A 58,181-nucleotide genomic window follows, 5' to 3' on the forward strand; every position below is an offset into this window, starting at 1 on the left:
TTCTGTGATAACTCCCGCCAAACCTAAACCACCTCCCGTGGCTCCTTGCACGATCTGATCAATGCTATGCCTTATGACTTGTCCAATGTTTATGTTGTACCCCTTCATTATGGCGTACACATATTTCAGGCGATTCATTTGGACATCGGAGAAGTGTTTATTTGGCACTAACCGAGCACTTACAAAGTACAACCATGTTTTCGCCACCGGGTTCAGTTCACACCGGTATAGGATATTTGGCGACCCTTCTGTGCCATCATTGTCGTGGAACCTCAACCCAGGAAATCCCACTGTCTCCGCCACATCCACCATATCAAACTGCTCCTCCTCCTCAATAATTCGGAGGCGTTGTTCTTCCCTAGTGTAATCTTGGACAGAGAACATCACATTAAACGCATCAGCAGTAGCGGGAACTTTCTTTCCCCGCACCTTTACTTCCCCATTTTGGCGGTCGGGCCAATTTGCAAGAAATTCACAAGCCATAGTAACATTAGCCCGACCCCGAGCATCCACAAAGCTCCCCCACTTCATCCTCTCTATTTGAGCTCGAATTGTTTCAAACTGAGGTTGACGCCTCAAAGGATTCTCGGGGAATTCAATACCCCGATCTTCAATATAAGCCCTATTCTTAATTCTCATGAAGTGATTTTGGGCCTCAATGTTACCAAATCGGGTCCTATCAAAATCCGTTGGTGGTGGGTTTGAAGACGAACCCTCTTCCACATTCCTAGTCCTCTTAGGTGCCATTTTTTTCAGCAAAAATAGATAGAATTTTTTTTTTGATTTTTTTTCTAACTAATGCAAAAAAAAAAAAAAAAAAAAAAATTGAGCAGCACCTCCCCTTAATTTTCTATATCCCAAAAATTCAAAATCACTCAAACAATATTCTCAAATACTCAACACCACAATACAATAATAACAAACCCAATATCAACAATATTCTTGCACAACACACAATTACACCACCCAAAATCTAGAAAAAGTTAATCAAATTCCATAAAGATTGAAGGAAGTGATACTTACAAACCCGAAGAAGCTTTACTCCACCTCCATTGTTGAATGTTCTTGAAAGCTTGAGGTTGAAGATGAAGACAATGGTGATTTTCGGATTTGGGGTGTTATGGGTGATTTTTGGTATGGATTTTGATGATATGAGTAGATTGATGAGTGAAATTGGGTTTTTGAATGGATTGGGTTTGAGAAATTTGAGAAAAGATGAAAAGATTGAAGATTGGTGATGAAAAATTGAATTTTTGAGAGAAAACGGGTAGGGTTCCGCTGAGAGGTGTTTGAAATTTGAATTTTTGGTGTAGGGCTGAATGAGGGGGAAAACTTGAATTTATAGAAAAAATCGCGAGCAAGTTGCATCTTGGCCTAGGGCTAGTCGCGACTAGCTCACACTCAAATTTAAGCCGTCAATCGCGACTTCTGGAACCAAAAAATTCATGAGTCTCTGTAAAAGTCCAGGTCGCGACCAGGGTTGCGACTTGAAAAATAGGTCGCGGCCCAAGAACCACCAGGTCGCGACCACTAGGCTCCAGTCCGAAAAAAAAAACTTTTTTTTTCACATTTTTCACGATTCTACTAAAAAGAATAATGTCTGGTACTAATCTAAAAATTGAAAATACTAAAAATACTAAAGCATAGACTAAAAACATAATCAAAAAGTTTGAAAAATTAACGAAAACACTTGGGTTGCCTCCCAAGAGCGCTGTCTTTATCGTCATATAGCCGGACGCTGAGCCTTGTTCTTCAAAGTGGTGCCTGAATCATGGGGGACTTGGCTTGGTCAAATTGACCTCCCAAGTAGAGCTTTAAACGCTGTCCATTAACTTTGAAAGTTGCTGGACCATCACCTTTTAACTCCACCGCTCCATAAGGAAACACCTTGACCACTGTGAATGGTCCTGACCACCTTGACTTCAACTTTCCAGGAAATAGTTTCAACCTTGAATTGAAGAGTAACACTTGCTGCCCAGGTTGAAACTCCTTCCTTACTAAACTTTGGTCATGCCACTTCTTAGTTCTTTCCTTGTAGATTTTTGCATTCTCATAGGCTTCATTTCGAAACTCCTCTAGCTCATTCAACTGTAGCAGTCTTTTCTCCCCTGCAGCTTTTAATTCCATGTTAAGAGTCTTCATGGCCCAAAAAGCTTTATGCTCTAACTCCACCGGTAGATGACAAGCCTTTCCAAACACCAACCGATATGGAGACATGCCAATCGGTGTTTTGAAAGCAGTTCTGTATGCCCACAATGCATCATCTAATTTTCTTGACCAATCTTTCCTTGATCTTTGCACTGTTTTCTCTAGAATCATCTTGATCTCCCGATTAGAAATTTCAGCTTGGCCATTACTTTGGGGATGGTATGGTAAAGCAGTTCGATGTCGGACACCATATCTTGAAAGGAGTGCTTCAAACTGCTTGTTGCAGAAGTGACTTCCTTCATCGCTTACTATTGCTCGAGGGGTACCAAACCGAGTAAAGATGTTCTTTTGTAGAAAGCGAAGAACTGTCTTACCATCATTCTGTGGTGTAGCTGCAGCTTCAACCCATTTAGACACATAGTCGACAGCCAATAGAATATACTGATTGCTAAAGGATGAAGGAAAAGGGCCCATGAAGTCTATCCCCCACACATCAAACAATTCCACTTCTAAAATCCCTGTTAAAGGCATCTCGTTTCTTCTTGAGATATTACCTGTCCGTTGACAACGATCACATGCCTTCACAAAGGTAGTAGCATCCTTGAATAGCGTTGGCCAAAAGAATCCACTTTGCAACACCTTAGCAGTCGTTCTGGTTCCACTGAAATGTCCTCCACATGGTAAAGCATGGCAATGATTTAGGATAGAATACATCTCCTCTTCAGGCACACATCTCCTAATTATCTGATCGGCGTAGTGCTTGTAGAGGATTGGCTCTTCCCAATAATAATGTTTCACCTCAGAAAAGAACTTCTTCAATTGTTGACGCGAAAGCTCGGGAGGGGTTATTTTTGCAGCCAAGAAATTAACATAGTCAGCGTACCATGGTACCATCAGGTTTTCCCTCACACTAAAGAGTTGTTCATCAGGAAATTGCTCATTTATTTGTACCTCCTTTGTATTCTGACTTTCTTCCAGCTCTAATCTTGACAAGTAGTCTGCTACCAAATTTTCGGTGCCCTTCTTATCTTTTATCTCTAAGTCAAACTCTTGAAGTAGAAGTACCCACCAAATCAGTCTCGGCTTTGCATCCTTCTTGGTCATAAGGTATTTGATCGCTGAATGATCTGTGTAGACAATTACCTTATTCCCAATCAGGTATGGTTGGAATTTGTCACAAGCAAACACAATTGCCAGCATTTCTTTTTCTCTAGTGGCATAATTTAATTGAGCATCATTCAGAGCTCTACTAGCATAGTAGATTGTGTGAAACACACTGTCAACTCTTTGACCCAAGACCGCTCCAATTACATAATCACTTGCATCGCACATCAGCTCAAAAGGCAACTCCCAATTCGGTGAAGTGACTATCGGTGTTGAAATCAATCTCTCCTTTAGAACTTTAAACGCCTTTACGCAATCTTCTCCAAACTCAAATGGAACACCATTAACAAGTAAGCTGGACAAAGGTTTTGAGATCTTGGAGAAGTCCTTGATAAATCTTCGGTAGAAGCCAGCATGTCCTAGGAAACTCCTCACTCCTTTTACAGAAACTGGAGGTGGCAAATTCTCTATTGTTGAAACTTTAGCCTTATCCACCTCAATTCCTGCCTTTGAAATTTTGTGCCCAAGAACAATTCCTTCTGTTACCATAAAGTGGCACTTCTCCCAATTTAGCACCAAGTTAGATTTCTCGCACGTAGTTAGCACTTTTTCCAAATTTTCCAAACAATGATCGAAGGAGGAACCAAAAACTGAGAAATCATCCATAAAGATTTCAATACAAGATTCAATCAAGTCTGAAAAAGATAGCTATCATACACCTTTGAAAAGTAGCAGGGGCGTTACACAAACTGAATGTCATTCTTTTGAAAGCAAAGGTACCGTAGGGACATGTGAAAGTAGTCTTCTGCTGATCTTCAGGTGCTATAGCTATCTGGTGGTATCCAGAGTAGCCATCAAGAAAGCAGTATTATTCTTGCCCCACCAATCTGTCTAGCATTTGATCAATGAAAGGCAAAGGAAAGTGATCTTTTCGTGTTGCTTTGTTGAGTTTCCTGTAATCGATGCAAATCCTCCAACCAGTGACTGTTCTTGTAGGAATCAACTCATTCTTTTCATTCTTGATCACAGTCATTCCACCTTTCTTTGGAACCACTTGCACCAGGCTAACCCACTTACTATCTGAAATGGTATAGGCAACTCCAGCATCCAACCACTTGACTACTTCTTTTCTGACAACTTCTTTCATGGGTGGATTGAGTCTTCGTTGAGCGTCGATTGTCGGTTTGGCATTGTCTTCCATTAGAATTCGGTGCATCACCGTTGAAGGACTGATTCCTTTGACATCACCTAGTGTCCAAGGGATGGCCTTGTTGTGAGCTCGGAGTACCCTCAGAAGTCTATCAGTTTCCACATCAAAAAGAGAAGCTGACACAATAACTGGCAGCTTTTTATCTTTACCCAAGAACTCATACCTCAAGTGACTAGGAAGCACCTTCAATTCAAGTTCCGGAGGCTTTTCAGTAGATGGCATCAACCCTTTTGGAACTGCTCCTAATTCCTCATAATACCTTCTGTTCAAGGGCCCATAAGAATCAAGCCACTTCACATAACCCATGACCTCTTGTCCCTCTTGCTCCGTCAATTCATCTTCAGTTAAACTCAGTTCAAGAGGATCATCTAGCAGCTTTTTCTCCCCCACAATTTCATCGATCAAATCAATGAAGAAACAGTTATCACTTGCCTTTGGGTATGTCATAGCCTTTAGCACATTAAAGACCACTTCTTCTCCTTGGACTCTCAGCTTTAATTCACCCTTCTGAACATCGATCAAGGCTTGGCCAGTTGCCAAGAATGGTCTCCCAAGAATGATTGGGACATTGCTATCTTCTTCCATATCCAGAACAATGAAATCAGCTGGAAAGATGAACTTGTCAACTTTAACTAACACACCCTCAATGAATGACAGAGGCATCAAGTTAATGCTGGCTCCCAAGTCACATAGTGCATTTATTCCTTCAATTCTCCTGATAGTACAAGGAATAGTGAAACTCCCTGGATCTCTGAGTTTGGGAAGGAGTTTCTTCTGTAGAATGGCGCTGCACTCTTCAGTTAGAGCCACTGTCTCATAATCCTCCATCTTTCTCTTCTTTGACATAATCTCCTTCATGAACTTCACATAACTTGGCATCTGCTCTAAAGCTTCAGCAAAGGGTATGTTAATGTGAAGTCTTTTGAAGACCTCTAGGAATTTGGTAAACTACTTGTCTAGACTTGACTTTCTGAGCCTCTGAGGATAGGGTATTTTCACATGGTGATCAATGCTAATTGGTGGAGATTGTTGTGGTTGTGTTGGGTTGTCAGTAGCCTTCTCTGATGTTGGTGTTGGGGTTGGCATTGGTTGAGGTTTATTCGCCTTATCTCCATCAGCTGGTTGTGGCAATTCAGGACCATCATAATTTTTACCGCTTCTCAGGGTAACTGCTTTGCAGTTTTCTTTGGGGTTTACTTCAGTTGTGCTAGGCAAATTCCCTTGAGGACGGGTTGCTACCTGAGTTGCTAGTTGGCCCATCTGAGTCTACAGGTCTTTGTTTGAAGATCTAGTTTCAGTCATGAATTGTAGCAGTAAATCTGTTTGCAAACTAGAATTTCCACCAGAGGCTTGTTGCTGATTAAACTGTTGGTTCTGTGTCTGGTTGTAATTTCGTTGCTGATAGAACCCACTGTTTCTTCGGTCACCACCCTGGTTGAACCCATAATTGTTGTTGTTATTCTGCGAAAAATTTCCAATGGCTTTTGCTTCATCCATTGGCAAATCATCCACATCTTCTTGACACTCTAAAAAATGATGATTTCCTCCACATATCTCACAAACAACTTGGGTTTGTTTAGCTTGCCCTGCAATTAGCTTTGTCAATGCCTCAACCTGAGCTGTCAACTTTGTGATGGCATCAACCTCTAATACACCAGCTACCTTCTTAGATTGACTCCTTTCAGTTGGCCACTGCTGATTGTTTAGAGCCATATCCTCCAATAGATCATAAGCCTCATTAGCACTCTTTCTCATAAAGGCTCCACCAGCTGCTGCATCTATTAGAGTTCTAGTGTTACCAACCAACACGTTGTAGAAATTGTGGACCAGCATCCACTTCTCTATACCATGATGAGGGCACTTTCTGATCAGATCTTTAAACCTCTCCCAAGACTCATGGAGAGATTCATTATCTTGTTGGCAGAAGTTGTTGATTTCTCCTCTCAGCTTTGTAGACTTGGCTGGAGGAAAGAACTTTGACAAGAATTTTGTTGCCAGATCATTCCAGGTGGCAATAGAGTTGGGTGGCAAGGAGTTTAACCAACTCTTGGCTCGTTCTCTGAGCGAGAATGGGAACAGTCTCAGTCGAATGGCATCATCACTAACTCCATTAACTTTAAAAGTTTCACAAAGTTCCATGAAGTTAGAGAGATGCAGATTAGGACTTCAGAAGGGAGGCCACCAAACTAAACTGAAGACTGCACCATTTGAAGTATGGCAGGTTTGATCTCAAAGTTGTTCGCATCCACTGCCGGTGGCCTGATACATGACTGCACTCCCGTCAGAGTAGGGAGAACGTAATCTCTCAAGCTACGGCCATTAGCTTGATCTTCCACGGCGCCACCATTATTGCCGTTATTACCTCCATTGTTTGTAGCATTAGCATTCACATTAGCAGCCATGATTTCCAAAGTTTCAGCAGTTGCTGAAACTCCTTCTTGCCTCTTGTTCTTTCGGTTTCTCCTACAAGTTTTCTCGATTTCAGGATCAACTGGTAATATGACAGCTTGTCCTTGACGGCGTATACACTTAGGATTCCTGTAATAGATCAAGAAAATATTGCAACAAAAAGGTTAGAAAATCAGCAAGAGAAAATATACCAAAGTAGAAGTTAGATAGTTTTGTGTAATATTAATCTTTAAACACTTCCCCGGCAACGGCGCCAAAAACTTGTTACGAATTTTATGTTTGTTACGCAAGTATACGCAATCAATTAGTATCTCACGCAAGTGAGGTCGAACCACAGGGAATTGGATTAAGTACTACTAAACTATACTTATGATTCTATTCGGTAAAATAATAAGTTTGCAATTTAAAAGTAAATAACTCAGAAAATTAAAGAGAAAATAAACGAAGATTAATCAAGATGAGAGATTAGGGAGGTGAATCCTGTTGATAAGCTACCAATGTTAATACCTAATTGCTATCCTTATCCCAATGTGAATGACAGATTATAAATTAACCTAACTCTTTTCAGATCTTTTAGGTTCTAAATAATATGTTCTCTAATTAACTTCTTAATTAAATCAACACAAAGTCAGCATTAAGCAATAATCTATTCGTCACTGAGGCTATGTAAATACTTTCGTTTCACATCAAAACCTAGACTATCCAAATTTTAGCATTCTCAACTCTCACTTTTCAGATTTCGAATTGAGATCATTAAACATGTAAAAGGTGATCAAGCTTGCACATGGAATTAAACACAAATATAGATAGTATTCACACATAAGATGAAGGAATGAAAATTATTTATTAACTAGGCATAAACTTAAACAACATTCATCATCCTCCCTTATTGGGAAATTTAGTTCAACATAACTCTAAAAACATCCATGATTAATTCAGAAACAAAACTAAACATAAAGAAGAAATTAAGGGTAAAAGAAGGTGATATCGCTCCGGGTCTTCAAGATAGCTTCCTCTCCACTTGCATCCACTATTTAGGTCTATTTCTGCTTGCTTTGACCTTCAGTGTCGTATTCCTTATATAGGGATGAGAGGTGTGCCTCCAATTTGAGAAAAAAATCAAAATTAGGTCAAATCTGCGATTTCCGTACCTAGTCGCCACTAGCATTTAAGCAGGTCGCGACTACAGGCAAACCTCGAAAATCAGAGGTTCTGCCAAATCTCGAAGTCGCGACCAGAGTCGCGACGAGGAAAAAGGGTCGTGACCTGGCTCTCTGGAGGTCGCGACTACTGACGCGTCTAGAGCCGAATTTTCCAATTTTTTCCAGTTTGTCCCAGTTTTTCGCCATTTGACTAAATTTGAACTTTAACACCCCGGGAACCTGAAATAATGAAAATCAAGTGTAAAACTGCTCCAAAATACACCAATAGACGAGATAATGCTAACTTTAAAGACCCGAAACATAGGCTAAATATAACCTAACAATCCCCGCACTTCAGCCATATTGCTCGGCTTCGTTGTCTACAGTATTTCTCTTCTTTATTAAGGGGGCTTTTCAACTTCTTTCTCTGTTGCTTGAGTTCTTTCCAAACTGAAGGCTGCTGGACTAAGGAGAGTTCACGGATAATTTGACTTTATCAATGTCTCCCCTAAGTTTCTTCCTCTTCCTTTTATTCTATTTCATCAACATCTCACCACACCTCTTGCTACGCTGTTGAAAGCCCTCTACAGTAGTAATAATATGTTTATTCTTCCACTGTTGATCCACAATATCAACACACTCAGGTTCCTCACTCCATGCTTCTTCGAAATGGAAGCGGCTTTGTCGTCCCGCACCTTCCCTCAGAATCACGTGTTGGCATATCAACGACAAGCCCCCTGTGATCTGACTCTCCCCAATCCAAAACCATGATATTAGCACCATCAAACATAGATAGCCAATCTTCAGTGCATAGTCCCCTATCGAGACGCTCCATAACCATATTTGCTTCATGACCATTATACCAAGTGAGCTCACTTTTATTAGAACCAAAGTCAATAAACCGACAATCATCAATGACCTCTCAAAAATCTTCCATCAACCTAGAAGCTTTGTCGCGACCCCCCACCTTCTCTGAGATGCTCGTAATTTCATTGAAATCCCCAACACATAACCAGGGACCACTAATTGAATCCCTTATATTCTGAAGTAATTCCCATGAGAACTGTCTCTGTGAAGAATCGGGGTTCCCAAAAAAACACGTTAAATTCCAAGGAAGGAAGCCTTTCCTCATCACGATTGTAGTGATATGGCTCGAGGAACGAGAATCAACACGCAACTGAACCACATTTTTCCAAAGCAATAATAATCAACCACTCATACCAACTCTGTCCACACTTCAGAATTTCTCGAATTGCAAAACATCACACAACCTCTCAGCTTGAGGCCTCCTTAACTTAGCTTCAGACAAAAAAACAATAGTCGGGTCAAATTCCCGAATGTGGGATTGAAGGGCTCTCAATGTTCAAGAATTTCCAATTCCTTGGACATTCCAGCTTAACATTTTCATTGCCCTCGGCGACCTTGCTCAACAAGGCTCGCCGCTTCAACATCAGAAAAAGAGAAAGGTAAATCAACATTTTGAGAAAAACCAACATCCGATTGAATTCCATTTTTCACAGTAATGTCTTCTTCCACCACTATTGAACCTCCATCTACCTCAATACCAAACCTGATAGCTGCTTGGGCTTTAGCTTGAACCCAAGCTTTTGTTTTAATAGATATGCACCGTCGTTAACCCTTCCCCAATTGATCACGTAGCAGTGGTTCCCCCAGAGAAAAACTACTAATCTCCCCAATAGCCAACTCCTCTTGAACATTCTTCCCCTTATCCTCCCCGTGGTAACCCCCTTTCTCCTATTGCCCTTTCTTCCATTACCTGCAGACTGTAAACACTTTTTTTTCGTTGCTCAGCATCTGGGTTCGTAGATTCAACGACAAAGTTACTAACATCAATAGGCAAGGACGGTGGTACATTACCAAGGTTTGGTTTAGTATTTTGGTTGAGGTTAAAGACACTTGGCCCATCAATAACCTTATCACGTGCCATTCTTAAGGAAGATGGGCATGTTGCAGGTCCAATAATAGAAGGCCCATTATTTATATTATCACTCTCAGCAGCCTTCGACCTATAAGGCACTTCAACTTGAACGGTTTTTCCCACATTTTCCAAGTTGCCCATAGCATTAACTGTCTCCGAAATAACCATGGGAAATGGTTTCGTGGCTAGAACCACATCCACCGGAGGAATGCCAGCAACTCTATCCATTGTCGTAAACATAACTTTCTGACTGCCACTACCCTCCCCTTCAATCCCAAAAAACTCTTCATTATCCACACCAGTCATCCCTGTCTGCTCCTTAGTATTCATTTCCATAGATTGTCTCTATTTGAAGGTCATAAAGCAATTCAAGATGGGTTTATCTTCATTCAGCCATGTCCCATATCTAGGCATGGCAACCCCTGTTTCATCCATCTCCATTAATTAGCTTTTGGTGCAATTTCTTTGTTCATGTCCCCACCACCTACAGGTAAAACAGAGGATTGGTTGACGCTCAAACTTCAGCTGAATCTAATGTTTCTTACCAGCCACAGTAATAAACCAACCAACAAAAAGACTGTCCTTGATGGGGAAGTTGATATGCAATTGTACATAACCATTAAGTAGTATTTATTGAGTAGAACTCCATCGCAATTCTTCCACCATTCCAGCCATTTCCCCTATGCGCATCACATTATTTTTGGTGAAGGCTTTCAACGAAAATCCTCGTGGTCTTACCCAACAAGAGACCTTGTCTAACCTTGTATCCTTCCATAGCCCAGATGATGGCCACCCCTCTAAAAGAAGTAAACCTCCATTGAGAAGCCACAGTTGTTTCTCTAATGCCAATTTCGAGTCATGTTGGTTCGAGAATTTTACCTGAAAGAAGGTATCATCCCCTTCGGTGCCTAACTTCTTCACGCTCCATTCCCCCACCTTCTTCCACAAATGGGAGAAAATCGTCTTGAACAACCCCTAGTCAATTCTCCACGTGCAATCACTTTGCCAACAAAACTTTTTCACTAAACTCTGAAGCCTCTTCCTCATTTTCTTCCCATTCCTCTCCCGTATTCACAACCAAATTATTAGTACGATTGATTAGATCGTCAACCCCACCTGGAGGTCCCAACGTTGCCATCAGAATAAGCATGTACATTAGAACAATCATCATTGGAAGGAGTCACAGACTATCGCATATGCAGGTACCTGTAGATCATTTTTTCTTATTTATATAGATATTTATTTTTAAAAAATAGTTTTGCTTACCAACTTTGTTATCAATTTTTTCATATTAATAATTAATTATAACAATATTAATTATTTAAGTACTTTTTTTGAAAGGAATTATTTAAGTACTTTTGTCGTCAATTTATTTACATACATAGTTTTACCATAATTATTTTTATATTAATTTGCTTTAATATTTTTATAAAATTATGTATTAATATTTTTATTTGAAATATTTTATTATTTTTTTTATCAAAAAAGATAATTTCTATTAATCAAACCGAGTCAATTACATCCATAAGGAGATTCCCCTTCGGAAGAGAAACTTACAACTCCTTTACAATTTTAAGAACAATTTACAAAAATATGAATTATTATTTTTTATGTTATTTTTACAATAACATTGTAGTATGTTGTTTTTAAGTTATTTTTATATTACTTTTATATTTGTATAACATTGTTTACATATTGTTTTTATATTGTTTTGATGGTGTTCCGTAATATTATAGTTTAAAATTTGTTAAAAAATAAAATAAAATTCATTTAAAGTAATTTTTGTAAAAAAAAAAAAAAAATCCTTTAAAAACAAAAGTAATGAAACAATTACCTACAACTTATCAAGTGGTCAAAAATGTATAAATATTAATATAAAAAATATAAAGTAAAGTTATTTTATCTAATACATTCATAAAATTAATGTGATATTTAAGTTAATTTTGTATAAAAAAAAGCATTTTATATTATATCAGTTTATTTTCTCACTAACTTTATTTCTCCTCACTTAAATAAAAAGCAAATAAATAAATAAAACTTAAGAAACAACAAAAAATATAATTTTCCTATTTAATTAAATATTAAAGAAAAATTTCAAACATTTAAGTATCATGATTAAAAATCAACTTAAATATTAATTTTCTATTTAATTAAATATCACTAGAAAAATACTTCAAGCAAAACAGATAATATCTATCTAGATTTTCATTGACTAATTAATTCAATTTCTAATTATTGATTTAAGTTGGTCCAAAATTAGAATAAATAAATTTCAACTTTAATCTATTTTTCAAATAAAATTCGAAATTTCTACATTAAAGAAATGCAATTTCGAAATTGTGGGAAAACGATTAATAAAATAAAATAAAATATTTTTTTGAAAATTATTCAAATTTAAGTTATTCTGAAAATAAGATTCCAAACTTAAGATAATTTTCAACTTTAATTAAATAACATGAAAATAACAATATTTAAGTATCATGATAAAAATCAACTTAGATATTGAAATTTTCAATTTAATTAAATGTATTAAATTCAAGAAATAAATAATTAAGTATAGAGAAAACTTAATTATTAATTCTAATAAATATTCTAAACTTAGATTGTCCCAAAATTAATTATTAAACAATTAATTTCACAATCAATGATATTTTCCTATTTAATATTAGAAATAAGAATTAGTATAGAAATAACTATCTAGAATATATATCATTAACTAAGTGTTTTTCTAAAATTAACTTTAAAATATTAAAATGAAAAAAAAAATTCATATATTTTGAAAGTTAATTATGTTGCTAATTCAATTTTAATTAGGTTAGACTAATATAATTAACCTAATACAATTATTTAAATAAGACAAATGGGCCTTCACAATTGGGGTAGTTCATGTGAGGGGGAGCTGGGTTCAGTATGTCGTACCCACTTCTATTGGCCCCCAACTCTCACACAAGGCCCAAAAGAGAGGAATTTAACCTTTAAATAAACAATTGTTATTCATTGAATAAGTCCAAATCTAATTGGGCCTAAATAAAATTACTTATGTCAAATTTTATTTTAGCAACCTAGTCCATTTACTTAGTAAAAACTTAAATGGGCTTCCTATATGCATCTAAGCCCAATAGCAAACATATAGGCTCACACAGGTCAAATGATTTGGATGGGCCCTATCATGTTACTAGGTTTACACAGATGAAAGAAGTACAAAAATTACCTGTTACAAATTATTTATAAGATCTATTGACAATTGGACTATGATTAAAATCAGATCATTGGATCTGTCAACAAGTTAATCATAGCAATTTAGATCAGATTAATAATAGGTTTGTTAAAAAAAAATTTGAATAAACAATATAAAATTAAATAAACAAACATTGTCCATGTAACATATGTGAAATAAGATATTAATATAATTAAATTATTATTCTTAAACTAACCAAATAAATTTTGAAAATTTAGGGTTGTTAATACAAACCTTAAAATCTCAAAATAAAGGAAACTAATTTTAAAATATCTAGGTTTATTTAAATCAAATTAAATTAAATATCAAATAAGATCAATGATTTAAAAGAAAGAATCTTCAATATCGCTTTCAAATCTTATAATTTAATAAAATAAACCAATTTTAAAATAGATTTGGTTAGATAATTATTATTTTATTAATAAAATAATAAATAAATAATAATTACCATAATTATATGTCAAAATATCTAAATTAAGCAATATTCAAATTTCTACAAAATATCTAAGTTATTTAAATATTTAAGATATGATTTATAAATTTCCAATTAGGAAAAAAGTGATACATATATATAGAAAAAATATCATTTTTAATCTTATAATTTATAAATAATTAAATATTTAACAAAATAACAAATTTTGAATTTGAAAATATTATGGTAAGTGTATCTATAAAAATATCTATGTTAATTTCAAATTTATTAATTATTTAATTTGTCATATACGATAATTTTAATATAATATTTTAAATAAAAAGACAAAGTTATCTTTTAATTTAAAATATGTTAAATATCAAAATACCTAATCTTATAATTAAATAATATATAAATATTAAAGAAGTTAACAAATTTTTAAATCTGACCATAATAGGAAATATTTAAAATTGGTAATATTCCAAATTGGAAATATTTGAAAAAGGGAAATATTTCAAATTGGAAATATTTCAAATTGAAAAAATCTAAAATTAAAAAAAAATCGGATTTTGGGAAACAATCCCATAAAAAATTGGATTTTTGGGGATAATACCCACAAAATTTGCAATTGATGCACCCACTCAACAGCCTTGAATCCCGATTTTTCAAAATTTATAACTTTTTCAATTTTTATCGGAATCGAATTCCGTAAAAAACAAAATTGCTTAATTTTTCACAAGGAATCCAAATAAAATATTTTAAAAAAATAGAAAAAATATTTTTCATAGAAAAAGATTCTGTACAACACATACATTCATCAAACCACATGAAACCATCCAAATCAATACAAAACATCGTTTTAATTCATATTTCATGAAAGTAAATCATTACCATGGCTCTGGTGCCAGTTGTTGGAAATATTTTACCAGGATCTAGATTTACTACCAAGTATATTTGATTAACATCCTAATATGAATTCTAAAACAATGAAATAAACACATAAGAGTTTAAGAAAACCTTACATTAGGTGCAGCGGAATATTATGACTCCTTCCATTCAGATCTCTAGCCCTTGATTCCTTTATGTAGCAGAGCATTATCAAGATCTGAATCTGGATCTCTTTCTCTCCTTTTTTGATGCTGATTCTCCTTCTTGTTGGTTGATTTTCCACAGTCTTACATACTATGATTGAGGTAGCACTTGATGTGTGTGGGCACTACTCATTCACTCAAGGAATTTCAAAATTCAGAGAAGAAAAGAGAGAGGAAAGTGGCGCTCAGGAATTCTCTCTGAAAAGAATGAGATGCAATTGTGTGTTGTTTCCTGAAGCCATTACTTTCTATTTATAGAATACCTTCTAGGTTTAGGTTAGAATTGTATGGCATTAAAATAATGAAAACTATAAATGGTAATTGCTATGCATAGTGGGCGGCCAAATAAGGGATATTGGGCCTCACTTTGTAATTTTACCATTTTGTTATTTTTCATACCCATTTTCTCAAAAATACCAGTTTTCTAATTTAACCATTTAAATGCCAATTCTAATTATTTAATAACTTAAAAATAATTATTAAATGATATTGCCATTTAATATATTTATTAATTTAGACATATAAAGAATCTTAATTAATAAATAAACCTAGAATCTCTTTTCTTTACAATTTTGCCCTTGCTTAGTGAAAATTCATAAAGTAGACATAGTCTAACTTTAGAATTTTAATTGATTAATTAAAATCAATTAACTGAGTCTTACAAGCAGTATGGTCTCAACTAGTATGGGGACCATGGGTCTATATAACCGAGCTTCCAATAAGTCGAACCGAATTTACTAAGTAAATTCACTAACTTATTAATTCCTTCTTGAATCCACTCTTAGAACTTGGAATTGCACTCTCAGTCATATAGAACGCTCTATATGTTCCACGATATAGACAAGTCATTAGTTATCCATTGTTATAATCCTAATGTGATCAATGATCCTCTATATAGATGATTTACACTGTAAAGGGATTAAATTACCGTAACACCCTACAATGTATTTTATCCTTAAAATACTTAACCCTGTATAAATGATATTTCAGCTAAGTTAAAAGAGTACTCTACCATTTATTTTCGTTTGGTTAAGCTCGAAGGAAATCATCCTTTACTTTCTATTCGCCAAATAGAAGTGTAAAGCCCGCTTAGTTAATTTGGAAATTAGCAGTTATTTATGTTTAATCAGGAAATTATTTATAGCTATTTAAATAATTTATTATTGATTTATGGAATTCAGATATGCATGAGTATGTTATCAGCAGTTTTTATGTTTCGCATTTCTGGTGTCCGGTATTTTGGAACGCGGCGTTTGGCTCAGTAGAAATCACAACTTAGTATGTTAGTATTTTGGGGACGGGTTTTAGACATTGGGAATGTCGGGAATGGCCGGGAATTTAGAATGTCCCAAAAATACCCCTTTAGTATGATTTTCATGATTTTATGGTGGAGGGGCAAAATGGTCTTTTTGCCCCATTAATATTTTGTCTTATGTGATTTTTGTAAATGGAAATTAAATATTATTTGGTTATTTTGAGTTGGCTGAAATAAGTTTAGTTATATGACAATTTTCTTTTAATTTCCCTCATTTCTCAACACTTAGAAAAAAATAGAAAATTTTCAAAGAAAACTCTCTCTCTTTTCCTCTTCACTTTCGGCTGGGAACTTTGGGGTGCAAAGCTGGGTTTTTTCTTCAATTCTCAAAGCTAAATTCATTCTAATTGTGAACTCTAGGTTGTGGTATGTAAATTCTAACTCTTTCTCTTTAAATTGCTTGAGAAAAATGATGAAAAGTGATGTTGCATGCATGTTGTTTTAGATGTTGTTGCTGCTGTAATTTTGTGGTTGATTTGTGTAGTTCAAGCATGTTATTTTGATAGGATTTAAGCTATGTTGAAAGCATGATAGTTAGATTGAGCTAAGCTTTGTTGTTTTTATGAAAAAAGTATGAATTTTGGATGGAAAGTGTTGTGTTTATGTTCTGTGTTGTTGCTGTTGTTCTTGTTAGTTTGCAGAGGTTAGATTATGCTTAGTTATGTTGAATTATGTTGGTTTGCATGCTTGTTTAGGTGGTTTGCTCAAGCTTGAGTTTGGAACTCAAAGCTTGAGCTCCAATGGCAAAATTTGTATGTGTGGTTTCTGGGTAGGTTTGTTGCCTTGGATTTGTTCTTTAGGGTATATAGAACAGGTCTGGAAAGTTTGGGATCAATTGGGGTTAAATTGGTCGAGTTATGGAATTTTATGGTTGCTGCCTGCGAGGAACCGGAATTCCGGTTGTGCATCCGGAATTCCGGATGGGGGTTCAGATTTTCCCAGAACCGGAATTCCGGTTGGGCAACCGGTCTTCCGGATGGGGGATTTTTCAGAACCCTAGTTTTCCTCGTTTTTGGGTTTTTAGGGGTATTGCCATGCTTTTTATCGATAGGGAAACTTTTAGTTTCGAGTTTTAGTCCCCGGGAAGTGATTTAGCGTGTCACTTATAGCGTTGTGATTTTTATGGTTTAGGAGCCAGTAATCCGCCGTTCAGCTTCAGTTCCAGTCAGGTTGACCGGCACACCTGAAATCGGAATCCAGGTAAGATTAGTATAACAGTATGCATATGTAGTTTACATGTTTAGCGTGCATGTAGGAAGCCTGTTAGATTACATTAGATATGTATTTAGGCTTCGAACCACCCAACCCTGTCACGTCGGTACGAGTGGAGTATGACCGACGGCCGGAGTATGACCGGTTCGACCGATCAGCCGACACCGGTTGGTGGTTCGGTCTTATTGACCTATCCCGTCGGTACGAGGCTGGAGTATGACCAGCGGCGGAGTATGACCGGTTCGACCGATCAGGAGGATACTTGTCAATAGTACCGTCCCCTGAACGTTCAAAACTCAGTACCATGTTGGACATGGCAGTAGTGCTCAGTACCATGTTGGACATGGCAGTAGCGGGACTCAGTATCGTGTTGGACACGGCAGTCAGTTTTATGTATGATATTATTATGCTTTTCTTACTGAGTCTGTCGACTCACAGTTTAGTTTCATGTGTAGGTAAAGGCAAGGCAGTTGCTGATGGACCGTGAGCGAGCTTATGAGATTGTACATGTCGGGGCGGTTAGGCCTGGAGCGTACGATCCTCGGGACAGCACGGCTGAGATTTTGTAACTGTCGTTAGACGACTTTATTTTGATGTAAAAGTTGAACAGTAAAAACGTTTGTAAATATTTTTATAAATCGGGATCCCGAGACTTTTTATAATATGGTTTATAAGTTTAATTAAAAAGCAAAATTTTAATTAATCACGTTTTTCCATAAACCTCGTTGATTAGCAACGAGCTGCACAGTACGTTTAAAAATCACGTAATACGCCTAAGTTAGTTAGGGTGTTACAATTTGGTATCAGAGCCGCCAGGTTGTCTTCCGAAGATCGTCACGACATGTACAATCATCATCAGCAGTTAGCTCGGTTCACGGTTCAGTAAGCCTTTATTGCTTTAGTAGTTTATTTTATTCAGTTATGAAAAAGAAAAGCCTGTTAGGAAGCATGTTAGTAGCCTGATAGTAGAATAGGCGCATGTTTCATTTCTAATTTCCAAATTAAGCGGCATTAGTAAGCTCGCCCTGAATACGACCTGATATGCAACCTCTTGGTTTCGCAGGCGGTTCTAACTAGATGGACGCCAGGCGTACCACGAGGAGTCAGGGCAACTCCGTAGGGTCGAATCAGGGACAGGGAGCTCAGTTTCCCCCACCTGCTAGGGGCCGAGGCAGAGGTCCCCGAGGCAGGGCTCGTGGCTGGGGTGATGAGAACCCGCCACAGGCTGCCCAGGCTCCCCCAGCCGATCAGGGAGCCCCGAACTGGGAGTTACGGTTTGCGGAGATGCAAGCCAGGATCGAAGATCAAGACCTCGAGATTCAGAGGTTGAGACAGCAGGGTGCTCCTGCCGGTTCCGGTGCCGTAGTTCCGGTGGCACCTGCCCTCGCCGCCTGTGCCGAGATGGTAGTGGCGGCCCACGGATTGGAACCTTTATATGAGCGGTTCGGAAGCAAGCACCTCCCGGTATTCACGGGAGGTCCGGATGTGTCGAAAGCCGAGCAGTGGCTTACGGTGATCACCAGAATCTTGAACTTCATGGGTGTCACCGGCAACGACAGAGTGGTGTGCGCCACATTTCAGTTCCAGGAGGATGCCCTGGTATGGTGGGACATGGTGTCTCAGATTCACGACGTCACCACCATGACTTGGGAGAGGTTCCAGGAACTCTTCAACGCGAAGTACTACAATGAGGCGGTTAGAAGCGCCAAGAGGAAAGAGTTCGTTCACCTGACCCAGCGGGAGAACATGAGTGTCACTGAGTATACTACTCAGTTTGACCGGTTGGCGAGGTTAGCCTCGGGAATTGTGCCGACCGACTTCGGCGGGGAAGGAGAAGTATCTGGACGGGTTGAATCCCAAGATCAGGCATGACCTGATGATTACCACTGACGACAGCACCACCTATGCTCAGATGGTGGAGAAGGCACTGCGAGCTGAGGGCGCAGTGGGGTGTATGTCAGATTCAGCCAGTACTCCGGTTGGTGGCGGAGCTCCTACCCCACCTGCATCAGGATTTAGCAGGGGGAGTAGTGGTTCGGCCATTGATCAGAGGAAGAGGGCACCTACTGCTTCCGGCGGCTCGAGTCAGAACAAGAGGTTCGGGGGAACCGCAACGGAGGGAGTCGTCCTGGTGGTAATGAGATTCGCTTCTCCTATCCCGAGTGCCCTAGCTGCAAGAGGCACCATCGGGGAGAGTGCAAGGGGCAGGGATGCTTTCATTGTGGCATGCCCGGGCACTTCAAGAGGGAATGTCCCCAGCTCCGGTCAGAGGCACCGAGGGCTCCAGCGATACCCACTCCAGCCCGGGGTATTCGCCATCACGCGGCGATGCGGATGCCGGCCCATCGGTTGTTACAGGTCGATTCTTATTAACGACTCGTTTTATTCGATCTTGTTTGATTCGGGGCTACACGTTCTTATGTGGCGGCCGAGTACGTAGTAAGTTGGGTAGACCCTTTGATAGATATGAGTCGGGGTTTGGAACCCCGTTACACAGCGGAGAATTGGTTATCTCCAATAGGTGGATTAGGTCTATGCCGATCAGGATAGATGGTAGAGAGTTAAGCGCTGACCTGATAGAGATGAGCTTAGTCGAATTTGATATTATTTTAGGAATGGATTTCCTATCTAAATATTCGGCGAGCATTGATTGTAAGAGGAAGATGGTGGTCTTCCAACCGGAAAGTGAAGAACCGTTCGTATTTGTGGGTTCGGTTCAGGGATCTCGGATCCCGGTGATCTCGGCTATGTCAGCGAGAGAATTATTGCACGGTGGGTGCTTAGGGTTTCTGGCCGTGGTGGTGGACACCACTCGGCCAGACACCATTCGGCCAGAGGACATCAGAGTGGTTCGGGAATTTTTGGACGTTTTTCCCGAAGAACTTCCAGGGTTACCACCTCATCGGGAGATTGACTTCGTGATTGACTTGGCACCAGGGGTGGATCCGGTTTCTAAAGCCCCGTATAGGATGGCTCCAGCTGAACTTAAGGAATTGAAGATTCAGCTCCAAGGGTTGCTTGACCTAGGGTTCATTCGGCCCAGTGTGTCACCTTGGGGAGCCCCGGTTTTGTTCGTGAAGAAGAAGGATGGATCTATGAGGATGTGCATCGACTACAGAGAGTTGAACAAGCTGACGGTGAAGAACAAATATCCATTACCTAGGATCGATGACTTGTTCGATCAGCTTCAGGGGAAGACGGTCTACTCTAAGATTGATCTCCGTTCGGGTTATCATCAGTTGAGGATCCGAGAGGAGGACATTCCAAAGACGGCTTTCCGCACTAGGTATGGACGCTACGAGTTCCTGGTTATGTCATTTGGACTAACCAATGCTCCTGCAGCATTCATGGACCTGATGAATAGGGTATTCAAGGATTTCCTCGATATCTGTGTGATTGTGTTTATCGACGACATCCTCGTGTACTCTCAGTCAGAAGAGGAGCATGAGTTACACCTCCAGATGGTACTGCAACGACTTCGAGAACATAGACTCTACGCCAAGTTCAAGAAATGTGAGTTCTGGTTGTCTCAGGTGTCCTTCCTAGGGCACATTGTGAGTAAAGATGGGATCAAGGTGGATCCCGGGAAGATTGAATCCGTCAGGGATTGGCCGAGACCGAAGACAGTGACAGAGATCAGAAGCTTCTTGGGGTTAGCTGGGTACTACCGTAGGTTCGTGGAGGGGTTCTCTAAAATTTCAATGCCCCTCACCGAGCTTACAAAGAAGAATCAGCGATTTATCTGGTCAGATAAATGCGAAGCTAGTTTTCAGGAGCTGAAACAGAGGTTGATTACTGCTCCGGTACTAGCTTTGCCTTCGGACGAGGAGAAGTTCGTGGTCTATTGTGACGCATCCAAACAGGGTTTGGGTTGCGTATTGATGCAAGCCGATCGGGTTATCGCTTACGCCTCCCGTCAGTTAAAGGATTATGAACAGCGATACCCGACTCATGATTTAGAATTGGCCGCAGTGGTTTTTGCACTGAAGATTTGGCGGCATTACTTGTATGGAGAGAAGTGCGAGATCTACACCGACCATAAAAGTCTCAAGTATTTCTTTACTCAGAAAGATTTGAACATGAGACAAAGGCGTTGGTTGGAATTAGTGAAGGACTATGATTGTGAGATTCTTTACCATCCCGGGAAAGCCAACGTAGTGGCCGATGCCCTGAGCAGAAAGGGTCCCGGGCAAGTGGCTAGCATGGTTCAGATCTCACCTCAGCTAGCAGAGGATATGGTTAGATCCAGCATTGAGTTTGTGGTAGGTCAGCTACACAACTTAACGCTGCAATCTGATCTGTTAGAAAGAATAAAAGTTGCTCAGATGACAGATCCGGAGTTAGTGAAGATCCGAGATGAGGTATTGGCTGGTCAAGCCAAGGACTTTTCAGTGTCAGACAGTGGGATGCTTTTGTATAAAGCCAGGGTTTGTGTCCCGAACAGTGTGGACTTGAGAAACGAGATCTTTGAGGAGGCTCATTCTACTCCATATTCTCTGCATCCCGGCAACACCAAGATGTACCAAGATTTGAAACCGTACTTCTGGTGGAGCGGTATGAAGAAGAATTTGGTAGAATTCGTTTCGAGATGCCTCACGTGTCAGCAGATCAAGGCTGAACATCAGAGACCAGCAGGGTTGTTGCAGCCTCTAACCCTACCAGAATGGAAATGGGAGGATATTACGATGGATTTTGTGGTCGGGTTACCTAGGACCACGGGTATGTATGACTCCATCTGGGTAGTGGTGGATCGATTTACGAAATCTGCTCATTTTCTGCCGGTTAGAACAACGTTTACAGTGGATCAGTTGGCAGAGTTATATGTCAGGGAGATAGTGAGACTTCACGGGGTACCGAAGTCTATAGTTTCGGACAGGGATCCGAAATTCACCTCCAAATTTTGGCAAAGTTTGCAACGGGCAATGGGTACAAAGCTAAAATTCAGTACAGCATTCCATCCTCAGACAGATGGTCAGTCCGAAAGGACAATTCAGATATTGGAGGACATGCTGAGAGCCTGTGTTATGGACTTTGAGGGTTCATGGAATAAATACCTACCGTTAGTAGAGTTCTCATATAACAACAGTTATCAGAGTACGATAGGGATGGCACCCTATGAACTGTTGTACGGTAGGAAATGTAGATCCCCATCCAATCGGGATGAGACAGGGGAGAGGAAATACCTAGGTCCAGTCGGTTCGGCGGACCAATGAGGCAATAGAGAAGATTAAAGCTAGAATGCTTGCCTCCCGGAGAAGCGGACGGAAGAGTTACGCAGATCCGAAACGTCGAGATGTTGAGTTCCGAGTAGGGGACCATGTGTTTTTGCGAGTATCTCCGATGAAGGGGATTAAACGTTTCGGGAAAAGAGGCAAGTTATGCCCTAGATTTACAGGACCTTTCGAGATTCTCGAGAAGATAGGTCAAGTGGCATATCGGTTAGCATTGCCTCCAGCTTTATCAGCAGTGCACAACGTATTTCATGTCTCAATGTTGAGAAAATACGTTTCAGACCCCTCTCATATACTCAGTTATGAGGGCCTTCAGCTTCAGTCAGATATGTCTTACGAGGAACAGCCAGTGCAGATCCTGGATAGAAAGGATAAAGTCCTTCGGAATAAGACCATAGCGTTGGTCAAGGTTCTCTGGAGAAACAGTAAGGTGGAGGAAGCCACCTGGGAGCTAGAATCAGATATGCGAGCTCAATATCCAGAGTTATTCAGGTTAGATTTCGGGGACGAAATCCTTTTAAGGGGGGGATAGTTGTAAAGCCCGCTTAGTTAATTTGGAAATTAGCAGTTATTTATGTTTAATCAGGAAATTATTTATAGCTATTTAAATAATTTATTATTGATTTATGGAATTCAGATATGCATGAGTATGTTATCAGCAGTTTTTATGTTTCGCATTTCTGGTGTCCGGTATTTTGGAACGCGGCGTTTGGCTCAGTAGAAATCACAACTTAGTATGTTAGTATTTTGGGGACGGGTTTTAGACATTGGGAATGTCGGGAATGGCCGGGAATTTAGAATGTCCCAAAAATACCCCTTTAGTATGATTTTCATGATTTTATGGTGGAGGGGCAAAATGGTCTTTTTGCCCCATTAATATTTTGTCTTATGTGATTTTTGTAAATGGAAATTAAATATTATTTGGTTATTTTGAGTTGGCTGAAATAAGTTTAGTTATATGACAATTTTCTTTTAATTTCCCTCATTTCTCAACACTTAGAAAAAAATAGAAAATTTTCAAAGAAAACTCTCTCTCTTTTCCTCTTCACTTTCGGCTGGGAACTTTGGGGTGCAAAGCTGGGTTTTTTCTTCAATTCTCAAAGCTAAATTCATTCTAATTGTGAACTCTAGGTTGTGGTATGTAAATTCTAACTCTTTCTCTTTAAATTGCTTGAGAAAAATGATGAAAAGTGATGTTGCATGCATGTTGTTTTAGATGTTGTTGCTGCTGTAATTTTGTGGTTGATTTGTGTAGTTCAAGCATGTTATTTTGATAGGATTTAAGCTATGTTGAAAGCATGATAGTTAGATTGAGCTAAGCTTTGTTGTTTTTATGAAAAAAGTATGAATTTTGGATGGAAAGTGTTGTGTTTATGTTCTGTGTTGTTGCTGTTGTTCTTGTTAGTTTGCAGAGGTTAGATTATGCTTAGTTATGTTGAATTATGTTGGTTTGCATGCTTGTTTAGGTGGTTTGCTCAAGCTTGAGTTTGGAACTCAAAGCTTGAGCTCCAATGGCAAAATTTGGATGTGTGGTTTCTGGGTAGGTTTGTTGCCTTGGATTTGTTCTCTAGGGTATATAGAACAGGTCTGGAAAGTTTGGGATCAATTGGGGTTAAATTGGTCGAGTTATGGAATTTTATGGTTGCTGCCTGCGAGGAACCGGAATTCCGGTTGTGCATCCGGAATTCCGGATGGGGGTTCAGATTTTCCCAGAACCGGAATTCCGGTTGGGCAACCGGTCTTCCGGATGGGGGATTTTTCAGAACCCTAGTTTTCCTCGTTTTTGGGTTTTTAGGGGTATTGCCATGCTTTTTATCGATAGGGAAACTTTTAGTTTCGAGTTTTAGTCCCCGGGAAGTGATTTAGCGTGTCACTTATAGCGTTGTGATTTTTATGGTTTAGGAGCCAGTAATCCGCCGTTCAGCTTCAGTTCCAGTCAGGTTGACGGCACCTGAAATCGGAATCCAGGTAAGATTAGTATAACAGTATGCATATGTAGTTTACATGTTTAGCGTGCATGTAGGAAGCCTGTTAGATTACATTAGATATGTATTTAGGCTTCGAACCACCCAACCCTGTCACGTCGGTACAGGCTGGAGTATGACCAGCAGCCGGAGTATGACCGGTTCGACCGATCAGGCTGACACTGGTTGGTGGTTCAGTGCTATTGACCTATCCCGTCGGTACAGGCTGGAGTATGACCAGCAGCCGGAGTATGACCGGTTCGACCGATCAGGAGGATACTTGTCAATAGTACCGTCCCCTGAACGTTCAAAACTCAGTACCATGTTGGACATGGCAGTAGTGCTCAGTACCATGTTGGACATGGCAGTAGCGGGACTCAGTATCGTGTTGGACACGGCAGTCAGTTTTATGTATGATATTATTATGCTTTTCTTACTGAGTCTGTCGACTCACAGTTTAGTTTCATGTGTAGGTAAAGGCAAGGCAGTTGCTGATGGACCGTGAGCGAGCTTATGAGATTGTACATGTCGGGGCGGTTAGGCCTGGAGCGTACGATCCTCGGGACAGCACGGCTGAGATTTTGTAACTGTCGTTAGACGACTTTATTTTGATGTAAAAGTTGAACAGTAAAAACGTTTGTAAATATTTTTATAAATCGGGATCCCGAGACTTTTTATAATATGGTTTATAAGTTTAATTAAAAAGCAAAATTTTAATTAATCACGTTTTTCCATAAACCTCGTTGATTAGCAACGAGCTGCACAGTACGTTTAAAAATCACGTAATACGCCTAAGTTAGTTAGGGTGTTACAAGAAGCCATAGATTCCATATTTATGTTAGCGCTCCGACTCAATTGCACTACCGTGTTCCCAAAATGTACGTATCACCCTGACCCAAAAGTAGGCTTAACTAACAAATTAAAGAACACGAATAACACTCTTGAGATTGAACCTAATCATATCAGGATTAAGATCATTTGATCGAGGATCAACAGGTATACTCCATACATCCGATACTAATCAAAGCTCAATATCGGTCCCTTCCGATGTATACTCCATACATCCGATACTGGTAAACTTTGCCAATGTCCTGGAAAGGACATAACACTTTTCCAAGGTGTAAGAATACCTATCGCTGATTATACCATGTCAGTCTAAATCCAGTGTTTTGACAAATCAGGGAATAAACTTTCGAACATATAATTAAGATTATATTCTACTGTACTGACAACACTATAATCATTAACAAATTCATATGTTCTGGACTTAAATAAAATTCATACATTATATATATAATCATGAAATAAATCATGTGAACCATGCAACATACAATGTTATTTCTGATCTTTATTAATAAGTAAATTTGATTATATTGAAATGAGTTTTATTTAGGGCAGAAAACCCAACAGCGAGCTAGAACTTTTCCCATGTCTTTCCGAGGTTGATAATGTAAACCTCATCGTTTCTGCGCTTGAAGACATAACGCTCCATTTGACAATCACAGTTCTTGGTTACAAGGTGAACTGCAGCAGTCAACATCATTTGAATGTCAGCTTCTATTTGAGAGAGCTGACTCGACGGAGCTGTGGATCTCATTGAAAGATGTCTCGAGCTGATTAGTGAAGGTACCGTGAGCGCACCTTCCTATAGCGAGATGAATGCCTTGATTAGTTGTTTGGATTTACTCGACTGTTATACTTAGTTTGTATAATGTGTATTATACGCTAAGTTTCTTAACAGTCATCATGTCTCGTCTATGTCTCTTCATGCGTAACGAGGTTGATGCCTCGCCTTGCACTACTAGTGTCGTATGGTTTCTCGTTAATGCACGAGGCAATAGTTTGTATATTTTTATCTCGCGTAAGACCTTACAGTCAGCAAGTTGTAAACATACTCTGTTAGTTCCGCATTAATTGAGTTATTCCATTTTCAAATATAAATATCATTACATTTGTTGGTTCGTATTCTCACAGTTTGACATGTGTCCTCCTCTAATGTGCTAGCCGAATTTTAGGTATAACCGGTTGCATTTTAGACTTTTAGTAACAATATGAGCTCTACAAGGTTAAATGCATATTGACTTTGAGCAAATTGTTTACAAAATAAAGTTCATACTAATAAGGTCACTACAATAAATAAGGGTTTCAAGTGTGACACTATCAGGAATAATAAAATTTCATTTCTTATAGTGATGGTATCAGGTAGGGCTGAACATTTAGACCCGCGAACCCGAGAAACTCGACCACCCGCCTCGACCCGCTGCCAAAAAAACTAAAAACTTGAAAACCCGTGTGGTCAGGTCGGGTTCAACCCGAAAATACCCCACACTGGTTTCAGATTCGGGTATTAAAAATTGGCTTTTTGTTGGTCGGGTTCTAACCCGTAACCCGAAAAAACATTAAAATAAATTAATTTTATTATTATATTAAAAATTTAAAAATATTAATTTATATTTTATCACATTTTTCACTTTTCACTATTCATTAACTGTCACTATACACTATTCGAACCAACCAGACCAAGAGTCCAAGACAAGACACAAGACCCAAAAAAACCTTAGAACTTCTTCTTCTCCAGAGGCAGCAACTGCTTCTCATCTCCAGCGGGGTCGCATCCCAGTGGCCAGATCAATCTGGCAAGCCTCGTCCCTAATATTCAAAGTCAAAAAAGCCTTCTCTGCCCGTGACTACCGAGTTTCGAGGTGGCGACTAGCAAGGTATGTTTCAGTATTGTCGTTGGTCGCTGGCGTTGCTTTGTTTGTTCTTGTAGTCGTATAGTACTGTTTAATAATTAATGTGCGAAATCTTAATTAACAATAAATTATGAAAAATTTTAAAATTTGTAATCGTTCAAAATTTGTAATCTATAATATAACATAATTAATCGATATTTTTACATTATATATGCTAATTTTCTTTTGAACGAGATATAGAATGGGCATATTTTAATAAATTTTATATATATATAGGGAAAATAGCGGCAAAACCCCCAATACTTTGGGTTTGGTTTCGGTAAACCCCTACAACCCAAATTTCTGTGGGTAAACCCCCAGAACCACTATTCTGTTATCAAAAACACACTTCCGTTCCCCTGACCCCGTTATGTGCCTACGTGGCTCAATCCAAATAAGCAGCAGCTCGACACGTCATAAATTATTGTGATGTGGAAATAAAAATAATAGGATTAATGTTTTTTTTTTTTGGTTTAACTAATGGCTAATTACCCAAAATTAAAAGAAAAAACATTAAAAGAAAAAAAAAACAGATATTTAAATTTAAATCCTCCAAACCCAGATCTATATTTTCTTAGTCACGAAGATCTGGGTTTGCAAAGGAGGGAAAATCCTCAGACCCCATTGTCGAAGAGAAGAGAAGAGAAGAGAAGAGAAAGAAAAGTGAAAGTATTGGGTACCTGTCCTCCATTGTCGAAGCTGAAGACCACAAACCAGAAAAAAAATGTCTATGGGGCCTCAGTACTGCGAATGTCGTCCCCCTCGAGTTGCACAAATGATAACATCCTGGACAAGTAGGAATCCTGGACGAAGGTTCATCAGATGCCCATGCCATGATGTAAGATTTTTTGCCCTAATTTTTATTTTCTTATGTCTCATTCTTTCCTTCTGTTCACGAGTGCTCCTGGTTGTGGCAGGAAGTAGAAGGGTGTGGCTTTTGGATGTGGTACGACCCACCCATTTGTCAACGATCAAAGGATGTGATTCCTGGGCTGCTAAGGAGAATTCGAATTCTGGAGGGAGAAGTGTCTATGCTATCATCTGAAGGTGTTGACAATGTTGTGACTAACCAAGAGCATTCTGAAACTGTTGAGAAGTCAATAACCTGCAAAGACAGAATTGAAGTTGTGGAGAGTTTTGATGACAACACTCCCACCATTGATGAATCCATAAATGGAAGTCATACCTGTAAATGTCAAAGGAGTGGATGTATTAGTTACCTTGTAATATGTATTGCAATATGTATTTTGTTGTTTGTACTTAAAGCATGAGCAAGTAATTGTAACAATTGTAACTTTTGTTGATCAATGAAAGATGTTCTACTTTAAATTAGTTCAAAGCAAAATTTGCTTTGAGTCTTGTATTACTACAAATTGTCCACTAATAGCATCCACAAAAAACAGAAATTAAAAGGCCTAAACACTAAAGAGTTTGTGTCAAAATGTAAGCATTATGTGCACTAATTCAGACACAGCACATAATGTGCAACAATAGCAGTTCAAAAAACTAAACTCTAAAGACCTAAACACTAAAGTGTTTGTGTCAAAAGTAAGCATCATGTGCACTAATTCAAAATACAACAGTTTGTGCACAAGATGCTACAACAGGACACTGCTCCATCCTATGTATTAGACCCTCCAGCCTCGGTGACCTGTGTCCACCACCTTCTCGGCAAATTTCGCTCTAGCCTTCCTTGCTTTTTCCATTTCTCTTCTTTTCCTTCTCTTCAATGTTTCCTTGTTTGGATTTTGTATTGGTGGCCTGCCCCCCTTATTCTTTTGGCCCTAAACAAAAACAATCACTGTTATTTTATTGACATAAGGATCCAAATGACATATGTATACTAAGAATGCAGCAAAAAATTGTTACCTGAGTTGGAGGAGTAGGAGCAGGTGCTGCATCATTCTTGCAAGTCCTCTTACTGTGTCCAGGTTTCTTGCATTTGCTACAATGCATAATTGCACCAGTTCTCCTTGTCTTTGTGCAATTTGGAGGGGGTGGCTCATCAGCATCTCTTCTTCGCTTTTTCTTTGGTCTTCCTGGAAAAATGTTTGCACCTGGGGGAAGATTGGATTTCGACCTATTTTGGGCCACTTATCAGGGCTTGGCACAGGATAAACTGTGTGTTCATAAGTCTTCTTGAAGGCCTCCATCTTGTACCAAGGGTGAATATAAGCATGGGATTGATGGTTGCAAAACCAGATTGCAGCTAAGGCATGTCCACATGGAATGCCTGTCAACTGGAATCCCCTACATGTGCATGTTTTCCCCTGTAGATCGACAGTGAAACCACATCCTGGATTCATTTGAATTTGGAACACAGTTGCATTTGCCCTTGTTACGACACATCGTTTAGCAACCTCTGTTAGCTTAGTGGTGATTTTGACAATGTTGTTGTGTATAGGGCCTTTCCATTTTGATATACTCTCCCTTTCTTTGTAAAAACGACACATAAGCCAATAACTGAAAAGTAACAAATCAATGTTGAAAATAAGTGCAACATGGGGGTTTTGAATTAAATCAGCCAACAAATATAGTGAAACTCATATCAATAAGACTAGAATTGAAACAAATACAGTGAAACTCATGTAAACTTCCTAGCAGACATATCCAAGCCAAATTTAATTAGGATTAAAATAAGAAATTACCTAATGGACTCCAATAGAGAAATAATTGGTTTGTCCCTTGCATCAAGAATTGCATTGTTGAAGCTTTCACAGATATTGTTTAGCAGCATATCACATTTCACCCCCTCTTTGAAATGTGATTTGGTCCATTCTGATGGTTGCTTTGCTGCCAGCCAATTGTATGCATTCACATTCACCTTCTTAATCTCTTCCATTCTCCTATCAAAATCTGCTTCAATGGTGGATCTTGCTGCATTCCACAGCAGTTGCTTCAGCAATAGTCCAGGGAACTCATTCTTGAAATTCCCATGCATATGTCTGACACAGAACATGCTATCTGAGCTATTGAAAATGTTTAGAACTGCATTTTGAAGCCCTTTCTGTCTGTCACTCATAAAAGTGAATGAGTTTGGCTCAATGGGACTCAAGTCATCTCTTAACAATTCTAAGAACCATGTCCAGCTGCTGGTTGTCTCTTTCTCAGTGACTGCATAGGCTATTGGAAATATAGAATTTGCTGCATCAATTCCAACAGCAGCCAGCAATATTCCTTTACAAAACCCCTTCAAAAAGCACCCATCAAGTCCTATGAATGGCCTACAACCATTTTGAAACCCTTCCTTGCAAGCATTTAGACAGACATAGCACCTTTGGAATATTCTTTTATCACCTTGCATCTCACACTTAATTTTGGCAGTGCTACCTGGATTGGTCTGCAGTAGTTGGTTGAAGTAATCCTCCAAGATTGCATACTGCTCAGTCACTGTGCCTTCTAACTCTGCCTTTGCTATGTGTTTTGCCCTATAAAACTTGGTGGTAGTAACCTTAGAGTACTTTGTATCTTTGACTATCTCCAAGAAGGACTTGTACTCAATATTTGGATGTAATCTGAATGTGTCTCTGAATTGTTCTGCTAGCCATTGTGCAGTAATATGTCTATTGTCCAAAACAATGCCACAGTTCTCATGATTGGGTTTACATTTGTTTACCCTGAATGTTTTCCCATCTTGCTTCAGATATGCATACAACATCTAAGGACATCCTTCAGCACTACATTTCACCCTAAACTTCTTGGAGTCATTAGCCTTCAGAATGTACTCCTTGTTTTGATGGATGAAATATGCTCTGATTGTCTTCCTCAGCACTTCTATGGATGCAAACTCCATGTATGGTTTCCACTCCAAGTTCTCCAGATTTGTGTCTGGATTATATGGCAACTTGTATGGTCCTGCACTTTCATTTTCTTCATCACTATGAACACTGCCCATTTCAGTTTCTTCACCAATGTCACCTTCATCTTCACAGAGGGCATCAGGAACCAATTCAGTGTGCCTCCCCCACCAATCACAACTATCAGGTTGAGTGTAGCCATGCCTCTCAACTTCTAGCTCACCACAATATTCCTCCTCATGCAAGAAAAAATCAGCTTCTGCTTGGGTTTGTGGTTCAGAGTGAGTTTCTGGTTGGGTTTGTGGTTCAGAGTGAGTTTCTAGTTGGGTTAGAGGGTCAGGTTGGGTAGGCTGTGAGGGAAACTCATATTCAGGTTGGGTTAAAATGTCTAGTTCAGGTTGTTGTTGTGTTTCTGGTTGGGTTTCAGTGTGGGGGGATTGGTAGTTCCTCCTCTGCCTAAGTCTTCTACCTCTTGCAGATTCTTCTACTTCAGGGTGGGGTTCAAAATCTAGTTGGGTTTCAATTTCTGGATGGGGTTCAGTTTCTAGATGGGGTTCAGTTTGTGGATGGGGTTCAGTTTCTGGATGGGGTTCAGTTTGTGGATGGGGTTCAGTTTGTGGTTCTGGTTGGGGTGTTGGGAGTATGGTTTCAGGTTCTATGTTGGGTTCTGGTTGAGTGTGGGGTTGTGGTTGTGATTGGGCACTGAATCTCAACCTCCTCCTCTGCCTAAGTCTTCTAGCTCGTGGAGATTCTTCAACCTCTTTATAACCAGTGATCTCCACCTCTGGAGACCTTGTTGAACCATCATTACCCTGCACACAAAAAGAAAATAAATAATTAGACACATGCTAACAAAACAGAGCCAAACCATCAAATATATAGAGCCAACAAAATGCCAAATGTATACACTAACCTGGGCTGCTGGTGCCACATCTGGCCGAGGGGGCTTTGTGGGGGGATTTTCTGCAATGACATTGGATATGTTGGTAGGCCTCCATCATCATCCAAATGCCCAAATGTCTCCTCAGCCCAGTCCATAATTTCAGATATATTCTGATCATCAGGTGGATCTCCACGATCATCAACTTCCCCATCTCCTTGATCACCTTCATCATCTTCATTATCTCCATCATCATCGCCACCATCATCCTCATCTCCATCATCATCACCACTATCATCCTCATCTCCGTCATCATCAGCAGAATCATCATCATCATCATCACCATCATCAGCAGCAGCATCATCATCTTCCTCAGATTCTGATGATGAGGAGGATGAAATATCAATTGTCTCAGGTACAGTATTACCTGGTTGAGGGCTGCACTCTCGAGAATCTACCTCTTCATCAATCCATTGTGTTGCTAAATCACCCCATCGCACAAACTTGTTGTAGAATGCATCATTAGGATCATGATGGCCTCTCGGATTTACAACTACATCTGGTACTAACTGACTGTCAGATGGCAACTCCTCCAGAATGCATTTGTCCAATTTTGCAGCCTCAGGTTGGGAGACATGCCTTACTGCCTCCTCATCCAGTCTCCATTCAACTGCAAAAACTGGATCTGGCAATACCAAATATATGTTGGCCTCCCTGTAATTTCTACCCCTCAAATCATCCAACATCAACATAATTTCACTTTCACCAACAACCCTAAACCCCATATTCAAGCTCTTCCCTTTTGGCCTAAACAGAAAACCAAAAGGGAATATGTATCCCAATACCTGAGCCATTTCTTCAAGTTGGAGCCTGCTGAATCCATTGAAATTACAGAAATCAAAATAGGCAATTCTGCCATTCTCATACTGTCGATTGCCATCTCGGGTGAACCAATACCCACCATGGAAAAATTTCACAGTGAAATTTTCCAAATTCAAACCTGCAAAGTTAATATGTAATTATTTGTACACAGTTAAGCTTATAGGTAAAACTAATCAAACTTTCCAATCAGTTTCACATAACCCCCAGTATCAATTAACCCCCAACAACCAATAACCCCCCAAAGGCAATTAACCCCCAAAAGCTATTAACCCCCAAAAGCAATTCATCCCCCAATGCCAACAAACAGACAAGGAATAATATAAAGGGAAATAGACAAAAGACATGTGCAAATGTTCCCATTGAAGAAAACAACAACCAAAGATTCCCAACAACCTTCGACTACTCTGTTTTCTGCAATAATTTCAAACCTTCAACTTTAATATCATATCCAACCACTGTACAAGACCACAAGCCCCACCACAAGCAATTAAAGCTACTACCCACTGAAATTTTTTTTTTATAAAAACCCCCCATTAACTAATTCTACTCGCATTCACCCAAACAACACCAACATTTTTTGAAAACACAAAAAACCCTAGAAAATATGCATCAGGGAGTTACTGTAGTCGGGCGGAGGATCTTCTTCACCTCGACGACGAAATGCCATTGCAAAACACTTCAATCTTCTGGATTTCCTTCGATTTCAGACGACGATGATAAATGTCAACCTCGCCTGCCTGGGTTTCGAGTGTCCCTCCTCCGTGCTTTCTCCACAACGATTTTATGGGCTGGGTGTTGTTCGATTTCTGGGTTTGGTTCTCACGACAATGGTGGTAATTTCTGGGTTCACTGTTCTTGGGGTTCCTTCGATTACTCTGGAGTGTTTGAGTTTTTGGTTTTCATTTACATTATAACTTAGTTTTAATTTTTGTACCGTTACTACTTGAATTTAATGTGTGTCTTTTAGATAATTAATGGTGTCTTTTGGTTTATTAATTGTGTCTTTTGAATTTAATCTGTTTTTTTTTCTTTTAATGTTTTGTCTTTTAATTTTGGGTAATTAGCCATTAGTTAAACAAAAAAAAAAACATTAATCCTATTATTTTTATTTCCACGTCACAATAATTTATGACGTGTCGAGCTGCTGCTTACTTGGATTGAGCCACGTAGGCACATAACGGGATCAGGGGAACGGAAGTGTGTTTTTGATAACAGAATAGTGGTTCTGGGAGTTTACCCGCAGAAATTTGGGTTGTGGGGATTTAGCGAAACCAAACCCAAAGTATTGGGGGTTTTGCCGCTATTTTCCCATATATATATTATATGCATATTTATTGTTTATTATATTATTATATAATTATTATAACTACATGGGGTCCTTTTAGAATTGTTGTGGGGGCTATCTTTATATAATGTGTATGTTAAATATAAAAAAAGCTTACAAAATGTAAAAGTAAAAGAAATAGTATTTTTAAAAATTAAATTTCATTTAAGCCCATAAATAAAATATTCGGGCTCAGTCCAATAACACCCGAACCCGACTACACCCAACCCGCAATACCTGACCTGAAACCCTCCATACTCGAACACCTGAAAATCAGATTTAGTTTTGCATTTCTAAGACTTGAAATCTGAAAACCCGAAGCTCACCGTCCAAAAATCCGACGCGTGTGCAGTCCTAGTATCAGGCACGACTTATCGAAGTCCTTTCGGATAAAATTTATTTTATTTTAAAAATATACTTTATTTGGCGTGAAATTTTCTTTCCTAATTTTTTTTACCGTATATAGAGCTTAGAGTTAGAGTTAGAAGTCTCAAAAGAGAGAAAAAGAGTAAGCTTAGAGTTAGAAGGCTCAGCATCTTGTTTTCCCTTTGCTTTTTGCTGATTTGCTCTTTGCATTTCATAGTCTTTCTTTGTTGATTTTTTGCTGCCTACTGTGATTGGATGTGTTCCTATGATTTTGCAGAACACATCCATTGCCAGCCTCGCCGGTGCAGCCGTTGCCTCCGCCAACAAAGCTAATTCTATTTGGTCTTACGTTTTACCTCTACTAGGCATTCTCTCAAGCCTTGTCATCTCCTTGAGAATCAATGCTACACCACTCATCTCTCTCAACCTCGGTCTCAAGATGAAAACTCCCAAAAAGGTCAATAACTTATTCTAATTGTTATTGTTTCCGATTATAATGAAATTGACTGATTTAATTCAATTTTTATCCTATTTTGAATACCAATTTTGTGCTCTTGAGTTCTTCGAATTAACTCTAATGAAGGTACTTGGTTTTGTTTCGTTTGTCACATTTGTTGTTGGACTTTGATTAAGCTTTATTTTCGAATGATTGTGTATGATATTCCAAATTTGTTTTTGGGTTTTACTTTATTTTTATGATGTTGGTTTGAGACGTGATAATGTTGAAATTCTTAGTGATTTGTTCTCTCGCTTGAACTGTTTTAAGTGTGTGGTATGCTGAAAAGATATTTCTCATGACATTTCCATACTCCATATAAGTTGTTCGATTGAATATAGTCTAGGTGTTTCAGAGTTGTATCATTGGTTTAAGTCTAAGCTTACTTAGATATTCATCTGACTGTTTTTGGTTGACACTTTATAGTGCTATTACACTCGAGCATACTTAATATAGTGTAAACTCCGTTCTACTACTTAATCTAGTTTGAGCTCTGTATACTTCTTTTTTCTGTTCTTTGAAATTGAGCTGAAAAAAGACCATTTTCTTTATGAATCTTGCTTTAATTACTTTTAGTATGGTGTTTGGTCTTCTTTTGTTCAGTAGGGAGCGGCATAAGTGGTCCTCGCTGCCAAATTAATGAATTATTTCCCATTATATCTCTTGTTGCCAAAAATATTTAATCCATGATCCACCCATCCATATAGAGCACTGACTGGTCGCCTAAGGCTTTTATCATCATCATTTACCTCTCTTCCTATATTTATATATATTAATAGTTTTCTGTACGCACCTTTCTCTCTTTAAAATTATCATTCTTTTTGTCTCTCTTCAAGTTTCAGACAGCTATACTCAGAGGTGAGTTTGGGGTTTTTCTTTTGGGTCCAATTTTCTATTTTTTTTCCTAGTCTATTCTTTATGTGTGCTGTTTTTTTTTAGTATATGTAATCTGGTCCATCCACAAATAAGGATGATGTGGGTGAATGGAGATTTTGAACTTTGAAAGTCTTTGTGCATTCAAAACATACACGAGTATGTATAATTAGTTCTTTTGTTTATATAGGACTCAGAAGTGAAACAGTGAGAATTAAGTTAATTCCATACGCATGTAGTGTTGTCTACAGTTGTGTGAGATTTCATAAATAGGAATCGATTGGAGACTTCAGATTTCATATCTTGACTCGTAATCTGTAATAGCATTTGTTGTAAGTATATATTAATCTTATTTTATTAGAAGGGTTTTTTCGTTTGACAAATATTTCATATATATATATTATGTATATTAACCAGAATTAATGTGATTTTTTTTGTCTTTTCAACTATAACTATTACTTGATTGTTTTCCCAAATTAATTTAAGCTAAATTATTACAACTATCAAATTTTTCTAAGAATAACTCGCCAATTAATTAATAATAATTCAGAATTTTTGGGTGTGAAATAGTTACTTATCAATTTCTATATTGCTATGTCAATTCTTATGTATAGAGACAGTGACACGATTTAGTAGTGACAATATAATACATACCGTAGGATCTTGCTTTCCGGTATAGATCAACGGTGTTCTGATAAAAATCCATGTACACAAACTTGGCTCCTGGGAATTGACTGTAGAAACGGTTGACCAGTCTTATAATCTCCGTGTTGAAAATTTGTATAGCCTTATTGATATCGTCATTACATCGGCTGTTGTTACCATTGAATCTAGCTAACTCATATGCTATGCAACCAATCTGGCCCACTGATGTAACAATCATCTTTCGAGCCCCCAATCGATACAATTGCTATACGTAAGACACATTATTATAATAAAATTAATTAATAAAAAGAAAATGGTGAGTTATTAATTAATTAAAATTAAAATTAATACTAGTACTTACAGTGAGTTGACGTGTGTAGTCTTGAATAAGTGCTGAAGCATAAACTCTTGGTGTGTATTGTGAGCTTGTTGAGTAGTAATCAGTCATGAAATAATTTGTTGTACGTTTTAATTGTTTTCTTTGATACATGATTAATTTGTGGTCCTCAGACTAGAAGTGTACTAATCAATCTTTTTTATGAAAAGGCTATAGAATTGAAAGAAACTTAAAATATTTATAATTATATGATCACAATATGTATACTATTACATACATTACAATCCAATAAACTACTATTAGATACCTGTCAAAATTTCAAAACAGGAGAAAGAACTACGGAGAGAGTCTCAATCTTCCAATGATCTTAATTTTATTCACTGAAGTGTCTAGCTTTCTTCCAAAAGACCTGTGGGATGTGGCCATCAATATTGTTGCAACAGTTTTAAGTACAAATTATTTTCTACACACTATTTTCCCTTTTTGCTGTAATACATATAAATAAAGCTATTACACCAAAACTGTTACAGAGAGAACTGTGTGTTATTCTGTGTATTATTATTTATTTACACAACTGTGTTTCCTTGCCTACTAACTCATTGTCTCTTGATTTTCATTTTTCAGACACATCCAACACAAATATGTTTCATGTCATTTGTTGATCTGTACACTCATTACTCATTCCAAGTAATAAATTCTTTTTAGTTTATTTGTGTACTTTGATAGTATAAAAGAAGAGTTAAAGTTTGTGTATTTTGTTACTCACTATAAATTTTTAGTTTCTTGAGACTCTCTAGCTGTAGAAAATCACTCAGAACAAGATTCCTAGTACTAATACCTACCAATGTCTGTAAATTTTTAGACATAATTGACTTTAAGAATTTTCGAAATTCTACTGCATCACCAAATGAAAATAAAAAGTATATATGCTTCAACTGTTCCAACTTGCTCATTAAATTTGGTATTATTATGTCCCTCTTAGAGCATTTCTAAGAGTATCACTAAGCTCATTCACAGCAATGTAATCATTAGGAAGATTTGAGTACGAAAACTCATCATTTTCATGAAAAGAAACATAAACTTCAAGCATAGCTCTATAAGTATTCTGAGGAATTTTAAACTCTTTCAACTCAGTATTCATAGAATTCTTGATTTCAAACCATAACCCATCATTCAATGGGGAATTTCTCGATATGGGCAATGTTAAACCATGAAATTATCCCTTTGTATTTAATTGTATTACTTTCTTGCTTTTATTATATGGTGACATGTGTCCCTCAATGGGTCTCCTCTATTATAAATACAATTGTACTGTGTACTCCTTTCTTTGAGGAATAGTAATACAATTTTCCCATTCCTTCTGACATGGTATCAGAGCCAAAAGACTCCCCATAACATCAATAGACAATACAAGTTCTACCCCACAAATGGAAGATGAAAATACCCAAAACCCCCTTCAAAACCCTACCATCACTAATACACAAAACCCTAATGCTACAGCCGGCACCTCTCCTACTTCGGCTTCATCCTCTTCTCCTTCGTTACCCTCAAACTTTCCATCCTTCAATCAAACCATTTCAGTAAAATTAGATGATACCAATTACTTAGTGTGGAGAATGCAAATGCAGAACATCATCATTGCAAATGGACTTGAAGGCTACATCGACGGAACCATGGCATGTCCGGCACAATTTTTCGATCCCACCTCGAACTAAGTCGACCCAGCCTTCACAACATGGCACAGGTACAATCGCTTACTCATGAGCTGGCTGTACGCCTCTCTCTCCGAGTCCATGCTCAGCCAAATCGTGGCTTTCACTACTGCAACAGAGATTTGGGTCTCCCTTGAACGGACTTACTCAACCGCCTCATTTGCACGGAGCTCCGACTATCGCACGACCTTGCAAAATCTGAAGAAAGATTGTTTGAATGCTTCGGCATATCTTCAAAAATTAAAATCTCTGTGCAACACCCTTGCCTCTGTTGGGGAACCGATTTCTTCTCAAGAGCATTTAACTTATCTCTTGAATGGTCTCGGACTGGAGTACAACGCCTTTGTCACTCCAATCTTAGCTCGATCTGTCAAACCCACCATTGAAGAGGTCAATGCCCTTCTTCTCAGTTATGAAGCACGCCTGGAACGACAAAATGATGTTGCCTCTTTGAGCTCCCTTCAAGCCAACTTTGCAAATCTCTCATTTCCCAAACAGAGACCCAAATCGTCCTCTCAACAAACTGCCTCTCAACCTCGCTTCCCGTCCCATACACAGCCAAATCGCCCACCTTCTATACCCCCTTTTCATCAACCTCGCAGCCCCTATCATTCTTCTCCTCGATCCCCTATGCCATGGCTTCCATCTGGTCCGAATCGCCCTCCTTTTAGACCTCTGAAATGCCAGATTTGCTTTAAAACAGGGCATACCGCTCTCATGTGCTATCATCGCACCAACCTCAGTTTCCAGCCACCACCTCCACGCCCATTTAACGCATATTTCACTCGACAACAACCCCAGACCACCCCACCACCATTACAGCCTTCACCAACAACCAATCCATCCCTACTTCCCACTCCTCCAACCATGGGTACACTTACAGACCCAGCTTGGTACATGGACTCTGGTGCATCTCATCATTTCACACCTGATCTGAACCTCCTTGAGTCCGCAGCTCCATATCATGGTAATGATCACATTACTATGGGCAATGGTATGTTCTCTCCTATTTCTAGTGTGGGCACTGCATATCTACCATCTTCATCTTTTCCTATCATTAAATTGAATCGCATTTACCATTCTCCCTCTTTGTCTAAAAACTTACTCAGTGTTTCTCAACTTTGTTTGGATAATAATGCTTATGTTGAGTTTCATCCTACTTACTTCCTTGTCAAAACTTAGGGCACTCATCAAATACTTCTCAAAGGCCATCTTGATCAAGGAATATACCGAGTCACTCCCTCCCCTGCCACACCTCTTACTGTCGCACCTCAACTTCTCTACACCTCAAAGTCTTCCGTTGATCTATGGCACTCTCGCTTGGGTCACCCGGCCTCGGATATTATTTCTCGTATCTCATCTACTTGTAATTTTTCATTTCCAAAAAGAGATTGCCTAACCTTTTGTACTGTTTATCAATTAGGCAAATCTCATAGATTAAGTTTTTCCAACTCTGTATCTCGGGCCTCAAAACCCTTTGAATTAATACATTCTGATATTTGGGGACCGGCTCCCGTTACTTCAAGCACTGGTGCTAAATACTTTCTCTTGTTTATTGATGATTATACACGTTTCTCTTGGTTTTACCTTCTAATACAAAAGATGAAGCATTCAACACATTTCTTATCTTTAAAAATCTTGTTTCAACTCAATTTCAGAGCACCATTCAATCGATTCGAACCGATTGGGGTGGTGAATACCGTTCCTTGTCTTGGTTCTTCACTCAACATGGCATTTGCCATAATCTCTCGTGTCCACACACTCCTCAACAAAATGGTCATGTCGAAAGGAAAAATCGACATGTTGTCAAAATCGGCCTCACCTTGTTAGCCCATGCCCACCTTCCTTGTAAAGCCCGCTTAGTTTAATTTGGAAATTAGCAGTTAATTATGATTATTTATGAAAATTATTTATAGCTATTTAAATAATTTATTATACTGTTATTTATGGAATTCAGAAATGCATGGTTATGTTATTCAGTAGTTTTCATATTTTGCATTTCCGGTGCCCGGTATTTTGGAACTCGGTGTTTGGCTCAGTAGAAATCACAACTTAGCATGTTAGTAGTTTGGGACGGTTTATTAGACATTGGGAATGTCAGGAATGGCCGGGAATTTAGAATTCTCCAAAAATACCCCTTTAGTATGATCTATGTGGTTTTAAGGTGGAGGGGCAAAATGGTCTTTTTGCCCCATTAGTATTTTGTCTTTTGTGATTTTATGAAATGGAAAATAAATGTTTATTTATTTAAGTGTTGGCTGAAATGGAATTGATTTATGTTAAGTAGCTTTTATTTCTCTTTTTCAAAAAAATCAACACTTAGCCAAAAATAGAATTTTTCCCAAAAACACTCTCTCTTTTCCTCTCTCTCTCGGCTGGGTATGTATGTGCAAGGAGTTGAATTTTTCCTTTGATCTTCAAGCTATTTCTCTTCCAATCTAAGCACTCTTCAAGCTAGGTTAGCTCCTCTTCCTTGTTTCTTTAAAAATATGGTGAATTTATGATGAAATAGTTGATGCATGCATGATCTTTGATTGTTATTGCTGCTGTGTTTTATGATTATTTTCAGAGGTTAAAGTTTGTTAGATTAGGGTTATTTGAGTTGTTTTGGAAGCATGTTATTTAGGTTGTGTAAAGCTTTGGTTTTTCTATGTAAAATATGTGATTTTTGAAGGAAATGGTTATGTTTTGTTGCTGTGATGTTGTGGAAGTTTGTTTGTGTTTCCAGAGGTTATTCTAAGCTTGTTTATGTAAGTTTAGATGGATTTGATTGCATGCTAGCTAAGTTTGCTCAAGTTTGAGTTTAGAACTCAAAGCTTGAGCTCTAATGGTGATTTTTGAATTTGTGCAATCTGGGTGGTTTTGATGCCTTAGAAATGTTCTTGGGGTTATATGGAATAGGTCTGGAAAGTTTGAGGTAATTTGGAGTTGATTTGAGCAAGATATGAAAATTTGATTGTTGGTGCCTGCGAGGAACCGGAATTCCGGTTGTGCATCCGGAATTCCGGATGGGGGTCCTGAATTTTCCAGAACCGAAATTCCGGTTGGGCAACCGGTCTACCGGTTGGGGAATTTTCAGAAACCCGTGTTTTCCTCATTTTTATGTTTTAGGGGGTATTGCCATGCTTTTTATCGATAGGGAAACTTTTAGTTCCTAGTTTAAGTCCCCGGGAAGTGATTTAGCGTGTCACTTATAGTGTTGTGATTTTTATGGTTTAGGAGCACATGTCCGTAATCCGCTCGCCTAAAGTTCCGGTCGAGTTGACCGGCACCCTTGAATTCGGAATCCAGGTAAGATTAGTATAACAGTATGCATATGTAGATTACATGTTTAGCGAGCATGTAGGAAGCCTGTTAGATTACATTAGTTGTATGTTGGCTTCGAACCATCCAACCCTGTCACGTCGGTACAGGCTGGAGTATGACCAGCAGCCGGAGCATGACCGGTTCGACCGATCAGGCTGACACTTGGTTGGTAGTGCCGTACTATTGACGTATCCCGTCGGTACAGGCTGGAGTATGACCAGCAGCCGGAGTATGACCGGTTCCACCGATCAGGAGGATATAGTAACACGTCGGTACAAGCTGGAGTATGACCAGCAGCCGGAGTATGACCGGTTCGACCGATCAGGTTGTTACGTGTCAATAGTACCGTCCCTATGAACGTTCAGAACTCAGTACCATGTTGGACATGGCAGTAGTGGCTCAGTACCATGTTGGACATGGCAGTAGCGGGACTCAGTATCGTGTTGGACACGGCAGTTAGGGTTATGATCAGGGGTATGGGCGTCTGATCATAACTAGGATTATGTATGAGTATTATTATGCTTTTCTTACAGAGTCTGTCGACTCACAGTTCTACGTTTATGTGTAGGTAAAGGCAAGGCTAGAGCTGATGGACCGTGAGCGAGCTTATGAAGGTTGTACATGTCGGGGCGGTTTGGCCTGGAGCGTACGATCATCGGGACAGCGAGGCTGATTTTTTGTAACTGGTCGCTAGGCGACATTTATTTTATGTATCAGTTAAACAGTTAAATCTTTTTGTAAATGATTTTATAATCGGGATCCCGAGTCTTTTGTAATATTATTTTATAAGTTTAATTAAAAAGCAAAAATTTTAATTAATCACGTTTTCCATAAACCTCGTTGAGTAGCAACGAGCTGCACAGTATGTTTAAAAATCACGTAATACGCCTATGTTAGTTAGGGTGTTACAATTTGGTATCAGAGCCGCCAGGTTGTCTTCCGAAGATCGTCACGACATGTACAATCATCATCAGCAGTTAGCTCGTTTCACGGTTCAATAAGCCTTTATTGCTTTAGTAGTTTATTTTATTCAGTTATGAAAAAGAAAAGCCTGATAGGAAGCATGTTAGTAGCCTGATAGTAGAATAGGCGCATGTTTCGTTTTTAATTTCCAAATTAAGCGGCGTTAGTAAGCTCTCGATGATCGTGACCTGAAGTGCCAACTCGGGATTTCGAGGCGGTTCAGACTAGATGGACGCCAGACGAAATATTAGGAGTCAGGGCATCTCAGTCGGGTCAGATCAAGGTCGAGGAGCTCAGTTCCCCTCAAGTGTTATGGGCCAAGGTAGAGGTCCCAGGGGCAGGGCTCGCGGTCGGGGTGATGTTAACTCGCCGCAGTCTGCCCAAGTCAATCAGGAAGCCCAGAATTGGGAAGTTGGGTTTGCTGAAATGCAAGCCAGAATAGAGGAGCAAGATAATGAGATTCAGGGATTGAGGCAGCAGGGTGCTTCTGCAGAGCCGGTGCCAGAAGTTCCAGTGGCACCCGCCCCTGCTGCTCAGGCCGAGGTAGTGGTAGCGGCAAGGTGAATGGAACCTTTGTATGAACGGTTCCGGGAGCAAGCACCTCCAGTTTTCTTGGGAAGTCCGGAGGTGATGAAGGCCGAACAGTGGCTGACGGTGATTACCAAGATCCTGAATTTCATGGGTGTCACCGGTAATGACAGAGTGGTGTGTGCCACTTTCCAGTTTCAAGTAGACGCTCTGGTCGGGTGGGACATGATGTCTCAGATCCATGACGTCCTCACTATGACCTTGGAAAGGTTCTAGGAATTCTCCAGCGCTAAATATTATAACGAGGCGGTCATAAGCGCCAAGAGGAAAGAGTTCGCCCACCTGACCCAGCGAGAGAATATGAGCATGACGGAATATATTACTCAGTTCAAGCGGTTGGCGAGGTTGGCCTCGGGATTTATGTCAACCGATTTCAGTAAGAAAGAAAAATGTCTTGATGGACTTAATGTGAAGATCAAGTATGACCTTATGGTTACCACCGACGACAAGACCACCTATTCTGTGATGGTGGAGGAGACAGTGCAAGCTGAGGGCGCAGTTAGATGTATGTTAGAATCAGTTAGGACTCCGGAATGTGGCGGGGCTCCTACCCCTCCTGCGTCAGGTTTCAGCAGGGGAGGTAGTGGCTCGGCCATGGACTGGAGGAGGAAATCATCCACTGCATCCGGGGGCTCGAGGCAGAACAAGAGGTTCCGAGGGAACCAGAATCAAGGTGGTCGTCAGGGTAGTGTTAAGACCCGTTTTTCCTACTGGAGTGTCTCATTAGTAAGAGGCATCCCCCGGGTGAGTGCTTGGGTCAAGGTTGTTTTTGTGTGGCTGCTAGAATCTTTAGTAAATTGGATAGACCGTATGATAGATATGAATCAGGGTTTGGAACCCTATTACCTGGCGGAGAATTGGTTATCTCCAATAGGTGGGTTAGGTCTATGCCGATCAGGATAGATGGTAGAGAGTTAAGTGCTGATCTGATAGAAATGAGTTTAGTAGAGTTCGACATTATTTTAGGAATGGATTTCCTATCTAAATATTCGGCGAGTTTAGACTGTAAAAGAAAGATGGTGATCTTCCAACCGGAAAGTGAAGAACCATTTGTGTTTGTTGGTTCAGTTCAGGGATCTCGGATCCCGGTGATCTCGGCTATGTCAGCTAGAGAATTGTTGTACGGCGGTTGTTTAGGGTTTCTGGCCGTGGTGGTGGACACCACTCGGCCAGATACCATTCGGCCAGAAGATATCAAGGTGGTTTGGGAATTTTTTGGATGTTTTTCCCGAAGAACTTCCAGGGTTACCACCTCAGCGAGAGATTGACTTCGTGATAGACTTGGCACCAGGGGTGGAACCGGTTTCCAAAGCCCCGTATAGAATGGCTCCAGCTGAACTTAAGGAATTAAAGATTCAGCTTCAAGGGTTGCTTGACATAGGGTTTATTTGGCCCAGTGTGTCACCCTGGGGAGCCCCGGTTATATTCGTCAAGAAGAAGGATGGATCTATGTGGATGCGCATCGACTACAGAGAATTGAACAAGCTGACGGTGAAGAATAAATATCCCTTACCTAGGATCGATGATTTGTTCGATCAGCTTCAGGGGAAGACGGTCTTTTCTAAGATTGATCTCCGTTCGGGTTATCATCAGTTGAGAATCCGAGAGGAGGACATTCCGAAGACGGCTTTCCGCACTAGGTATGGACATTACGAATTTCTGGTTATGTCATTCGGGCTAACCAATGCTCCTGCAGCATTCATGGACCTGATGAATAGAGTATTCAAGGATTTCCTCGATATCTGTGTGATTGTGTTTATCGACGACATCCTCGTGTACTCTCAATCAGAAGAGGAGCATGAGTTACATCTTCAGATGGTACTGCAACGGCTTCGAGAACATAAGCTTTATGCCAAGTTCAAGAAATGTGAGTTCTGGCTATCTCAGGTGTCCTTCCTAGGGCACATTGTGAGCAAAGATGGGATTAAGGTGGATCCCGGGAAGATCGAATCCGTCAGGGATTGGCCGAGACCGAAGACAGTGACAGAGATCAGAAGCTTCTTAGGTTTAGCTAGGTACTACTGTAGGTTCGTCGAAGGGTTTTCAAAAATTTCAATGCCCCTAACCGAACTTACAAAGAAAAATCAGCGATTTATTTGGTCAGATAAGTGCGAAGCTACTTTTCAGGAGTTAAAGCAGAGGTTGATTACCGCTCCAGTGCTAGCTTTGCCTTCAGACAGCGAGAAATTCGTGGTTTATTGTGACGCATCCAAACAGGGTTTAGGGTGTGTTTTGATGCAAGCCGATCGGGTCATCGCTTATTCCTCCCGTCAGTTAAAGGATTATGAACAGCGATACCCGACTCATGATCTAGAGTTGGCCGCAGTTGTTTTTGCACTGAAGATTTGGCGGCATTACCTTTACGGGGAAAAGTGTGGGATCTACACCGACCATAAAAGTCTCAAATATTTCCTTACTCAGAAGGATTTGAATATGAGACAGAGGCGTTGGTTGGAATTAGTGAAAGATTACGATTGTGAGATCCTCTATCACCCCGGAAAAGCCAATGTAGTGGCCGATGCCCTGAGTAGAAAGGGTCCCGGGCAAGTAGCTAGTATGGTTCAGATCTCACCTCAGCTAGCAGAGGATATGGTTAGATCCAGCATTGAGTTTGTAGTAGGTCAGCTTCACAACTTAACGCTGCAATCTGATCTGTTGGAAAGAATAAAAGTCGCACAGATGACGGATCCAGAGTTAGTGAAGATCCGAGATGAGGTGTTGGCTGGTCAAGCCAAGGACTTTTCAGTGTCAGACAGTGGGATGCTTTTGTATAAAGCCAGGGTTTGTGTTCCGAATAGTGTGGAACTTAGAAATGAGATCTTTGAGGAGGCTCATTCTACCCCGTATTCTCTGCATCCCGGCACCACTAAGATGTACCAAGATTTGAAACCGTACTTCTGGTGGAGCGGTATGAAGAAGAATTTGGTAGAATTCGTATCGAGATGCCTCACTTGTCAGCAGATTAAGGCTGAACATCGAGAGACCCGACGGGGGTTGTTGCAGCCTTTAACCCTACCAGAATGGAAATGGGAAGATATCACGATGGATTTTGTGGTCGGGTTACCTAGGACCACGGGTTTATTTGATTCCATCTGAGTAGTGGTGGATCGATTTACGAAATTTGCTCATTTTCTGCCGGTTAGAACAACATTTACAGTGGATCAGTTGGCAGAATTGTATGTTAGAGAGATCGTAAGACTTCACGGGGTACCGAAGTCTATAGTTTCGGACAGGGATCCGAAGTTCACCTCCAAATTTTGACAAAGTTTGCAAAAAGCAATGGGTACAAAGCTGAAATTCAGTACAGCATTCCATCCTCAGACAGATGGTCAGTCCGAAAGGACAATTCAGATATTGGAGGACATGTTGAGAGCCTGTGTTATGGACTTTGAAGGCTCATGGAATAAGTATCTACCGTTGATAGAATTTTCTTACAACAACAGTTATCAGAGTACGATAGGGATGGCTCCATATGAACTATTATACGGTAGGAAATGTAGATCTCCTATTCACTGGGATGAGACAGGGGAGAGGAAGTACTTAGGTCCAGAGTCAGTGCAACGGACCAATGAGGCGATAGAATAGATAAAAGCTAGAATGCTTGCCTCACAGAGCAGACAGAAGAGTTACGCAGATCCGAAACGCAGAGATGTTGAGTTCCAAGTAGGGGACCATGTGTTTTTACGGGTATCTCCGATGAAGGGGATTAAACGTTTCGGGAAAAGAGGCAAGTTATGCCCTAGATTTACAGGACCTTTCGAGATTCTCGAGAAGATAGGTCAAGTGGCATATCGGTTAGCATTGCCTCCAGCCTTATCAGCAGTTCACAACGTATTCCATGTCTCGATGTTGAGAAAATACGTTTCAGATCCCTCTCATATACTCAGTTATGAGAGTCTTGAGCTACAGCCAGACATGACTTATGAGGAACAGCCAGTGCAGATCCTGGATAGAAAGGATAAAGTCCTTCGGAATAAGACCATAGCATTGGTCAAAGTTCTCTGGAGAAACAACAAGGTGGAGGAAGTCACCTGGGAGCTAGAGTCAGATATGAGAGCTCAATATCAAGAGTTATTCAGGTTAGATTTCGGAGACGAAATCCTTTTAAGGGGGGGATAGTTGTAAAGCCCGCTTAGTTTAATTTGGAAATTAGCAGTTAATTATGATTATTTATGAAAATTATTTATAGCTATTTAAATAATTTATTATACTGTTATTTATGGAATTCAGAAATGCATGGTTATGTTATTCAGTAGTTTTCATATTTTGCATTTCCGGTGCCCGGTATTTTGGAACTCGGTGTTTGGCTCAGTAGAAATCACAACTTAGCATGTTAGTAGTTTTGGGACGGTTTATTAGACATTGGGAATGTCGGGAATGGCCGGGAATTTAGAATTTCCCAAAAATACCCCTTTAGTATGATCTATGTGGTTTTAAGGTGGAGGGGCAAAATGGTCTTTTTGCCCCATTAGTATTTTGTCTTTTGTGATTTTATGAAATGGAAAATAAATGTTTATTTATTTAAGTGTTGGCTGAAATGGAATTGATTTATGTTAAGTAGCTTTTATTTCTCTTTTTCAAAAAAATCAACACTTAGCCAAAAATAGAATTTTTCCCAAAAACACTCTCTCTTTTCCTCTCTCTCTCGGCTGGGTATGTATGTGCAAGGAGTTGAATTTTTCCTTTGATCTTCAAGCTATTTCTCTTCCAATCTAAGCACTCTTCAAGCTAGGTTAGCTCCTCTTCCTTGTTTCTTTAAAAATATGGTGAATTTATGATGAAATAGTTGATGCATGCATGATCTTTGGTTGTTATTGCTGTTGTGTTTTATGATTATTTTCAGAGGTTGAAGCTTGTTAGATTAGGGTTATTTGAGTTGTTTTGGAAGCATGTTATTTAGGTTGTGTAAAGCTTTGGTTTTTCTATGTAAAATATGTGATTTTTGAAGGAAATGGTTATGTTTTGTTGCTGTGATGTTGTGGAAGTTTGTTTGTGTTTCCAGAGGTTATTCTAAGCTTGTTTATGTAAGTTTAGATGGATTTGATTGCATGCTAGCTAAGTTTGCTCAAGTTTGAGTTTAGAACTCAAAGCTTGAGCTCTAATGGTGATTTTTGAATTTGTGCAATCTGGGTGGTTTTGATGCCTTAGAAATGTTCTAGGGGTTATATGGAATAGGTCTGGAAAGTTTGAGGTAATTTGGAGTTGATTTGAGCAAGATATGAAAATTTGATTGTTGCTGCCTGCGAGGAACCGGAATTTCGGTTGTGCATCCGGAATTCCGGATGGGGGTCCTGAATTTTCCAGAACCGGAATTCTGGTTGGGCAACCGGTCTACCGGTTGGGGAATTTTCAGAAACCCGTGTTTTCCTCATTTTTATGTTTTAGAGGGTATTGCCATGCTTTTTATCGATAGGGAAAATTTTAGTTCCTAGTTTAAGTCCCCGGGAAGTGATTTAGCGTGTCACTTATAGTGTTGTGATTTTTATGGTTTAGGAGCCTGTAATCCGCCGCTCAGCTAAAGTTCCAGTCAGGTTGACCGGCACCCTTGAATTCGGAATCCAGGTAAGATTAGTATAACAGTATGCATATGTAGATTACATGTTTAGCGAGCATGTAGGAAGCCTGTTAGATTACATTAGTTGTATGTTGGCTTCGAACCATCCAACCCTGTCACGTCGGTACAGGCTGGAGTATGACCAGCAGCCAGAGCATGACCGGTTCGACCGATCAGGCTGACACTTGGTTGGTAGTTCTGTACTATTGACGTATCCCGTCGGTACAGGCTGGAGTATGACCAGCAGCCGGAGTATGACCGGTTCGACCGATCAGGAGGATATAGTAACACGTCGGTACAGGCTGGAGTATGACCAGCAGCCGGAGTATGACCGGTTCGACCGATCAGGTTGTTACGTGTCAATAGTACCGTCCCTATGAACGTTCAGAACTCAGTACCATGTTGGACATGGTAGTAGTGGCTCAGTACCATGTTGGACATGGCAGTAGCGGGACTCAGTATCGTGTTGGACACGGCAGTTAGGGTTATGATCAGGGGTATGGGCGTCTGATCATAACTAGGATTATGTATGAGTATTATTATGCTTTTCTTACTGAGTCTGTCGACTCACAGTTCTACGTTTATGTGTAGGTAAAGGCAAGGCTAGAGCTGATGGACCGTGAGCGAGCTTATGAAGGTTGTACATGTCGGGGCGGTTAGGCCTGGAGCGTACGATCATCGGGACAGCGAGGCTGATTTTTTGTAACTGGTCGCTAGGCGACATTTATTTTATGTATCAGTTAAACAGTTAAATCTTTTTGTAAATGATTTTATAATCGGGATCCCGAGTCTTTTGTAATATTATTTTATAAGTTTAATTAAAAAGAAAAAATTTTAATTAATCACGTTTTTCTGTAAACCTCGTTGATTAGCAACGAGCTGCACAGTATGTTTAAAAATACGTAATACGCCTATGTTAGTTAGGGTGTTACATTCCTCTTCATTTTTGGCCTTACGCTTTCTCTACACCTGTGTATTTAATCAATCGCCTCCCTACTCGTGTTCTCAACTATAGCAGCCCCTATCACTTACTCTACAACAAAGCTCCCAACTATTCCTTGCTCCGAGTGTTCGGTTGCCAATGTTTTCCTTTTCTTCGACCTTATAACTCTCATAAACTTGAATTTCGCTTCTCTCCTTGTACCTTTCTTGGTTATAGCAGCAAGCATAAAGGCTACCTTTGTCTTCATCCCACTTCCGGGCGTCTTTTCATCACTCGTCATGTCATTTTCAATGAATCTTGTTTTCCCTTCGCTACTCCTTCGGCCTCTTCACCACCCCCTCATTCACCTCACTCCATTGTCACAGCCCTTCCCCTCTCGGTTCCTACATCAACAAACATTCCTACTGTTTCTCCTACTCATACACCTTCCCACACTTCCCCTCCACACAATGCATCTCCGCCCACTCCTTCTCCACATGCCTCGGCTAACACTGAACCCGTTTATACTTCCCCTTCCCCACAACACAGTTCACCTATTGGTCCGCTCAATACTACTCCCCCTTCTCATGCATCTTCAACATCATCCTCCACAGCCTCCCCTCCCATCATTCCTGTGATAGTAGATTTGCAAGGCCCATGTACTCATCCCATTGCTCATACTAATGTACATCCCATGATTACTAGAGCTAAATCTGGCATTACCAAGCCTCGTTTGCTGTTTAGTGTTGCTGCAGGTACACCGGTTGAACCATCTAATTTTCGGGAGGCTAGCAAAGATCCCAAGTGGCTTGCGGCAATGGATATCGAAGTGGTGGCATTAAAATCTCAGGGTACTTTGATTCTTGTTCCACCACCTAATGGCTTTAAGGTCATTGGTTGCAAGTGGGTGTATCGCATTAAACTTAATGCGGATGGGTCCGTGGAACGCTATAAAGCTCGCTTAGTCGCCAAAGGTTTTCATCAAACTCAAGGTCTTGACTATAATGAAACGTTTAGTCCGGTTGTTAAGCCAAACTCAATTAGGTTGGTTCTCTCTTTGGCCGCTTCTTTCAATTGGATTGTTAAGCAACTTGACATTCAAAATGCATTTCTTCATGGCGACCTCACCGAGACAGTTTACATGACTTAACCCGAAGGCTTTGTTGATCCCGATCATCCACATCATGTTTGCAAGCTCACTAAGTCACTCTACGGTTTAAAACAATCTCTACTGGCTTGGTTTTTCAAGCTTAGTACAGCCATTCTCCAATGGGGTTTTGTTGCTTCTCAAGCTGATACTTTTCTCTTCATCTATAGATCCGAAGCTGCAGTGATTGTACTCCTCATTTATGTAGATGATATTATCGTGGCTGGCTCATCTTCTTCAGTTATTACAGAATTTCTTGACTATCTCAACACTCGTTTTGCAGTAAAAGATCTCGAGCCTCTCCATTTTTTTCTTGGTGTTCAGGTTCATTGATCTACAGCCGGTTTCCACTTGTCCCAAACAAAATATATTCGGGATCTTCTCACCGAAATAGGGTTGCTGGACGCGAAACCGGTCAATACTCCAATGGCTCTTGCTCCTTTATCTCTCTTTGATGGTGAGCCTCTCACCGATGCTACTTCTTATCGAAGTCTTGTTGTGGCATTGCAGTATTGTACTCTTACACGACCTGATATTTCGTTCACAGTCAACAAACTGTGCCAGTTTCTCCATGCTCCCACTACCATCCATTACCAAGCTGCAAAGCGAGTCCTTCGGTACCTTCATGGCACAACTCATCTTGGTCTTCTTCTCTAACCGGACAATTCACGAGAGCTACATTGTTTCACTGATGCCGATTGGGCATCATGTCCCAATGACCCCCGCAGCACTAGTGCTTATTGTATATACTTTGGCTTAAACCTCATCTCTTGGTCATCGGCAAAACAAAAGGTTGTCTCTCGGTCAAGTACTGAGTCGGAATATCGAGCTCTTGCCAATGGAGCCTCTGAAGTTTCCTGACTTCAATCTCTCCTTCGTGAACTCGGCTTCCCACTTACTGTCCCGCCTACTTTGCATTGCGACAACATGAGCACCCTACATCTCGCTTCCAATCCAGTTCTCCATGCTCGCACTAAGCATGTTGAAATTGACTATCACTTTGTTCGCGAACGAGTCAAAAGCAGTCTTCTACAACTTTGCTACACTCCCTCCAATGAACAAGTTGCTGATTGTCTCACCAAACCGCACGTTGCCTCTTGTTTACAAGACCTCAGCACCAAACTCACGGTGCTTCCCAATCCCGTGAGTTTGAGGGGGGATGTTAAACCATGAAATTATCCCTTTGTATTTAATTGTATTACTTTCTTGCTTTTATTATATGGTGACATGTGTCCCTCAATGGGTCTCCTCTATTATAAATACAATTGTACTGTGTACTCTTTTCTTTGAGGAATAGTAATACAATTTTCCCATTCCTTCTGATAGGCAAGATCAAATCTGCCCAATTATGATGCCAGAAACTACAATTTCAATCTTTATATCATTAAGATCAGATTTTTTTTTTTTTTTCAACGGGATAAAAATGTATATTCAAATTCACATGATAAACAAAACATCTATTAATTATAATGACCACAAAAATAGCCAAACAAGAAGTATAGCATATAAAATTATATGTAAGCTTCAAAGGTCATTGTATATATTGAAAAATAGACATCTCAAGCTTAATAGGTCATTCATCTAAGAAGCATATTACAACTTTCTTTAGTCACAAAAATTGAAACTAAAGCTTTGGTTTCTCTATATAATTAATTATTTTATAAGCAATACATTTACTTATATTAAATATTAAATATTAAGTCAGTGCCTTCGTCATAAAAATTCAATATATATTAAATATTAATTATAATATAGTGATTCAATGTATACAAATATAATGACCATTGACAATCGTCATTTTTTTTTGACATTTTTGTCTCTATTACTTATGAAGCGAAAAAGACTAATGATATATTATGATTGTATAGTGTAATTAATTACTTTAATATTGAACTATTTGTGGTATTTTATTGATCTATTATCTATCTTAAAAGATTTTTTTTTTTTCACAATGCAAGTCAACTAATTATTTAAAAATAGAGAAATTGGAGACATTGTAAAAAGTGAATCTTTTTTGTTATTCCACAAAACAATGTTCACAAAATACAATTTTGCAGAAACAAACCAGAAATGAATAGTGTAAAATTTAAAAACTTGACACAAGAGATTGTACGTGGTATCAGTATTCTTTCAAAAACTACTAGTCTACGGGACAACGCCCAGAGAATGAAATCAATTAGTAAAGTATCAAAGTTTACAAAAGCAATTCATTTAAACAAATTTAGACTCCCTCTAGTGATTTGCCGCAACCTTTTGTAATTCACCTTGCTAATCTGATCTCTGAAACACACCAAGTAGTGAACTCCCTTCAGCTATTGATGTGTGCTTACTTCCTCCCGAAGTAAGGCTTAAGCAAATCTTCTCCCGAAGAGAAATACTCACTTCCTCTTGAAATAAGACTTGGAAAAGTCTTCTCCTGAAGACCCACACTTGTTCAAAACTTCTCTTCAACCTATTCTATGAATAGTATGACATCATAATAAGAAAACCAAAACCTAGTTGAACACTCTATGTTTTTACAAATGAAACACTTTTCTCACAAAGAAAGATATAAAAAAATGAGAATAGAAGAGATAAAAATGTTTGGCTGCGCTCTAGGTCCTATTTATAGAACATAGCAACCCTAGAGACAGCCACAAAAATGATTTCCCTGCTGTACAAAACTTTCTTAAAAAAATTCCTGATTTGGAGCATCAAAATCAAGTTTCTCAGTAGCATCTTAGATGTTTAGTTTATAACTTTTGTTAGTATGAACATTTATCAAAGTCTTTTAAATATGTACAATATTTAGTATTAAATATGAAAATAATGGAATTTTTTTAGTATTAAATATAAAAATATTTAGTTTTTAAAGAAATTATTTTAGAGAAAAAAGTGTGATATTAAAAAAAAATATTTAATTTAATTTAAATATTCTAAAAAATGACCTTAGGAACGAAAATATTGTTTCAAATAACAAAATAGTTGTTCCTGATAATGTGTAAAAACTAAGTTGCTAGCTTAATTTTTTGGAACGACTTTAATTTTATAGGAATAACTCATTTTTGTTCCAAATAATTTAGCATCAGATACTTCACTATATTTTGTTCTTGATATCGAATTTCAGGCACGAGTTATCAGGAATAAAATATCAGGAATAACTAGTCGCTCCAAATAATCTTCTGGAACGAAGTAGGAGGTTTTCTAGGACGAAAAAAGTCGCTCCTGATGACAGTTTTTGTTGTAGTGGTGTCTATAGAACATATAAGGACAAACTCTATGTTTTCGGATCCGGATCATTAAGAATACACCAAGTAAGACTTTTCAAGAGCTTTTTGTTCATATATGGATGTGGTAATATTTAAGAATATTGTATGTTGAATATTTTCTTTCTATTGAACGTTAAGTATAATGCTATAAAGAATAAAGAATTGATCTCTATTAAGGAGGACCAGTTAAGAATAGGCATGCTAAGATCACATGTGCACATAAGCTCTATGTTACACATCCATGATTGATCTATGCCATTTAATTATATTGATTTATGTGACCATTGACGGGTTTAGACAAGCTAAATGTGGTAAAAAGCCGCTTTGATCCTATGTTAGTATAATCAATGGACTAGATTGTTTTGAAATACCTATAATTGTAATAGTAAAGTTGAAGCGCTTATAAACTAATAGAAAATATATGTAGCCTAAGTGTGCGATTGTTGGATTAAAATTGATAATGTGGGCTCATAAGTATTTGTGTGTATATTGCTATATAAAATTGGGTAAATACCATTTTAGATCATGTATTTTACAAAAGTTATTAATTGGACCCTCTGTTTTTGTTAAATGACAAAATGGACTCTGTATTTTCTAAAATTGTACAAATAAGATCCTGAACTGATTTTTGTCAAAATAAAATTTAATAATAATCTGATCTAGAGATGTTATGACAAAAGCTGGTTGCATTTTCTGTATCTGTTTGTGTTAAAAATTATCTTAGTTGATTATATTAAAAAATAAAATTATTTAAAATTGAGCTCAGGGTCTTATTTTTAATATTTTAGAAAATATAGAATCTATTTTGTCATTTAACAAAATAGAGGGTCCAATTGGTAACTTATACAAAATACAAGATCCAAATGTTATTTACCCTATAAAATTGGATCTAAATAAAGTAATGAATCATTTGGTAATTGTGAATGATTGAGTATTAAAGTGTCATGAACTAAATGTGTGTAGATACCTTAAGTGATATTTCTAATTTATTGAGAGGCTAAATTAAAAATAGTAAAAATTAATAACTTATTAGGTATACATGTATAGTGGTCCCAAAGAAATAAGGGTCACTTTGTCCTTATTTTTTTAAAGAAAAAATTAGAGAATCATAAGTCGTGTTTTCTTAAAAGATCGTTACCCAATGAATATTTATGAATTAAAGTACGCTTTTACTATTTGAGCTATTCTTTTAAATTTACAAATGTATTTTTTAGATTTATGTTTATACTTTTATAATAATATATAATATATTTGTTTATAAATTTAAATTTTATTATTCTATATTTATGAGTGAAAATATTATAATAAAAATAATATACATATATATACGTGTACTCCAATCTCTTTCTTAAAAACAAAAATAGAATTAATTATCAAAGTACGTACCTCTCAAGGGAAACGTGTGTAAACTCTCTAGAAGGTAGGGTTTTCGTTTTCTACCAATTTGTGCCTTACAATTACGTAAGGCTATAATAAGCTGTGTGCATAGTTCTAAATAATCATTACACAAAACATGACAAAAATCTCATTCATATATATATATAGCTTAGGAGAAGAACTAATTAATAAGCTGTAACTAAGCCACGTACGTACTTCTCATAAAAATTGAAACCACATAAAAAAGACATGGATGGTACTGTTGGTTGGTCAATATATTAAGTAAAATTTTGTCATTCTATATAAGATTCAACTGTTACTAATACATATATGGATTATCATGTATGTGTGTGTGCGTGTACTTTTCGACAATGGATGCTTGTCTTACTCTTTAATAGTAGTCGTTGCAGAGATTTTGGTGGTCTGTGGTGTGGTAGTGGACCACATCTCCCTAGCTAGCTCCTAAATATATATAATTGAATTTGCATATTTTGTAATATTATGTGTTTTGGAACATTGATTCAATTGCTAATAGAATTATACTTAATAAAAGTTGGGAAAACTCATAAATTAAAGTTTGTCAAAACATCTATGAACTAATCACAATTAATATAAAAAACTGCTACGTACTTTTAGTGACAACTTTTTAGTCACAATAAGTATTGTGACTAAAAATACATTTAGTCACAACAAATTGCAATTTTTGTGACTAATACATTTAGCCACGGACCTTTTAGCTATAACATAGAAATAATAATTTATAATTAGTCACAACTTTTTTACTTTTAGCCACAAATTTTATTGTGACTAACAGTAAGATTTTTTGTAGTGAATATGTATAATACCATTATTTTAGAGGACTTCGACAGAAAATATACATTATTGTTAGTATTTTTGAGGGTGTTTCTAACTATTGCATTATGTGCAAGGAGTGTCATGAATCTTCTCTCCATCTGTTCTGGTTCTGCCCCTTTGCTAAAGCGATTTGGTTCAGCTTAGGATGGGGCATTCAGACAGAGATGGTGAATGTTTCCAATTGGGCACGATGGATGGATTGGTTCAAATTGGCTGTGAACCGACCTCCAAATGTGCTATTTGATAGTTTATGATACATACTTTATGCATTGTTGAAGAAATATGGAAAGAGAGAAATAGAAGGTTCATTGGGGAAAAGGAGGCGGATATATTGCGCATCACTGATCTGATTAGCCTCAAGATCAAGGACCATTTGGTGGTCTCTTCGAAGAATCTTCCTGAAGTTTTGAGTTGGACCCCGCCACCTTCATCGTTGATTTGTTGCAACTCTGATGTTGCGATCTCCACTTCTGAGAGTGTGCTGGCTGTAGTTTTTCGCGATGAGTGGGGCAATGTTGTAGCAATTAAAACAGCTACGACCCCTGCGGCCAATCCCATGCTGGCAGAGGCTCTTGCTATTTGCTTAGCGGCAGATTTGGCCGTTTCCTTGGGGATGACTAATATTCTGTTCCAAAGCGATAACCTAAATGTAGTGAAAGAGTTTGAAGTCTTGACTTCTCCAGTTGCGAATTTCAGACTTCAGTCTGCGAAAGAAAGATTTATGCACTCGCGTTCTAAGTTCATTGATTGGGGTATCATCCGTATCTCAAGGAAGTGTAACTTAATGGCGCATAACGTTGCTAAATGGGCGACTCGAAATAAGGTGGAAGGAAGAATTTGTCCCGATGCGTTGGATGCTTCTGTGCTTGATGACTTAGTGGAGTGGGATCCTGACCCTGTTACTCCTTCAATATCAGTATTGAAGGTGAAGATGATGGGGATTTGGGCATCGACTTTCTTGTGCTTGATGATCAAGTTGGTCATGATCATCTCTGCATTGCAGGTTGTTTTCTTACTGCTCGGCCAATTACCTTTGAAGCCATGAGACATGTTATGGCGTCTCTGTGGCAGCCAGGAAAAGGAGTTTACGTCAAAGAAATTGACTCTAATCGGTATTTATTTCAGTTTTATCATGAAATTGATTTGGAAAGGGTCATTAAGGGTAGCCTATGGACATTCAATCGTCAACAGTTCATTTTTTGGAGGCTACAAAGGGGTGAAGATCCTAAGAAGGTGGTCATCAATAATCTTGATATGTGGGTTCAGATATATGGCCTACAAACCGGTTTCAAATCGGCCTCTGTTGTGGAACGCTTGGGAGATTTTGTTGGGTCGTTCATCAAATCGGATCCGAAGAATTTTCTGTTGGAAATTATTTTACTAGGATCTTAGATCTACTCACAAGTATGTTGATTAACACCCTAAATATGAACTTCTAAAACGATTATAAAATAAACACATATAAAGTATGAGAAACCTTACATTGGGTGCAGTGGAATAAAATGTCTCCTTCCGTTCAGATCTCTAACCCTTGTATCCTTTCTGTCGCAGAGTATTATCAAGATCTGAACCTGGATCTCTTTCTCTCCTTTCTTTAGTGCTGAAACTCCTTCTTATTGAATGTCTTTCTTCATGATCTTCCTCACTATGATTGAGGTATCACTTGCTGTGTGTGGGCACTACTCTATCACTAAGAGGTTCGAAATTTAGAATGAAGAAGAGAGAGAAGAAGGTGGCGGCTAGGTATAGAGATAGAAGGCTC

The 58,181-nt window shown here is 38.8% G+C and overlaps 2 protein-coding genes and 1 non-coding gene across 3 annotated transcripts; 1 reads left to right on the forward strand and 2 right to left on the reverse strand.

The window, feature by feature from the left end:
• Positions 1 to 871: 871 nt before the first annotated feature.
• Positions 872 to 8,854, reverse strand: LOC133034108 (uncharacterized). The gene is made up of 7 exons (XM_061109128.1): positions 8,709 to 8,854; positions 5,462 to 5,669; positions 4,322 to 4,894; positions 4,003 to 4,084; positions 3,117 to 3,902; positions 1,888 to 2,702; positions 872 to 973 (listed from the first exon to the last, which is right to left on the reverse strand). Exons 1-7 carry the CDS (start codon positions 8,852 to 8,854, stop codon positions 872 to 874), a joined length of 2,712 nt encoding a protein of 903 aa, XP_060965111.1.
• Positions 6,306 to 6,412, forward strand: LOC133035265 (small nucleolar RNA R71). The gene has a single exon (XR_009686542.1). It is a non-coding gene; the product is annotated as a small nucleolar RNA R71 (small nucleolar RNA).
• A 17,958-nt stretch (positions 8,855 to 26,812) lies between the features above and the next one.
• Positions 26,813 to 36,900, reverse strand: LOC115720317 (GDSL esterase/lipase At1g33811-like). The gene is made up of 3 exons (XM_061110080.1): positions 36,772 to 36,900; positions 36,420 to 36,675; positions 26,813 to 27,195 (listed from the first exon to the last, which is right to left on the reverse strand). Exons 1-3 carry the CDS (start codon positions 36,898 to 36,900, stop codon positions 27,140 to 27,142), a joined length of 441 nt encoding a protein of 146 aa, XP_060966063.1. The 3' UTR covers positions 26,813 to 27,139.
• Positions 36,901 to 58,181: the final 21,281 nt, after the last annotated feature.

The sequence above is a fragment of the Cannabis sativa genome, chromosome 2 (assembly GCF_029168945.1).
Source record: "Cannabis sativa cultivar Pink pepper isolate KNU-18-1 chromosome 2, ASM2916894v1, whole genome shotgun sequence".
NCBI lineage: Eukaryota > Viridiplantae > Streptophyta > Magnoliopsida > Rosales > Cannabaceae > Cannabis > Cannabis sativa.

Bases quoted from the DNA above. Each gene is read 5' to 3' on its own strand.
- LOC115720317 (XM_061110080.1), bottom strand. From the start codon at position 36,900: ATGTATCAAAGAAAACAATTAAAACGTACAACAAATTATTTCATGACT. The intron at 36,676-36,771 runs GTAAGTACTAGT...TCTTACGTATAG, and splicing joins ACTACACACGTCAACTCACT to CAATTGTATCGATTGGGGGC. The intron at 27,196-36,419 runs GTATGTATTATA...ATTATTAAACAG, and splicing joins CCGGAAAGCAAGATCCTACG to TACTATACGACTACAAGAAC.
- LOC133034108 (XM_061109128.1), bottom strand. From the start codon at position 8,854: ATGGTTATGGAGCGTCTCGATAGGGGACTATGCACTGAAGATTGGCTA. The intron at 4,895-5,461 runs GTGAAAATACCC...ACATACCCAAAG, and splicing joins CAATTAGCATTGATCACCAT to GCAAGTGATAACTGTTTCTT. The intron at 974-1,887 runs GTGTTTCCTTAT...AACTTTTTCTAG, and splicing joins GACCATTCACAGTGGTCAAG to ATTTTGGGTGGTGTAATTGT.